The 56,872-nt window shown below is 33.2% G+C and overlaps 3 protein-coding genes across 3 annotated transcripts; all 3 read right to left on the bottom strand.

Moving 5' to 3' along the window:
- Positions 1 to 3,146: 3,146 nt before the first annotated feature.
- LOC148615712 (uncharacterized) lies at positions 3,147 to 14,194 on the bottom strand. Its single transcript, XM_088582228.1, has 2 exons — positions 13,103 to 14,194; positions 3,147 to 4,042 (listed from the first exon to the last, which is right to left on the bottom strand). The coding sequence occupies exons 1-2, from the start codon at positions 13,720 to 13,722 to the stop codon at positions 3,595 to 3,597; spliced, it is 1,068 nt and encodes a 355-aa protein (XP_088438354.1). The 5' UTR covers positions 13,723 to 14,194; the 3' UTR covers positions 3,147 to 3,594.
- Positions 14,195 to 15,367: 1,173 nt separating this feature from the next.
- Positions 15,368 to 49,750, bottom strand: LOC148615711 (tyrosine aminotransferase-like). Its single transcript, XM_088582226.1, has 12 exons — positions 49,296 to 49,750; positions 44,875 to 44,941; positions 37,218 to 37,383; positions 30,972 to 31,076; positions 30,124 to 30,191; positions 29,061 to 29,219; positions 28,507 to 28,698; positions 24,608 to 24,690; positions 21,836 to 21,902; positions 20,685 to 20,897; positions 19,214 to 19,312; positions 15,368 to 18,500 (listed from the first exon to the last, which is right to left on the bottom strand). The coding sequence occupies exons 3-12, from the start codon at positions 37,363 to 37,365 to the stop codon at positions 18,366 to 18,368; spliced, it is 1,269 nt and encodes a 422-aa protein (XP_088438352.1). The 5' UTR covers positions 37,366 to 37,383; positions 44,875 to 44,941; positions 49,296 to 49,750; the 3' UTR covers positions 15,368 to 18,365.
- Positions 49,751 to 55,847: 6,097 nt separating this feature from the next.
- Positions 55,848 to 56,402, bottom strand: LOC148615710 (uncharacterized; the record flags this gene model as incomplete). The annotated part of the gene is made up of 1 exon (XM_088582227.1): positions 55,848 to 56,402. A coding segment is annotated over one exon (555 nt), but the record flags the coding sequence as incomplete, so codon positions are not given.
- Positions 56,403 to 56,872: the final 470 nt, after the last annotated feature.

Here is a 56,872-nt window from a genome sequence, read left to right as displayed (position 1 = left end):
AAGTGGTCTAATCCTAGGAAGTTGCCCTCCCGTACGTTACTGACAAAACTCCAGAGGTTTTTTTTTCCCTCTTTCTCAAATCCCAGTAGGGGAGGTTAACCCATTTTCTGTCAAAATGGAAAGATACTACCTCAGATTGTTGGGTATTGTCAGTAATTTGGGGGGAGGGGGGAGTTAACTCTAAAATTCAAGGAACTACCACTTTTACCAGTTCCTATTCCAATGTCCAACACGACTCGTCTGCTAAAAATATCTCTTCTGTCAGCAGAGATAAGATTGTCTTTTGACAAAGAAAGCAATAGAGGAAGTTCCTGTATGTTCAATGGACCCATGTTTCTATTCTCGGATTTTCCTTGTTCCAAAGAAAACAGGAGGAACGAGAGCAGTCATCGACCTGTCCATTCTCTACCTTTATCTGGTTGTTCCCCATTTGAAGATGGAGACCAATCGTTCTATCAGAGCTTCAGTACTTCCAGGTATGTGGACCACTTCCCTGGATTTGACAGACGCTTATTTCCATATTCCATTATGTCCTTACTGAAAATTTCTTCGTTTTGTCTGGAACAACAAGCTTTACCAATTCAGAGCATTACCGTTCGGCCTATCTACTGCACCTCTAGTTTTCACAAAAGTTATGCAGACTGCTATAGCACATCTTTACCCTCAGGCCATTCAGATTCATTCTTATCTAGATAATTCTCTGTTGAAAGACCTTTCTCAGGACAAGCTTCTCGTAAACACGGATCTTGCCACCAAACTGTTTCTTTCCCTGGGGTTCATAATTTCTTGGAAAAAGTCAGATCTAATTCCTTCTCAGGACTTTACTTTTCTGGGAGAACATTACCTGACTCATCTCGGACTAGTTCTACCTCCTAAGGAAAAATTTCAGGACCTCAGCTTGAAAATTCATAAGTTTCTTTCTCAGGAAACAGTTTCTGCTTGCCAATTTTCTCAGCTACTAGGTCTCTTGAACTCTTTAGCAGATACTATTCCTCTTGGTCAATTACACATTCGACCTCTCCAATTTTATCTACTTCCACATTGGCTCCCGTCTTCTCATAATTGGGATTATCAAATTCCAATTATTCCTCAGGAATTGTCTCCCCACGTTTTATGGTGGACTGTTCAGGAGAATGTTTTGAAAGGCCAGCTTTCGTCCTTTTCAGTTCATAATTAGACTATTCACAGATGCCTCCAACCTCGGTTGGGAGGCGTATCTGGAAGGTCGTTCAGTATCAGGGTCTGGAGCCCAGACTTACTGAAAGAAAACATCAAATTTTCTAGAGATGGAAGCAGTTCTTCTGGCAATCTCTCATTTCCAGCATATTCTGCAAAACAAGTCTCTTGTTCTTGCATTCGACAATACGACGGTTGTTGCTTACTTAAAAAACCGAGGGGGTACTCGTTGTTTCAAGCTATTTCTTCTTGCAAATGAAATTCTTCTTTTTCTGCAATCAACATCAGCTTCAGCTAGTAGTTCGTCATGTTCCAGGGAACTCAATGTCTTAGCGGACTCTCTATCGAGAACTCTAGCCCCAGTGAATACAGAATGGGAACTTCTCCAGTCAGTATTTCAAGCAATAACTCTTCATTGGGGGTCTCCTCATGTAGACCTTTTTGGAGTCTAAACTTCAAACTTCAGGTGTTCGTGCCTCCTGTCCCAGACCCAGAAGCTTATGCAGTAGACTCCATGAGTTTTCATTGGGAAGGAATGTTCGAATATGCATTCCCTCCGTTCAGATTTCTGTTAGCAGTTCTTCGGAAGATTGCTTCGGAGCAATGTCTGATCATTCTTATTGCTCCAGCTTGGCCCAAGCAAGCTTGGTATCCAGATTTTCTTCACATATCTTGTGCTCGTCCACTCTTACTACCGGTAAGACACAATCTTCTTTCCCAGTTCAAGTGCACGATTCTTCGTCCCAATCCAGAGAATCTACATCTTTTTGCGTGGCTTCTCTTATGGATAGTTTCAAGGAGAAAGGCTTTTCTGAACGAGCAGCCAGAGACTACCAACATCGTATACGATGCTAAGTGGACAATCTTCAGTAGTTGGTGTAGTGAGAAGGAAATTGATCCTCTCAAAATTAATGTTCAGCAGTTAGCGGAATTTCTTGTCTACCTTTTTGGAGATAAAACATTGTCTCCTTCCACAATTAAAGGTTATCGTTCTGCTATTTCCAGAACTACCCACTTGTCTAGTGGTCCTGATTTTGGTAGTAATGAGTACATTTCTCTTTTAATTAATTTTAGTTAAGAATTTTACTCTTGAACGTCCTAGACAGAAGGTTTTAATTCCTTCCTGGAATTTGTTTGGTTTTATCATCATTAAAAACATTTCCTTTTGAACCAGCTGAAGAAGTTGATATCAAATTTTTGTCATATAAATGTTGGTTTTTACTGGCATTAGCTTCAGGCAGGAGAAGAAGCGAAATACATGCTCTTTCTATTTCTGATTCATGTCTACGGTTCAATAGAGATAAATATTCAGTCACTCTTTTAACTGATCCAGCTTTTTATAGCCAAAAATTAGATTCTTAATAGAGTTTCAGAGCCAATAGTTATACCTTCATTGCCTATTGAATCTACTTGTAAACTACATTGTCCTATTAGAATTTTACACATTTATTTACAAAGAACCCGTAGTATTAGAGCTAAGACCAATACTAGGCTATTTATTCCTATTAAGAAAAATGTTAAAGATTTATTAGCAAAAACATTAGCTACCTGGATTTGTAAGACCATTCAGTTAGCTTACAATTCTTCGAGTGAAGAATCTGTCTAGTCTGAACATCAAAGCCCACGGTGTTAGAACTATTTCTATATCTTGGGCACTGTTTAATAATACTTCTTTACGGGAAGTTTTATCAGCAGGTTTCTGGAGAACTGAAAATTCCTTAATTTCTCATTACCTAAGATCATTATCTTCCCAAGCCGAGAGCTTTGATAACGACACAAAAAGATGTTTTACCTCCTGCATCTTCTGATTCAGGGGATTCCGCTTTACGTTAGATTCTGTGTTTTTTTTTTATTTATTTTAAAATTTACTCAGAATGTATGATGGTAACGTATTTATTGTAATAAAATTTAACATTTTTAAAGTAAAATTGGATTTTATAAAATAAATACTTCATAAATTCTAGGTCCCCCCAGCCTCCCCTTAATCCCTGTTATTTTTTGTATAGCTTCTTGCTTGCTTTTGGAAATTAAACGGATGAATAAAGGGTAGAGGGCTACTACAAGATCATCCCATTGGATGATATTTTTATATAGGGGATTCCGCCTGCTTGACTTGCGCATATAGACTTACTCAGAATTTTTGATGGTAAGTATTTATTTTATAAAATCCCATTTTACTTTAAAAATGTTAAAATTTGGTAACCATAAAAATTGGATCAGATTGAATTTCAGAGACACCTGGTAAGGGGCGCCACTTTTTAGGATGTAAAATATCATTATTTTCATAATAGTAATATTCCAACAACCTTTCACAAAACAGAAATGAAATACACATTAAACGTGTTTGAAGTAAAGAAGGTGCACGCGTCAAAAGGGCCACTAATTATTTGAGTCATTGTGTCGGAAACTGAAGGTAATTTATGCTATGGTTGTTATAGTTTGGGTATTAGCTTTGTCCTTAACCGACTTTTCGTACTGTCGAGATTTGCCATCGATACGTTTTCTTCTCATTATAATAATGAACACAATCCCATTAAGTATTCCGCCAATATTGGAAAATGTCGTTACAAAGTTAAACAGCAATTGAGGCACTTCAGCCACTAGCTGCCACATACCATAAAGACCTAAAGCCCACCATTGGATAAGATATGCCGTAACAAATAGTGACATGGTCCTGGCCGACCTATGGGCAACTGTCTTGGCATAAGCTGCTGGTCCTAACGATCTCCTCAACTGTCGTGTCTCTTGATAGATTCTGATCCAACTGAAGATGTAGAGTATAATGACTATCGTAAGGATAACGAACATCGGTATTGTGGTGAAGAATATACCTGCAGTCTGTCCCTTCACGCCGTCAAAGTAGCAACTGAAATAAGAACGATTACATAATTTCTTATTCTAAAGTCATATTAAATTTTAAATTCATCAAAGTAGTTATCTTTGATATTGCATTATTTTGTGCTGTAGTTCATGTGAAAGGGAAATCAATGGAAGCAACAATAGCTACAGATTTTTATGACTAAATATTTCTCATTTTCATGGATCTTTTTGTAAACTTTATTGATAACGCTCAGACACATTATATGTGTAACATGAGGTCAAACATATACAAATCATACATGGCAAGAAAGAACAGACAAGCAATGCTCGTACTAAAATAATTGACCGATTTTTTATAAAAGAGCTAGTTGTTTGTAAACCTCAATATAACAGTAGGTAAGTATTTTTGTAAATTTATCCATTCTTGGATACTACATAATAGTTGGGAATAAGTTTGCTCTTGAATTCTGTTACTACACTACTATTGCATATTAATAAAATATGATATTCATCCCCTATTCCATTCTTACACAAAGTACACAGTCTTTCTTGTCTTTGGCACATTAAACCAACCAGTATGCAAGATTAAAAAAAATAATACTCTTTACAGGGTTAAATGTTGGATTTGTTTGTTTGAGTGTTTCAATATTTCTTTATTTTGCCATCCTCTCAAGTCGGGGTTTTGATCCACCTTCGCTCCCTCAAACCCCTGACATCACTCATTCATATTTAGCGGGTATCGTTCAGCGCCATCTAGTGAGTTACTTAAATTTAACCCGGGTCCAAAATCCAGTCAAATCACTCGTACTAGAAACTCTTCGATATAACTTACAAAATGGCTACACAGAATGTCATTTTTTCAGTAAAGACCCCATACAGAATCTACAAATATCACATTTCTCATATTGCATCATTTGTGACATCAAACAACTTTCAGTTACTATATCGGATCGTCCATTACCTCGTATTATTGTTTACCTTTCCACAGACATTTTATGTTAAATCAATTTTCATTGGTGCTTCCCACCCGGACAAGCAACCAATCGGAATTGGCTGGACGATACCCGCTAAATATGAATGAGTGATGTCAGGGTTTGAGGAAGCGAGGGTGGACTCAAAACCCTGACTTGGGAGGATGTATTTGGCACAAATTTAATAAATTATCCACATAGCCTTTGGTTTAATATAGTTATTAATAATTATTTTTAAAAAAAACGCGAATTTTTTACATACCAATTTCTTCGATCGACAGTTACGGGGCGCCGAAAAGTAAATTTTGTTAAACAAAAATAAATTCAGACTGACAAAATTTACAACACACCACAAAGTTTCAATTTTGTGTCACAAAAGTCAATTCTGTGGCACAAAAATCAATTTTGTGAGAAAAAGTCTGTCTTGTGTCTCAAAAGTCATTTTGTGTCACAAAAGTCAATTTTGTGAGTCATAATTCAAGTTTGTCACAAAGTCAATTGTTTATGCAAATACAGAATCCTTTGAATATGCAAATGAATTTTCGCATCACGATTTTGTAAGGCTTCTCATTGGATATAGTAACCGCAGGTTTCCGATTACTTCAAGCAACGCAGGACAGTTCAGGCCGTTTTAAGTGAAATTAAAAAAAAAATAAGTTGCATTCTACAGTAAAACTGTTTTAAAATGACTTAAATTGCTATAATACGTTTTCTATGAGATTTCTTTGATAACATACGTTTTAAAATACGCGATTTTTCTACTTTCGATTTATTGGGATGTCTCCTGGCGAATCACGTGATCATTTCCTGACATCTTTCCACTCAACTATAAAATGCTTTGTCCGACCTGTTAATCGCAACCAAATTTGTTAAAATTCGGCAAGAAAATTTGCATTAATGTATTTGTCCCAAATATTGCTGGAAAAGGAAATGAAATGTCAGATTAGCAAAGATTTTTTGCCTGGTACAGATTCCGATTCTATTGATGTATGACACAAGAAATTCTATGGCAAGTCAAAGAGGACAAAAATGAGTGTTTTCTAATATCAAAAAATGAATTTTTAATATTACAAATTTGATTTCTAATATTACAAAACCCTTTTTTAATATTAAAAAAAATCGTTTTTTGATATTAAAATTCAATTGAATTTCTAATTGATATTAGAAATTGGTTTTGTTGTATTCAATAACGATTTTTTTTGTTTGTAAAAAGTATTTTATTAGGAAATATGAACATGACAGATACAAATGTAATACAATATAGGGATTGGAAAACAGGAGTTAAACACTTTTATAAATTCCTCTCCCATAAAAAGACATTATCAGAGATGTTAATTAGCATATACCAGTTAGATTCAGAAAATGGTGATGATGATAATAATGACCAATTTATACACAATACACAAGTTATTTGAAGCCAACTGTTATAAGCAATATGACAAAATCAAAGGATACCACACATTTTAATCAGTACATACATGAAACAAGAGATTATGGATAGTCTAGACCGTAGATCTAGCAAGAAAATCTTTTAGTAGATAAAATGAATTCTTGAATCACAATGAAATTATCGGAATTCTCACGATCAGAGAGGTTACTGTCACCTAAGATGATCTTACTGATCGTAATAGGGTCATATGATAATTTAGCACTCATGTTACGTCTGTGATCGTCGAATCTGCTACAGAATAGAAAAAAAAGTGTTCAGAATTTTCAACTTGGTTACAGTATGAACAAAAAGGATTCTCAACTAAGTTTTTCATGAACAAGTGTGCATTGAGTCCACTACTCAGGATCCTAATTCTGACATGAAAAATTTGCCCCATCCTCTTACCCGCACAATAAAAAAATGGTACAGGGTGAGTTTTTCTTTAATATTTTTTAAAACAAGATAACCATCAATTTCTTTTATCAGCCGGTTGTTGATTCCAGTCTAGTGGAGGAAGGAAGAAAACTGTTATGACAGTAGCTAGTTCTTGATGGAATATTTACAAGATTGCTGGCATTACGGGTTCCATATGTATGAGTATTGCCAAAGGACGCTGGGACTAAATTAGAAATATGCTGCGGCAGCACTGTTGACCCTCTGGTGAAATAATACAAGCTTGTGATTTGTCCGTCTTTCTCTTAACGTCTCCCACCCTGTCTCTCTCAGAAGAACATTTAGACTGGTCAATTTCGAAGCACCAGCTACAGTACGTGCTGCTTCATAATTAATCTGCTCCAATCTGTCCTTCATATATTTATGACCTTTATCCCAAATGACGTCGGCATATTCAAGAATGGGACCAATAAAAGAAAAAAATACATAGTCTCGAGCGACTTTCTGTCCACAAAACATTTTAATCGACGTAATAGATTCAGGCGTATAGATGCCTTTTTAATGACCTCATTGACGTGTTCGTTCCAAGAACCGTCACTAGAAAATATAAGACCTAGAAGCTTATGAGACTGAACTGTCTTAATGACATTGTCATCCATACGTAAGCGATGGTGATAGTCGGGGTCAACCTTTCTAGATATTATCATAGATTCAGTTTTCTTCGGATTAAATGTTACTAACCATCTTTCTTAGCATATCAGAATTTAAAGATATTGATGCCAAAAGAGGGCTATCAACAATAGCATAAATACTAGTATCATCAGCGAAAAGTTTTATGTTACAACTCACTTCATCAACGATGTCGTTAATAAAAAATAAAAATAACATAGGATCTAGAAAAGAACACTGAGGAACACCAGCGTTTATAGATAATCAAGAAGACTCTTGGCCATTTAAAACCACCCTTTGCTTTCGACCATTCAAATAGCTACAAAACCAAGTTAATAAACTACCCGTGATACCCATTTTTGTAACTTATATACCAAACCCTTATACCAAACACGATCGAAAGCTTTACTGATATCGAAAAATACAATGCGAATATCCTTCCCCAGATCTAAAGCTCTCGTAAAAACATATTTTAAGTATAATAGTTGATTGACAGTGGAACCTTTTTGGGTAAAACCAGACTGGTGTTCAAGAAACAGATTACAAATAAAATTCATTACGTATTTATACACACGTTTTTCAAAGATTTTGCTCAAAATACACAATAGAGATATAGGACAATAGAACTAGGAAAATACATATTAGATAAACTTAAATTAAAAATAACACAAAGAGGCTTATAAAGTATATCAAAAGCCATCTTCAACAACCTAGGACTTATGTCATCAGGACCAAGAGCCTTGTTAACATCAATGATTTGAAGAACATTCTTCACATCATCTTCTGTTATATGTATGTTGTTAAGTTGTCTGTCAGGGACAGATTCAATAGCGGGTACAGGTTCATTATCATCAACTATGTTAGATTGTAGATTGAAGGAAAAAAATTGACGAAAACTTCCGATTTTTCTTTGTCACTACTGACGATAGAATCGCCCAACTTCAATGGAGGAATATCAGAGTCTCGAGTTTTAAGACCGACTACTCGAGAGGCTGTAATCCACCATTTTTGACGTCAGAAGTATTAGTTCTCGGGATATTGATCAAACTATCCAGAAAATCCTGTTTCTGTTTTCGAATTAAATTCACCGTACGGTTCCTACAGTGGGTGAAATCGGCCCAATGTTGGGGTAGATTTGATTTTTTAGCCTTATTATGTAATTTACGGCGTTTGCATATAGCGCGACACACGGTATTATTCATCCAAGGCGGATCGGCGGAGCGGACAGTTATCTCCTTATTTGGGATAGTTTCCAAAGCGGTTTTTAATAAATATTTGTGAAAGACTCGACGAGAGTGTCAATGTTGTTATTTGCATCAGAAATGATAGCATCCCAATCAACAGAATGTAATTTGTCGCGAAACTCGTTTCATCGATCACATAACCAAATCCGACGCTTGAAACATATATGTTGCGCTTTTTCAATTTTAATAAGTCCATAAGTTGGACAGTGACATCTTGTCATAGAATCGAGAAAAGAATGACCGACATGAACAAGATCGACCAAATCTTCTCGATTCGAAATAACCAGATCTAAACAAGAACTGCTATTTTCTGTATAATGAGTCGGCTCGTTGACTAGTTGAATTATATTATAATTCGTAATGATATTTTTCCTCAACCCATAAACCTTCGACACCCCTGACAAACAAGTCCTGCCTTACAGTGGCGGCTAAGTTATTTTTAACATAAATAACTACGCCCGCCCCTACTATCATCACGGTCATTTCTAAAGGGAGTGTGAAAACTATTTAATAAAATATCATTGTTGTCTATATTTGGACTTAGCCAAGTTTCACTGAAACACAAAATATCAATGTTACTAAGTTCAACATTGATTAAATCTAATTTTGGAACAAGGCTCTGAATATTCAAGTGAACGAACGACGGAAAAGAATTTATACAATCACGAAACGCATTATGTAAGATGTCCTCGGTAGCCGTCGACGACGATTCCGAAATACTACAGGAGGTAGGGCCAGGATTTGACTCAATATCCCCGACTGCATCATAATCAAGAGTAACCAGATAAGACTAAAGCTAAAAAGTAAAATCTGACAGAGCAAGATATCGTAATTTAGAATGGATACCGTTGGTTAAATGCCAGCTAGTAGAATTAGATGTGTCTAATGTTGTAGGTAAAGATGACGCATGGTGCAACAGAAGCATGGGTAAAATAGCAGACGATCCCATAGAAAATATAAGATTTGCAAAAAGAAATTCCTCAAGTAATAATATTAGAAAATGAATTTTTAATATTACAAAAGGAATTTCTAATATTCAAAATCATTTGTAATATTAAAAATTCATTTTCTAATATTACAAAATATTGATTTTTGTCTACTTTGGCTTGCCATATAACAGCTTATAGTCGAAAAATTCATGTTATAATGAGCAACTAAATGGATATCAATATCCAGAAATTTTTGTCTTCTTTAGCTTGCCATAGATTTTGCAATATTGCAAAGCGATTTTTTTAATATTACAAACTCATTTTCTAATATTACAAATTCATTTTCTAATATTACAAATTTAATTTGTGATATTACTAAATGTGTGATATTTTGTAATATTACTAAATCAGGAATTTGTAATATTAGAAAATATAAGTGTTTTCTAATATTAAAAATGATTTTTTAATATTACAAATTCATTTCTAATATTACAAATTAGATTTGTAATATCACAAAACACTATTTTAATATTAAAAATTCAATTGAATTTCTAACATTAAAAACGATTTTTTTAATATAAGAAATTGATTTTCTAATATTAGAAAATGGATTTGTCGTATTCAGTTGCGATTTTTTTAATATTAGAAAATCATTTTGTAATATTAAAAAATGTGACTGATTTTGCAATATTGCAAATGGATCTTTTAATATTACAAATTCATTTTCTAATATTACAAAATGTGTGATATTTTATAATATTACTAAATCAGGAATTTTTAATATTAGAGAATGAATTTGTGATATTACAAAATGAATTTCTAATATTAAAAAATCTTTTCTAATACCAACGTAGTGAGGAAGAGGACAAAGAAGAGTTTTAAAACCAGCTCCAAGCAACCATAGATTTAATAACACTTGGGGCATCTTGATTGTAACGGGTGACATGAATGCCAAAGTTTGAAAAGATAACACAGGGAGAACTCATCACGGGGAAGGAATGAATGGGTTACATCAACGAAAGTGGAGAACTCGCATTCCGGCTACCTCACAATGATATATACAAAACAAAGGACTAGACAGGATAAAAGGACCTGCATCAACAAGCTGGCTTCAAAAGCAAAGAATGCAATGGGCAGAAATGATACAAAAACTGCGTACACCATCACACGCCAACTGGCGGATAGAAAGACCAACACATCAAAACCAGTGAACGACAAAAATGGCAATGTGATAACAAACCTAGATCGACCACTTTTAAATGAAGAAAATATATCAGATGCTCCTGATCTACCTCCTGGAGAAGACCTTAATGTTGATACTGGCCCAATCTCGAAGGATGAAATCATCAAAACCCTACGAATAAGGACGGGAAAATATCCCAGGACCGAACCAAATTCCCACCTTTGGTCTTGAAGATCAACCCGAAAAAAACCTACAACATCTCGAATGATTGATTGATTGTTGGGGTTAAACGCCCAAGCAGCAATATTTCACATATTCTTTTGACACTCGGACCTGCACGGGGCCCTACAGCACCTAGCATGATCTGTCTGAAAACATCTGGGAAACAGTGGAAATCCCTGAGGAGTGGAGTTTTACCTTCATCATTATGCTTCCATAGAAGGGCGACCAGAGCAACTGCCAAAAACTGGAGAGGAATTAAGCTACTCTCCAGATTCCGATGCAGTCGATCATGTATTGACCCAATTTCCACATTATGGGTTATCATCGAGGAGTAAATAGAATGGCAATCAGCCCTCCACATAAACTTTGTGGATTTCAAGAAGGCCTTAGCACAGAAATGTATTTTGGAAGGTACTAAGATACTGTGGAATCCCTGTCAAATTGTAAAGATTAACCAAGGACTCTACAAAAAAACCAAACAAACAAAAACAAAACAAAAACAAAAACAAACAAACAAACAAACAAACAAACAAACAAAAAAAAACAAAAAAACAAAACAAACAAACAAAAAAGAAAACAAAAAAACAAAAACAAAACAAATGCCAAGTCTTCCACAATTCAACACTCTCACCATCCTTCGATGAACATACAAGAAATACGCCAAGGTTGTCTCCTGTCACCCTTATTTTCTGTATAAGTGTGCAAGAATTTTAAATAATATACAATCATGAATTTACTCATAGATTGCTTCTTGCCTGAATGATATATTTTGGGTCGCTAAAGGGCTATAGACTAGATTGGCTGTGCATAATTGAATGTGACGTGGGCTGCCTCCCTGCACAGGTCCCAGACTCTCGTTCTGTATGGTTTAGAAAAAAGAAGCAACTTCGCATCAATTCCTGGCTACATACAAAGCCATGTCTTGTTTAGGCCAAGTTAATTTCACCCAACCGTCACCAAAACATGGGGTTGTTGGGAGGATGTTATTTTTTATTTTTTACACCTTACCAGATATTTTCTGGCCTAATTTTATCTTTTTGGCGTATAGACATGTTCTAAATTCAAGTCACGTCAGTTTCAGAGAAGAAACATTATTTTGGTCACAAAAAATTGAAAGATTTGTGTATTATAGTGCCTAAATACAAGAAACTGAAGTGAAAAAAAAATCCTGATTTTGAAATTCCCGACCCATCTAAAAAAATTTTAGGAGCGAGAGATGTAAACCTATTAATTAATTTTATTTAGTCTTAACAAGAATAAAATAACTGATTATCTAAGTCTTAACTTTCATATGTTCTCCCTTGATGTTTATATATTTTTCATTTATTGTTATCGTATATTTGACCAGCAAAAAAAAAAAAAAAAAAATAAATAAATAAATAAATAAAAAAATCATGCCATATTCCTGAAAAAAAATTATAATTCTATTGGTATTGGAAAAAAATAATTTTAAAAAGAGCAGAAAGAAATTATTGAGCAACATTGAAAATCCCACGCCCCCGTCAGTATAAAAATGGTCGGTGCCTAAATGATGATTATGTCTGTATGGACACTGTTAAGCTAAGATCGGTAATGGATCTGTTTTAAACGGTCACAAATAGAAAACTGTAACTAGATTTTTCGTTGAAAAAAATGTCAGTTTTAAGAACATTTACCAAATACTTTACGACATAGAAAAAAATTCTATTCATAACTTGACATAATGTTTCATTCTTTTTTATCTTTACAGAAAGATTCTTAGTTTAAAACTCACAATTCAACAATGTTTACCTTTTAATTTTATTGAAGTTTTTTGTTTTTTAAGGCATCTTCTGCTGAAAGTAAAAAGAAATCAACCGTCTACAGTAAAAATGAGATTTACGGTATAATACTTTGATTACAGTGCACTTCCATTATGAAGTTTGTTACATTTTATATAAATTCCACATACATAAATGTCTTTTCTCGTGCATGTGGCTCGATCGTGCGTATGTTCTTTACATTGGGGTCTTTTTCTTCAATTTCACAAAATCATAGATTTTAGGGATTTTCACATGAAAGTAAATAAGCTACAGAGGATAACTTACAAGGATCCGTTTGGTCCAAGAGTATCCAGGATAACCGCAACCAATGCACCAAGGGCAGGTAGTCCGAAAATATAAACATGTAAACGATGGTCCCATCGACCAAACTTTAGTTTCTTTCGGAAATACACGGTTACAAAGACATTAATGGCAATGACTTTCACCATCAAATTTTGTGCTGAAATAAACTCTGCCAACATAAATCCATAGAGAACACACAGTGTTGGTGCTGGATGTCGTTTTGTTAACACGATATGAAAATGATCACTAAAATGTGCCGTGTTAAATAAAGCGTCACATACAGCCATATAGACCACGAATCTCTCACTTGCAGTCCAACTGAAAAACGTTGTAACTTTCTGATGAGTGAAGGAATAGGCAAGAATAGCAACTGCTGATATAAAACTCACACTGATACAGGCAAGTGCTGGTACATGTAAAGTGTAAAAAGTTCCGTCTGCTAATCCATACAATGGCAAAGAATACCCATCCTCTGGTTCGATATTGGAGATTTGTTGTGAACTTAAAGAAAGAACGGAATGCGTTGATGAACCGACATTATCGTCTTTTTCTGAAGTAACGCTTGCAGAAACAAAACCATCCAAAGTCTGGTTTAATGCCATTTTCACTACTGTTGCGGACAATCTAATCGTTGTTGATGCTATGGGATTGTAGAAATCCACATACCACTCTAACCCGGCTCGCTCTTTACATATTTCCTTCTAGATCTTCCAGATATTTTATTGACATCGGATATATATTATGAAACTAAATCCTGGCGGAAAATTGTAATCGAATCAATTATTTAAAAGTCATACTTTGTTGCTTAGAATTAAAAACGGTAAATAGTATCACCTTCCTTATACTCCTGGTATTCCAATATGCACAGTAATTATATCTTCTAATTTGAGAAATAATTCAATATACTAGGAGAATTTTGCATGTCATTCAACCACTAATTCTAATCGGCCAGATTGCTTTCAAAACAGCAAAACTGAGAAAAAATCTGGATGATCATTATCAAATACGTGCACACATCCACAGGTTTAGATACATGATAGTGTCATGAATTCAGAAACTAAAAAAAACTCTCAAAGGACTATTGTTTTGTGCACACTAAGCTGTTGTTACTTGCATGTATATCGACAAATGAATCGATAACGTACATAACCACAAAAACGTTTAACAAACCGATCATCATCATTCGATTGATAAATTATCGATAATATGTAACGCACATTTCATCGATCACAAAAAATTCTATGGTGGATTGAAAAGATATCGTTAAGTTGAGCCTTCACCGAGGCCATTACGATATTTGTCGATTTTTCTATTTTATGTGGAAACTACCCCTTTACAACGTCATCGGGTTTAAATAATTCAGTGACTAGTTTAAAATACATGTATAAATACAACTGAATGCTAATATGAGTTAACGAATGTCACTATAGTAAGAATGTTCATTAAAATTCGTCTATCTAAATAAGATATATAAATAATGTCAGAGAAGAAGATTTTTGAAATAAACAACATCAAAAATAGCCAAAAAAATGTTGAAAAAGGGCAATAACTCCAACATGTATTAACGGATTAAAATGAAAATTTGACCACAGATAGATCTCATCATGCTGAAAAAGTTTAACCATGTCAGAATTCAGCTAAGCCTAACGGTTTAGAAGATATATGTGAAAAAGTACTGTCTGAGCCTTTGGCCAGGTGAGCTAAAATCTATCACTGTCTTTTGTTGGTAGTATGGCACCATGTGGTACAATTTCAAAGAGATCCATACTCTCACTTTTACTCGTTATTATGTGGACATTATGAAATGCTTGTTTCTGACCCCAAATTCTTAATTTAGGTAAAAAACCAAAGTTAATCTTAGCCATATTTCGCTGGCTGGGCACCTTAAGGTATTATTCAAAAGAGATTTACTTTCATGTTATTGTCTGGACATAAGAAAGTGCCGATTTCTAACCCCTAATTCCTGAAAAGTCATACCCCTCAAAATCAATCACAGCCTTCCGTAAGTGGTATGGCACCTCGCTGCATAATGCTAAGTAATTGTTTTCTGCATATTATCTGACCCCAAGCAATAAAATAATAGATTCCCACCCTATTGTGAGCCTCACTGATGTCAAAACATATATTGTTCTTCTGATTATCAGTCCTTGATTGATGTTGGCTATTGTAGTTAATATCCTGAGATGTCAGATTCTTCATTCAAATCTAACAAAACAGAACAATATAGAAAACAAACGCAAACCCAAATAACAAACACAACTTCATTTTGTCAAAACAAATATTTATCCAAAACAGCATCATACTTATTTGAACTCAAATTGAATAATAATAATAAAAGACATGATTGAATTGACAAATTAGCATACAATCATTAATAATTCAAAATATGATTAACAAATGAAAGTAACACATTGAGCTAGATTTCATTGGTAATTTTAAAAAAAAGTTTAACAATCAACACATTTACAGCTGCTTCATATATCATAAATGTGAGATTCAATCTCATACCTCAACTTTCAGGTAAATATCTCTTTAACATGTAAAATTGTTCATAATTTAGTAATTACTTACGGAATAACAGATATAATTACTAATTTAGGAACAATTTTAGTAATTACTTGCGGAATGACAAATTCCATTTATAGTAATGGAGGCCATGTTTTTCGACGGATCATAAACCCCACATCAGTTCTATGCAAAACACACTAAGGAACATTCATACCAAATTTGGTTCAGGTTGGTAAAGTAGTGTCAGAGGAGAAGAATTTTGAAAGACATAACATTAAAAAATGGATAACATAAAAAAGGGCAATAACTCTAATATGGCTTAACAGTTTAAAACAAAAATTGGACCAATGATAGATCTCATCACGCTGAACACTTCAACCCTGTCAGAATTTGGCCAAACCTAACGGTTATAAAGATATGTGAGAAGAACTTCTGTTTGACCCTAGGTTTTTTTTTTCAGTAAGGGCAGCCATGTTTTTCTACGGATCAAAATTCCCACATCAGTTCTATGCAAAACACCCTAAGAAAACCTCCATACCAATTTGGTTCTGATTAGTCCAGTAAAAACATTAACAAAGGGCAATGACTCCAACATGGCTTAACAGATTAAAAAGAAATTTTGACCACAGATAGACCTCATCATGCTGAAAACATTTGCTTGTGTCAGAATTTGGCTATACCTTATGGTTGTGGAGATATATGCAAAACAAATGCTGTTTGATCACTATGTTCTATTTTTAGTAACGGCACTCATGTTTTTCGACTGATCAAAAATTCCAACATCAGTTCAATGCAGGATACCCCAAGGAACCTTCATACCAAGTTGATACCCCAAGGAACATTCATACCAAGTTTGGTTCCATTTGGTCAAGTAGTGTCAGAGGAGAAGAGTTTTGAAAAATTGTTAATGACGACAATGGCAACGACAACAGACGCCAAGTGATGGCAATAGCTCACATGGTCTTCGGCCAGGTGAGCTAAGAAGTTGATGACTTTTGGTCTATCACACGGTAAACATTTTTTTTTATCCAATCATAATGCATGTTACTTCTGAAATTAGATTATATCAAGACATCCTCCCATCATTGCAACTAGGATTCATTGAATGACAAATGTCATTGGTTATCAGGAATGGGTCTATTGTCCTGTTTCCTTAGAACTGAAAGTGATTTTTATTTTGTTTGATGGTAATAAGAGTTTCACAACCAAAATAATTACTTATAGGATTTCATCAAATTTACATATAAAACAACCATCACACTGATTAAAAAGACATACAAGATAAATAGTTTTCTTAAATAATGAGATTCCTATTATAAAGTTAACACTGAAACATTCTATTATGAATAAATAACGGTATTATTATAAAATTACAAGCCATAAAATATGTATAAATCAACCTAATTCCATGAAAATTTAATAATGAAAAGTTTCATGACAAAACTCTCATAGGTGTAACCAGGACATGGGAGAAACCAACCCAGCTTTAGATGGAAAATCTTCACTTCTTCACTAACTTGCACCACTTGTTATCTTACACAAGTCTGCATTATTTTTCCAATGTCCATGAATCAGGACCTTTAACAATTATAATACTAGCATTATTTATCAAATGAGATTCATGAAAGGATTTAAGAAGCAGTCTTTATAAAATTCAGACAGGAGGTGATTCATGCATGTCAAAACTCACGGAACTCAGTTTTATTTCCTGTTCAGAAACCGTTATAGATCGCATAAACAGTCTTAGTTTTTCATTTGACAGTTGCGCTTTTGAGATAAAATTTATATAGATTGTACATGATATTAGCACTTTGCAAGAGTTAACGTTCTTGATTTGGTTTGATTTGGTTGATTTTAGTGGGAGTTGAAAGTGAAGTTTTCCAAAAGTACATATCTAAATACAGAAAGGACTATTGTCACATAAAAAATATAGCATATGTAGACCAAAAAAGCATTGTCTGATCCATGGGTTTTTCTATACCATGAATCACTTTACCATGGACCATTGTGTCTGAATTTCATATGAAATGGTTGTTAATAGCTGTATCTTGAGTGAATAACACACAGTATAATGCATGTATACACCCACCCAGTTTTCTTTTTCAATTTTTTTTCCAAAGAAATCAGAAAAAAGAACACACAAAATGTAATGACTGATTGTTGGGTTCATATTAAAGAAGGCGGGGAGGATCCCTTTCTATAAAAAAAAACAAAACACAATTCCTTTTTAATCTAAATAGATTGTCTATAGCACTTTTCCTAACCTTACCAATTTAACATTTAAACACAGAAAGGGCGAGAGAGGCTAAAATAAAATCTGAACGACCCTCATTGGTCAATTCATATTTGAATGAAGTTCAAATGTGTACTTAATAAAACAAAAACAAAAACAAAAACAAAAAACAAAACAAAACAAAAAAAACAAAAACAAAAACAAACAAACTACAAAATAAAATTAACACTGATTGTAAGTAAATAAATGCAGTTTTAACAACGAAATGTATGGTCATTCAATATGACTATTAGTCTGTAAGATAACGTAAGAATATACCATGCAAATAACATTTCTGGTTTTAGCTAAAAAGAAAAGTGTAACACAGACATTCAAAATACTGATAAAACAAAGCTGCACCAGAATATAAAAGCGTTTTATGGTCATTTATATAACACATAGCTGCTTAAAAGATGAGAAATGTTATTGGTCGATCACTTTTAACATCACCATCAAAGAGTTTGTTCAACGAGATATATCTGAAAGGCTATCATCGTGATAATGCTGACCACACAAATCTTTGATTCTTTTACATGCCGTTTCAATCTTTTCTTTGGGTATTGTCAACACAGTACGGAAACAGTTTGGATATTGAAAGCACTGAAAATATTTTAAAAAAATGAATACATATCATTGCAGCTATATAATATATCATTTGATTTATAAATATATATACACTCCTTGAAACGTTGAGGTTTCCCGCACGCACGATACCTAAACGCAGGCTAAACGCTCACCGAACGCACGATAAACGAACACTTCTATTATGCGTTTAAACAAATGCTACTATCATGCGTTTCAACAAACGCTTCTATTGTGCGTTTAAACGAACGCAAATGATGTGTAAAGCACGATAAACGATGCACGAACGCTAAAATGGAAATCGTGAACGTTTCAAGGAGTGTACCAGTAACAGAGGTTTATTGAAAATTTGTACTGCCTGATACCTTGAAATATATATCTTTTTTAAATTGTTCCACTATTTCTTAATACAGTGCTTTTGCAAATCACAATTATTTTTTTCAGCATGCAAAGTTTTAATTGACTACTTCATAATTATTCTAATATTCAATTAAATCGCAGTTTTTAGTGGAGTCCGAGTTGCTCATTTATTTTTGTTACTTTGTATGTATGATTTTAGTTACTTTATGTTCTTTGTTGTGTATATCTGTTTTCCATGTCTGGTCTTTGTCCCTGGATTACATTCTTTTGATTACCGCTATAACCTTGGTTCCCTTGATTACTCTTTCATGTGTTTTCTACCAGTTTCAGAATATATCTATTTTAAACTGTCTAACTTTAAGTCCACTTACCTTTGCAGGTAAACAAAATACACTTTGTTCAGAGACCATCTTCTCTGTAAATTCAACATCATCCTTTATACCAGGAAACTTCTCAATATCAATGCCAACCTGTTTTGAAAAAAACTTAAACTATTCAAAATCCATTTTCATCAGAAGTGGGAAAATATGTTTAAAAGGTGTTACAGCCAATAATTAGTTTTTTACTTCCAATGAGTGCTAAGCTTACCTCATTACTGAAATTAATCAAGAAATGAACAACAACAATCTCTTTTTGTATCTATGAATCTAATTAACTAAATTAAGTACACACCAAACTCTTCACTTCTCTGCAAGTGAATGAAGTTATTAACGACAAGAACATAATCAGAAACAAATTCATGTTACCTACGACCAGAAAAAAAGTTCGCAAAAATCCTATAATTCCTGTTAAATTTGTAGAATCAAAATGGCAGCAGCACAATATGATCAACTACATATGATGACTAACAATCCTACAAAATTTGAACAAAATCAGTTAAGCAGTTCTCAAGGTCTTGTGTCCACAATGTCAAGTGTGAAGGACGCACATACAGATGAACAACAGTATTTCTTTGTTCCTTTCAACATTGTGGTGGGGGACAAAAATGATAAGCTGAGCACAGCTTCATAAAACTCAAGAGACCAAAACCCTGAAATGTTGGATAAATATGGACACAACATTCGAACTTAATTTAGCTCTTATTTCATTTGTGATACTCAATACAAATATGAGCACGATTAAAGTAGTCATAGCTAATTTGGCCATAGAGTTGAAGAAACTGCTAATATCAGAGCCCTTTTGGCCCTTCATTTCTATACCCTTTAAATCTACCAAATAAATTCTTCCTGTAGAATTGAACCTATTAGTACTTCATACAGTTCCAAGAACTTTAAATAAAATCATTGCCAGAAAACCAGAATGTGTTGGCTTTTGGTACATGGCAAAAACCTCCAAAATTTTGATTGCTCCTTGTGACACAACTGCATTTAAGCCCATATACATAAGTTATACAGTTTTGGTACCTTGTAACAACGAACAAGTAAGGATATGATAGTAAACAGAAAAAATATAAAAAGCCTTTCTTTTGGTACCTTGTAATCCTATTCCTAACAAGTAAGGATATAATGATAAACCGAAAAAAGATATCAAAAGCCTTCCTTTCGGTACATTGTAACCCTATTCCTAACAAGTAAGGATATAATAATAAACCAAAAAAAAAGCCTTCCTTTTGTGGTAGAAAAACTTGTAGTTCATTACATCAAACAGACCCATGCATTTTAATTTATACTATTGTTTTTGGCCCTTTTCATTTCCTAATACCAATCTTCCCTTGTTCTAAAATTTTATCTCGTATTCTAGTCATCACACAAATACCGTGTGATTATGGATGACAATAACAGTGCTATCTCATTATAAGATCACAATTTTTTTGTTGTTGGATAAAAACTGCAAAATACATACCATCATATACATAGCTCCCTGCGGTTTGATAGGTTTAAGTCCAGGGATATCCACCAACAGTTTATAGAATAGTTTGGCATTGTCCTCTATATACTCTAGAGTCTCTGTAAAGAAGCTCTGAGGTGTGTTTGTCAGTATGTCCTTTAGGGCTGATTGGACCAGGGAGTTTGGACCCAATATTCTCTGGGACAGAGACACTAAGCCTTTCTTGACCTGTAAATTAAGTAAGACATCCTAGAGCTGAATTTTCAGAATGTGAGTACAGTGGACCACTTTCACTTATATTTTAAATGTCCTGTTTAATGACCTTGTTATTCCAATGTTATTAAAGTAACAAAAAATAATCACATAAACATTACAGTAATGGTTTAATATGTTGGTTATTTCTAATATGAGTTTTCATTTTCATAAAAATCATTATTGTATGAAAAATTGAAAAAGAAAGGAATGTTTTCTTTTCTCAAAAAGTATATTCTTAACAAGAAAATATAAGGACATTATAAAAATAAATTGTACATTATATATTTTGTGCAAGCATGTAATGCGTCTGCACAGGTATGTATTATAATGACGTTCCTCAAAGATTGTACAGGTATGTATTGTGTTGCAATTAGGTACCTAACAAACATCTCTACAGGTAAGTATTGCAATGATGAATCTAAGAGACTTTACAGCTAAATATTGCAATGACGTACCTCAGAGATTGTACAGGTGTGTAATGTGACGGTGTACCTCAGAGACTGTACAGGCGTGTATTGTAATGCAATAAGGTACTTCAGAATCATCTGTACAGATATGTATTGCAATGACATACCTCAGAGACTGTACATGTATGTACATTTGTAATACAATGACGTACCTCAGAAGTTGTACAGTAAGGTACTGATATCCTATGCGATACTACAGAAGCATCTGTACAAGTATGTATTGCAATGATGTACCTCAGAGACTGTACAGGTATGTATTGCAATGATGTACCTCAGAGACTGTACAGGTATGTATTGTAATAACATATCTCAGAGACTGTACAGGTATGTATTGCAATGATGTACTTCATAGAAAGCATTTAAATATCTATGTTCAAAAGTAAGTACTTCAGAGGCATTATCTACATAAAAATAGGATATTGTGGAGAAATCAGCTGAACTTACCTCAGAGAAAGCTTCAGAACGGTTATGGACAACAATCCACCCCAACCTCCATCCTGGGACCAAAAATCTGATGAAAAAAGATTAATTTAGTAATTATAACATTTATCTTATGAGTTCAAAATAAAGAAAAATGAAAAAAATGAATGAATGTTCAAAGTGCATCCCCAAATGTCTTCTCATGTTAGTGCTTATTTGTTCTCCAAGATTTACTTGTGGAAACAGCTGACAGTGTATTTCTCACTAGAAGCTAAATGTAAATTATACTGTTTTATATCAAGAGTAATGCCCACATGTCTAAATATCTTCCTGTTTTGACAAACGCCAGAATGGTCACAATGACAGGGGTTATTAAAAACAGGACCATTCACTCGCAAACCTGATGTAGAAGTCCTTTTAACTTTTGTTTTTTAGTGAAATTCTGATTTAACACATTGATTAATTCTGGAAAAAAAAACTGTGTTCAAGCCTTTTAATTCCAATCTGAAACCATCTGATCTGTTTTTATCTTTTTTCTTTGAGACTTTTATTCAATGAAACTGATAAAACATATTCTTATTTGACCTTTGGACCTTCTCACCTTGAAACAAACTTAATTACCAGCTTCACAAATAAACAATCACTCTTCTAAAGAAACACAGACATAATACATTCTGCCAACCAGTTATTATAGCAATAATAGAATTATCATCAATGTAACTGAATACTTAGATTAATATATGGCCTTTTTAATATTGCCCTTGTTTTCAGCTGAAGATCTTGATTTTGGCCCCGAGGTTTGTAGCACAAAGGACAATATCAATTGAGGGATGATAACAAAGAAAATATTAAAAAGGCCCTGTATCAATCAGTTTATCATATATTTTAATACTAGTAATAAATTGTTGATAAAAAAGAAAGAAAAAAAAAATCATAAAGGAATAGTGGATAAAATGTGTGGTCTATTCTGTTGATTTTTTATGTTATTGTTGCATTCAAGTTTTCTCCATGCTAATAGCAGCACCCTTCGCCATTAAATCCGCAGATGATTGCTTATCAGCAATTGATTTTCCAATGTTCTTACTGCCTGGTATTTTTAATCCTGTGCTACTGCAGGAACACAAAAATAAAATCCCTAATTTCAACTGACAAACTTTCATCATAATGACTGTGACATTGCCATTTGACATGATGACATTTCGAACAGTTGTGCAGATGTGACATCAGTAAAGCTCACGAGAGGTCTGATAATATGATATTACCTTAGGGGCAGATAACATACAGAAAACAACGTTTTTATTACATATGCAAATTCAATTTTATTTCAATAAAATATGTGATAATATCTATTATCAACTCAAGCTTTATAATATTTGGACTCTTTAAATAAAATGCCTTGCAAAGAGAAGCTTGATACATCAGCAGAGATTAATATAACCTTAAACTCTTTGGACAATTTGAAAGCTTGATACAGCTTTGAATTTGGCTGGTGATCAAATTTCAACACAGCACTTCAGTTTCTGAAAAAATTAAAATTTGGAAAGAACTTTAAAAAATACAATTAGACATATGAATAACGATTAATACAAAGTTCATGAATTTTTTGGCTCTAAATCCTAAACAGCTAGGAACCCCCTAAAATCACTTAAAATTGTTCTTTTGTCACATGGAAGATTGTAAAACGTTTTCATAAAGTTCCATAAACTGAAAGTCAAGCTATTTTCCAGAACGCAGAAAATGCTTCTTAGCCCTTTTCAGCACCTACTGACCATTGTGTTAAGGAACTTTGTGGTACATTTGATAAAGATCTATACTTATAGTTAAGTTATTTTATTTTGAACAAGCATTTTTTTAACCCCAATTCCTAGATCTATTACCCCCAAATCCAATACCAATCTTCCTTTTGAAGTATGGAACTTGGTTGTATTTTTATTCAAGGTCCACTAACTAAATAAAGTTAATGCATGAAAACCAAATTTCTAAGGACAGTAACAACAACACTATACAATTGCAAAAAAAATACTGTAATCATTGATAACAAGGTATTATTTGAATTTGCAATTACATCTTGAATTTAGAAAAAAACATTAATAAGATAGTTGGTAAAACTTACCCACACTAAGGGTGTTCGTCACTGTATACCAGAAGGAAAGAAAAACTAACTTCTTTAGTCATGATGACATGATTAACTCCATTTGTGGGTGTGATTTATATGAAATAATTCTTAATTGTTTTCTTTAATCAAAATATTTTCTAATTCAGATTATACCTTGTTTTCATTAAAAAGAATGAATATGAAGAGACATTTATGATTCCAAGTAAAATTTCTTCACAATATTAGTTTTGCTGTTTGTATGACATAGATTATGCTTAGAATCACACAAACTTTCTTACAGGAGTATGATATGGTCAATGCATAGGACTGGTTACCTTAAACATAGGTCAATACTACCCATATTAACATCTTTGATCTGGTTCGTTAAAGGATTGGTCACATGACCTTTTCCCATTTTTGTGTCAACTATTGATAATTAAGTCACATGGTGTGGTCTATCTTTGGCAAGAAACTCCCACGGAAATTAGCTAGAGGGAATTACATGTTTCTAATCATATATAATATAGCCATACAATGTGTGACACTATATTTGAAAAGTTAAATAATCCTTTGGCAAGCACTCTGGTTATCCTTTATCTTTTCTTGTAGACTAACTACAAACACCAAAAAGGGCAGTATAAAATAGTATATTATCTTCCAAGTTTTTAAATTTATCAGACAAAGAATAGATTAAATCTTACCTTTTAGTAAGACCACTGCAGGATAGAACTGGTACTGTTTTAGAAACAGATGCTATGGAATGGTACTTGAAGTCAGAGAAGACCTGTAAATTTTAAATATAAATTAAAGATAGCAGACAGAGCCTAAACATTAGGCCAGTATAGAAATGATTATAAGTATTGTTTAAATTGGTACATGTACTGGCTATCATTACGCACAAAAATAACAACAAAAAATATGTCACCACTGTTCTAAAGTATAAAATATGTCACCACTGTTCTAAATTATAAAACTGTTAATTCAAGAATAATCATTTATCCAGAAAATGTTGCATTATAACAAACAGTCATTTTTTCTTGTTGACATTTCAAGAAGTAGATTAAAATCAACAGAAAAAATGAAATTATAAATGAATTCCTATATTTATAAAATGAAAGAAAACAATAGCTGAATCATGTTACTTTCTCCCACAGCACTTGCAGCAAACTTAGTTGAGTCTACTTCAACTTGTAAAGAACCAGCCACCTATTGGCATCATAATATTGTTAGGTTTTTGAAGCATATAATTATTCCACGTTTTTATCACAAATTCATTAATTTAATCTTTCTGTATAGACAGGGTTTGCTTCAAGAACTTCACTCCCAGTTATTAGTACTTTTCATCAGGTCAAGCCCATACCCTTAAAGTTTACAGACCATCTGTAAGCTTTATGTTTCTTGTAAAGATTCAGATTAAAGTTTCGCTAACATTATTCTAACATTTTGCATTTATCATTTAAAGTAATAAATCATGTGATTTGTTATAAAAAAGAGAAATGCACTAAAATTTTGTATTTGTGATTATATGCATGCACTTTTAATCAAATAAATCACTGTAACATTCCAAGATTAACTTTCATTGCAATTGCAATTCATTATTGAATTATCTCATTATTCCTAGGGAAGGAAAAAATACAGGCTTTCAAATTTGTATCATACTACAAGAATTAAGGAGGTAGACCTGTGGTCAGGGACATAACTCTTACCTCCTTGATTAATTCGACACCAATTGTTATTCGATTTAAAATATTTTGATTTCTTATCAGAATAGATCCATAGAATTACAAAAGAATTTCCTACTTTAGATAGGTTGGACATGTAGTGTATCATTAAAAAAAACCAAACAGTTTTGCTCACTAAAATAATTAATTTAAAACTACCTAATATTTCATCCTTAGTTTTCATTCAAGAACATTCTATATATAAAATTATATAAATCATCCAGTCACTTCTAATGGTTTTAATGTCTCTTTTATATGTTAAAATTCTGCAAAAATACGTGATTAACTTACATAATAGAATTATTTCAATGCCAAATTGCACCCTTTGGACATTTTCAGAAAATGAGAACGTTTTATAACCCCCACAACCCAGGTGAGAACATGTATTAAAATGTGAATCTTGACATGTTTATAAGATGTATACCTGTAGAAAGGAAAATGTTACAATTAATTAAACACAAAACATTTTTTATGAGAACAGTGCTTCCTTAAGTAAAATAATGATACATGACCAAAACAAAAAACAAAAAAAACAATAAAAAACAAAACAAAACAAAAAAAAAAACAAAAAAAAACAAAAAAAAACCAAAAAACAAAAAACAAAAAAAAAAAAAAAAAAAAAAAAAAAAAAAAAAAACAACAACAAAACAAAAAAATATTCCTCTGTACTTTTAATGTTAGATATTACTTCCAGAGGCTCTCAAAAACCTGCATCGCTGAACTGGTTCATGTTTTGCTTTTCAAGGGCAACAACTCTAACAAGGAGTTGTCCTACAGATCTTTTCATCAACTAATTTTTTTTCTTTCTTTTATTTGTTTTCAAGATGTATGCTTAAAACTCCTAAAAGCATTTTTTTAACTTTCAAGGGCAATAACTCTTAAAAGGAAACATCCTACAACTTTCATTTGTAGGCTTTTATTAGTCTTATTGTAAAGATCATTTCATCAATTGGAAGTTATTTTTTTATCTACCATAAATTTCAAGATAATGGCTTAAAAACTGCAAAAACATCATTTTTTGCCTTTCAAGGGCAATAACTCTAACAAGAAGTACATCTTTAACCCAATGGAGACCTTTGTAGAGCTCTTCAAGCTGAGGAAGAAAGTCATTTGCTTGTTTAAGAAATGTTAAGATTAATATGTGTGGGTATATCTCACCCTTTGTTTTAACGGTACTATTCTACAAAAGCATGGAAAGCTTGATACTCACTCAATAAGTTAACTAAACCATTGAATAGGCTCATTTGTAAGGGATATTGTTATAAAATCATTAAGGATAGCATTTCTTTGGTATCAACATTGATTTGCTCAAAGGATCTTTACATAGAAATTAAAACACCATATTTAAAAGCTGTTTTTAGCATGACGTTGGTTGAGTCCTTACTGTATGACTTGAGATGTACCACGATTCTCAACCCCCAATGTGAAGAACTGGGACTGATTTAATATAGAATGGGAATATCACTTTTTGTAGATTTAAACTGGTCTGGACCTGGCATGTCAGTTAACTGCTAATGTGCCAGGGTGCATTTCTTGCATTTTATAACTTTATATTTCACTTTGCTATGTGAACAGTACATTTGTATTTATAAAAATATCATATAGACAATAAAATAAATTTAAGAATTATATTTCATTATCGTTAGAGCAGGTGAATACCTTTTACTGTGTATTGATATTTGACTTTGATCCTCAGGTAATGATCTGCTGATCAATTATATTGCTGTAGTCGACAGGTAATTTTGGAAGCTTTCAGGTGTGGCAGTTTAATTGTAGATGAGTTATTGGAGGTGTGTTTGGTTTTGGAGTTCTGATTGGTTTAGAGGTCTGAGCATTTTTCCATTGTTACTGTCCCAGAGTTTTCCCCCTTTATTTTCTTTTTCTGGTTAGAGTTGAGTTTTTGTCTTTGGAGTAGTGAGACATATTGGTATATTGTACAAGTGTATGAATATTTGATTTGGGATTTCTGAGATTGATTTTGAGGCAGCTATTAATTACTTTTATCTTTTCTTTACTTTCATTTCTTTATTATCGAGTGTTTGTATGTGAGATTAGTATTTTCGAGTATTTTGAAGAAATAGTAGATCAGTAATTATTTTGATAGCAATCATATTTTCAATTTAATCTTATATTTTGAGCTAGTACGTTTTGATATTTAGTTTGTTTATTTAGCATATTGAGTCTACTCTGCATTTCAGTGTTGTCAAAATGATTCGCCATTTTGAATAAGATCATTATTTTTTCATAATGCAAAATATTTTTGACAAACAAAGTTTAGTGGTTATTTTGTAGCATAATTGTTAACCAGATGTACCAATTCAATTAACCAGATATACCAATTCAATTAACCAGATGTATCAATTCAATTAACCAGATGTACCAAGATACATTAACCAGATGTATCAATTCAAAAAGACCAATGTAAAATTCATTTTAACTGCCTTTGCAAATGATTTCTACTATTGCTGGACTTTCTACTCAGGTCAGGTATACATTTTTCATTAATTTGATAACCTTCTCACATGTGATGGAAAGAAACGGTGTAATAAGCTTTGAAAGGGATTTTTTAAAAATAATTCTGCCAATGTCGAAGTATGCTGAAAATTGCGGTTTGCAATACAGCACTCAGAAGTAAGAGGTGTGAGTATTGAGGAATGGAATGTTGAAAGAGTAGGATTCCGGATGTTTTGTTTTTGTTAGTGCAGAAAAACAAATGAAGTCGTTCTGTGAAATTCTTTTGTTGTAAGATACCTACATTTCACTTGTATTTTCAATGTGGAGCCTAAGCACTCATTTCAGTGTATGTTTTTCTCAATATAATTGAATAAAGGATATAGTTTGTTGTCAAGAGGTCATTCTTTCCTAATTTGTACACTTACAAAATGTTCGTATATTTCATCAGCAATAACTGGTAGTCTGTTTCTCTCTAAGACCTCCAGTATATCTTCTATATGTTGCCTGCTATAGACAGAACCACAGGGATTGGAAGGACTATTTACAATCACAGCAGCTGTTTTATCATCAATCTGAGATTCTAAATGCTTCAAATCTATCTCCCAAGATAAGTTAGGCTAAAAAAAATACTGGCATATGCACAATATTTAAATTCTCTTGTAAAGTTTAAAAACAACTAAGTTTAGTCGCTTGCTTTTCTAATTGAAGTGGATGAACTTAAAGAAAAGTGTCAGGTTATATGGCAAAAAAAATTCTGGATGGATTCATTTGTGAACAACTTTAATTACGTACATGAGTTTGTGTCTCTATATTTCTGTGTACATTGACTAGTGTATGTTATAGAAATTACTGATTTGTCAAGTCAAGCTTTATAAGGTGTCTGTACAACTCCCAAATAGATTCAACAGCTCTTTTAAAATTGTAATTTCAGAGTAATGGTATGAGAAGTACAAAAATATGCATAAAACACCTTACATACCAAGAGTTCATAGTGTTTGACTTTGATACCAAGAGATTCTGCCAGAGTCTTATAAATAGAAAATCCAGGTTTTGGGATAAGTATATTCTGTCCTCGACTGGCTAATACTGAAATGCACATGTCTAAGGCACTGCAACATCCATTTGTCAGTATTACATCCTAAAGTATATGTGGTAATCAGAAAATGAAAATAGAAATGGTTGTACACATGTTTTGGATAAACCAAAATTATTGGTTCTTCTCTACTATGTTACTCTGTGAAAGTTTCAACTAGGTAAGGAAATAATACTAAAATACTTGTTACAATTATACATAAATTCACCTATATATAATGAGATTGTCAACATGTTTACTCCTATACATGATTATGTAGAGTGGACCATCAACAAAAAACTCATTCATCAATCTTGATACTTGCCTTTTGAAAAAACATCAAAAACAAAACAAACCAAATATTAGTACAAACTGTACATTCTGTAAAAATACAAACGTGAGATGATAAGAATGTAATGTCTATACATTCATTTAAGTCTCTACACAGGGTCTTATGATCAAGATTCAGTCCAACAAAATCACCTACAGGAGACTGATTAGTTGAGTATCATATTGGTATTTGATACTCAGATAAAATGATTTGTAGGGTACAGCCTGATGCCACAACAGAGTGGGTGCAAGTATAGACACACCAATTAAGCCTGATACAGCTGTATGTTTGGAGTTAACAAAATGTTTAATACAGGATATGAATTAGACCAGAAATTTGTAAAAATTGATGGAGTAGTTTCTAGGTAGTTCTAGGTTATTCAGCCCTCAAAATGAATTTGAACCAACACAATGACACTGCTTCCCCTGAATGAATAAATTTACAACAATGAAAGTTCAATGAAGAAAAGAAAGTTACTTAGTTCAGATGTGGTTTTATGGAGCAAACCAAAAATGTTGAAATTGCTAAAATAGGAAGTAAACGTACGGTAAAAAAAAGAACTGTATGCCGGATTTGAAAATGTGGATTTCCTCTTTAAATTAGATCAAGTCTGTAAGTTACAGTGGATACTGTACTTACATTAGCAGTAACTGGTGCACTGGGTACAGATGTATAGTCAGCTACAGCCTTTCTGGATTCTTCATACCCTGAAATAATTACTTGACATGTCAGAAAAAGGTTGGAGTAAGGCCCCTAGATATACAGAAAGAAAGAAAGGTTCAGCCAACCAAATGCTATTAAAACTATGATGCATGTAGATAAACAGTAGTGATAAATTGATGTCACGACCCTTGTCAACTTTTTATGTGCAAGCAATTACTTAGATGTACTTTGTTAATTTTACATGTAAATAATGGCATATACATTTCTAGATAACATTTTATAAGTATATTTACTTTGATGAACAACAAAAGGAATGTTAACCTTTGAACTTATTCACAAAATTTCAGCCATATTTAATTTGTTTGTTCATATCTAACCAATGTTGATTCGGTCAACAAAGGAAGTTAATAAAACCAAGGATGTTCTAGATTTATTTCTTAAATGATTGAAACATTTCAATATAAATGTGTTGCTTCAAAGCACTGAGACCATAACTGAGCACTTTTTGATTAGTGGTAGATATATTTGAGTTCCCAGGAAAAAAAATACACATATATAAAAAAACAAGAGATATAGGGTGAAATGATTTGATATTTTGACTGACAATTAAGCTACGACAAATCAAAAGTAGAAACAGATTTCCTAGAAAGCTTGAATCAACAAGACTAAAGGTACTGTTTGAAAGCAGACTTTTATGAAGGGGCACAACCTTACCTATAAAGCGGCACAACCTTACCTATAGAGGGACACAACCTTACCTATAGAGGGACACAATCTTACCTATAAAGAGGCACAACCTTCCCTATAAAGGGGCACAACCTTACCAATAGAGGGACTGTATCCGTTATATTTGTGAGATTTAATTTTATCAATAATTGCATCATCCATTTCTTCTGGACATAGGAGGTTACCAAATACTGTTGGATCACCTGTATTACAAAAATCAAAGACAGAAAGATTTAAAAAAAAAATATGGCCGCAAGTGATAAATAGTTTACCAATGCTTTTTTTGTATGGTTAAGAAATGCAATACTAAAATGTAAACAATCCAGTTTTTACATGTATGTTGAATATTTCACAAAATAACTTTGTAAACGATACCCAGCATTCAACCTTAATTTCATATTCCTATCCATTCCATGTTTTGAGCAACCGTACATAGAAAGAGTAATCATGCGAACCAAGGTTATAGCAGTAATCAAAAGAATGTAATCCAGGGACAAAGACCAGACATGGAAAACAGACATACGCAACAAAGAACATAAAGTAACTAAAATCATACATACAAAGTAACAAAAGCAAATGAGCTCGGACTACACTAAAAACTGGGAGCATGGTCCAGGTGCACCGGTAGGGTAAGCTTCCTCTCCTTTTCTAGAAACACCCGCCGAGTTGCTCATAAAAAGTCAAGTCCGGGGAAGACAAACAAGGAAAGGATAACTATGACCCGTTGAATAAATCAGTTTTCATGGTACAGATGGATACACCATAACGATCCACTAGTTCATGGTGACGACCATAAAACTTCTGTAGTGATGACTTCAATCTTGTAGCAACATAACCCTGTTCCAGAAGCCTATTTGTTGGAGTTCTAGCGCGATACAAAAAGTCTGCGTAGTTTCGGCAAGCTCTGGCATAACGTATGAGTTGTGATATGAACACTCCATACGCAGGTGCTGAAGGGATGTTGCCACAGATGAATGGAAAGTGGACAATTCTGAATGAAAAGTCATCAAGTTTGTCGTAAAGTTTGATCAATAGTTTTCCTTTACCATCGATTTCTAAGTGTAGGACAAGATATGAGGCTGACTTCACAGTGTCTGTAGTATCCTTTATCTCAAGTTCTTTTGGGTAGATGCGATGTATCAAATCCCCGAAATTAGGATTGTTTAAAGATAATACGTCATCTATATAGCGGAAACTGAGATTGAATGATCTAGCCAAACGATATTCTTTCTTTCTGATCAGATCAGCTATAAAGTCAGCTTCATAAGAGTGAAGGAATAGGTTAGCAAGTAAAGGAGCACAATTTGTTCCCATTGGAATGCCGACCGTTTGTTGAAAAAAACGTCCACCACACTGGACAAATATGTTGTAGATTAAAAATTCCAGCATTTTGTAAACATCTTCCTCTGTATATTTGAAAGGTGATTTGGAATTATTTCTTACAAAGTATGAGGAATCTCTTCCAAGAACTATATATTTGTATCTAGGTGTACCATCTTTTTTGGAAAAAACAACGATGTATAATGTTTTTAAGTCGGGATTTTAACTGAGTATGGGGAATAGAAGTATACAGTGTTGAAAAGTCATAGGTTTTAATGCTATGATATTCTGATAATAGTCTTGAACTGATTGTCCCCAAAAGATCTTTCGAATTTTTCAGGATCCAGATTGAATTAATGCCACTACGGGAGTAACAAGTGTTGTGGTAGGACTGCAGACCCTCTTTGACAGTTGTGAGTATAGAAGTTAAAAGTTTTGAAAGAGGTTTGGTGGTACATTTTGCAGATCCAGCTATGAAACGTTGTTTGTATGGATTCTTGTGGAGTTTAGGAATCCAGTACATATACAGTAAATCACAATCATCGTCCTTGGTAGAGAGACCAAAAGCCGATAGCACAGATTTATGGTTTTCGTCAATCTCTTCTTTGGAGAGTGTGGTAGCAGTATAGGTCTTAACACTGCTATTATTTTCTACATCCACCTCTGATAATAAACATTGGATGTAAAACGTTTTGCAGACAAAAACAATGTTGTTTTGGGCTTTATCTGCTGGTACGACAACATATTTGTCATGTATAGTAGACAATGTTTTTGCTACATCGGGGTCTTTGAAAACTGATGTAGCCTTGGCACTCATTGACCTACTTAAAACTTTCATTCGTTTCAAAATTAAAAACTTCACGGCCTTTAACCACTCTGACATAGAATCAATTCCATAGTCCTCGACGGCATCCATAAGAACTTTAGAGTTATAATTCCAATTTATGGAGCGTGGTTCACGGTAATTGGGACCTTTAGAAAGGATATTACGCAGAGATTCGTTTCCGATGATGGTTAAATCTCCCGTAACGACGTGACCAGAAGGACCATATTTGAATGGAGAGGTTTTGCAAGAATAGTCAGGTGGTTTAGCCTTGAAGTCCTCAATCTCGAGGTTCTGCAATAGCCTTTTATAATTGAAAAGTTTTTATGCAATGGGTGAAGTAAAGGAATATGAAATAATTGGTATGGATTTATCTTTGAAATATGGGGGAATGTTGTTGGTAACGTTTTTGTGATGGATGATGCTAGCCAAATTAATTGCATCTATACCTTTGTTGACAAACGGTAGTGGAAGAAATGATCGTTTTTCTTCATCTTGACTTTTCACACAAATGGTTTAAAGAGTCTGTGGAAACCAATATCCAAAATGATGGCATGTATAATGATGAAGTAGGGTCAGAAACAGGAGTGTCAAGACTTGCTTTGTAAAGGTAGTGTAGTAGAGTGAGAGGTATACAAAAAAGTTTGGTTCTAATGTGATGAAGTCAAAGAGGTTTTTGTATGAAAGAAAGGAGACCATCTATGGAGACGTCATGTAACTTAGGTGACGTATAGTGGCGATGGCCATGACTCCTTTCCCGTCTTGGATTTTTGTCAAATAAATTCATCACATTTATGCTATTGTTATATCGGCTTGAAAGGTTTCCTACACCTTTGATGTTGTCATTGCAACCATAAGATATTGCAGTACCTAGTCTGCGTATCCAGTACTCCTCTCTTTCCCTACATTAGTTTTTACTTAGAACGAGACTGTTCGTAGGATGGTATTTTTTTTTCTAAAATACGAACTTTCATGGAGAGGATTGAATGATCATGTTGATTAAAGTGTTGATAAACTGTCGGAAATTTGGTGGTGTTAATTCCCGAACGATGACCGCACACTCTTTTGTTTAATCGTTCTTGCGTTTCTCCGACATATACTAAACCACATAAGTTGCATTCTAATCCATATATTAAGTTTGCTGATTTGCAACTTAAGTCATCGTGACTTCTTGTATGGAAGGTTTTGTTTGTAAGGGAACTGGCGAAGTAAGGGTCGGTTATAAGGATATTGCATGTTTTGCAATTTTTAATACCACATTTTGATATGGTACAATGTGGTTCGTCATCGTTGTAGTCAAATATATCATTTAAAGTGATGGAAGATGGTTTGATAATTTTGAAATAGTCAGAATTGTTGTACTGGAATAGATGAAGTAAGGTTCTCTAAACTAACTTGTGTTGAAGTGATTAAAACTTGACTATCTTCAATAAACATTGAGAAACTTAGTCTGCTTAAAGGTAAATGTCACAAATTGATCTGACAAAGGAGTTAACTACAGAAGGATTCGCATCTCGTAATTTATTGCAATATCTCACGTGGCAAGATTTCGGTATACTTGCCACAGCTACTTGCTGCCTATACTGCTATTGAAGTCAAAATTAGGTCATATAAAACATTGATATCACAAAAGCAGGGAAAGCTACAGCTATAAACATCCTTATATAAACACTCAGACCATTTTTTGTCTATCAAAAACAAATTTTAAGATGATCGTTCCGGTTTTGAAGAAGGAGTTTGAATTTCAATTTTGGAGGGAATACCTTTCTCGGGGACGTGACTCCAGCCGCCATTTTTAATATCAACAGTTGGTCAAATAAAAACGTTGATATCACGAAAGAATAGGCGGCAACAGCTATAAAATTTGTTATATACAGCCTCAGACTATTTTTTTCAACCATATGGGTCAGAACACCTACATTTATCAATAAAAAAGTCTTTGTCATTAGACAACTTCTGTAATTTAATGGAGAAATTATTTGATACTTTAATAGTTCTTGTTATTTTATATGGAAGTGAGGTATGGGGAGCGGCTACAAATTACAAAGACTCAGACTCATATAACCATTTACACCTAAAATTTGTAAAAGAAATTCTCGGAGTTCACAGCAAGGCAACACATATCGCCTGTTTATCTTAACTAAATAGGATACCTTTACACCTCCGAGTTAAATTAAATATTCTGAAGTTTTTAGTTACATACTTAACTCTCCCAATTCCCTGGTTCATAATATTTTTAACAAAGTTAACGAAAGTAGTTTATGGATGTCTCACATCAAAAATATGTTGAATGATTTAGGATCACTGTTGCATCTTGATCAAATTATTGTTCATATTAATATATCATATTACTTTTATTTGCCCTTTATTTTGTATTGCATAATGCCATAACCATTTAATGTAAATGTGTTTGTGCTAATTATCGTAATGAAATGTTGAAGTGATGGAAATCGTCCGCCATTAACAGGGCAAACTCAGCATCAATGAAATGCATCATGGGTAATCTTGCTGTATATCGCCCCACACAACATTTTTATTATCAGACTACGTAAACTTGCGCGAGATTCCAATCCTTGATATATAAAAGCTGGAACTGTCCATCAAAATAGATTTTTATTGACGTTAAATGTAGAAAGCAATGCCATAACATTATACAACCGTAATTTTTATTTGGTTGTATAAAAAAAAAAACACAATATGAAACTTATAAATTTACTTTCTTTGATACACGAAACAGATATTAGGATTTTACATGTATATATATATATATATAAATAGCCATTGAACATGTAAATACTTCATAGACATAATTGTTACATGTAACTGGTTGTCAAACATTTATCTAATGTTTACCTAAGATCGTGATGCAATATATATATATATATATATATATATATATATATATACAAACGTCTCAGAATGTGACGACTCTATTCACTACACTGCTCCATCGGATCAAATTGATCCAGGGAAGATATGTAAACGTATAGAAAGGTCTGAAACATTCCCAACGATGTTAGAACTGTCAAATTTGCGATGCAAATTTTTGGTCGTTCCCTCCGCGGGACTCGAACTCGTACCGCTATGACATCTATGGCAACACAGCGCCCTAGACCACTCAGCCAGCTAGGCTGTACAAAAATATAGCTTTTGCTGGCCTGATCATTCCTCCTCGTAGGATTTATCAAGGGCTGTAACTTAGTACACGATGTATGGGGACAGTTCATTTAGATGTTATTGTGTAGGATAGAGGATCAAATTAATGATGCATGTCACAACAAATCAATATCATACGACGTCTCGGATTGTGACGACTCTACTCACTACACTGCTCCATCGGATCAAATTGATACAGGAAAGATATGTAAACGTATATCTATATATATATATATATATATATATAACGTCTCAGAATGTGACGACTCTATTCGCAACACTGCTCCATCGGATCAACTTGATACAGGGAAGATAACGTAAACTTATATCTGAAAAATTCCCAACGATGTTAGAACTGTCAAATTTGCGAAACAAATTTTTGGTCGTTCCCTCCGCGGGACTCGAACTCGTACTGCTGTGACATCTATGGCAACACCGCCTGCACTAAGTCCAGCGCCCTAGACTACTCGGCCAGCTAGGCTATATAAAAATATAGCTTTCGCTAGCCGGGTCATTCCTCCTCGTAGGATTAATCTAGGGCTGTAACTTAGTACACGATGTATGGTAGTACGGGACAGTTCATCTAGGTGTTATTATGTAGGATAGAGGATCAAATTAATGATGCATGTCACAACAAACCAATATTATACAACGCTTAATAAAGCTATATTTTTATATAGCCTAGCTGGCCGAGTGGTCTAGGCCGCTGGACTTAGTGCAGGCGGTGTTGCCATAGATGTCACAGCGGTACGAGTTCGAGTCCCGCGGAGGGAACGACCAAAAATTTGCTTCGCAAATTTGACAGTTCTAACATCGTTGGGAATTTTTCAGACCCTTCTATATATATATCTATATACATATTGGAATTTTGTTTGTGTTTATAAAAAATTGAGTAAAATTGAAATGTATTGCATTCTTTAAAGTATTTTATTATTTCATGGTGTACAAGCTGTAACTTTGTTCAGCTTAAACCAATAAATTGAAGCCAGTGTACATTTCTATCAGGGATTTTGTCATTTGATTTGTGCCATTAAATTAAGCTTACCTATAGATAAAGCAATCATCTGTTTCTTTGGATGTGGTGTAATCTTCATTCCATCAACTATATTCCTGATAGGATCGAATGCATTTTGTGCCATCTCAGATATTGGTACTGGATTCCAGTTCTTTAGACTTTTTACTGAAGATTTCATTTCTGTCTGTATAGTATTCTAAAGTAAAGAATAACAAAATCGTGAGTCTTCATGAACCATACACCTGAGGACTATGTCTACAATTTACCTGAACTTATATATATGTAACGCCTAAAAATGTCAGCTGACTAGCTGCCAAATATAGACCATTCAGTAACAAATGCATATATTCTAGTTGAACTTTTTTTCATATTCTGTTAGGTGAATGTCAAAGTATCAAATTATGCTATATGGTAAATTTGCCAGATTTGTTTCCAATGGTACTTTTTGAAAATAAATAAAATATGAAATTTGCGAAAAAGCACTTTTAAAACAGTATCCTACTTGCCAGATATAAAGTGGTGTTGAATGTTGATCCACCACTATGGCCAAATACAAAACTATAATACGTAAATACACATGATTTGCCTTTCAGGATAGTGTCCATTCCTCCTATGTAAATATTATGCAATAAACTACAAACACAACATTAGAATATCTACAGAGGAGGAAATAAGAAAAGACAAATTGTGTGCTAAGTCTGTGGTAATCCATCAAATTGTGTGCTAAGTCTGTGGTAATTCATTGTAATTGTGTGCTAAGCCTATGGCAATTCATCAAATTGTGTTCTAAGCCTGAAATAATCATCAAATTGTGTGCTAAGCCTGTGGTAATTCATCAAATTTTGAGCTAAGCCTGTGGTAATTTATTCTAATTGTGTGCTAAGCCTGTGGTAATTCATTCTAATTGTGTGCTAAGCCTGTGGTAATTCATTTTAATTTCAAATATCACAATATAAAGCATGAATTTATCGGTATAGAAAGCTAGAAAAAGAACTGTACGAACATGTACGAAAGAACTCAAGAATCATTATGTTTTGCAATACCCAACGAGAAAGGTTCAAAGGTAGAATTGAAAAAAAAAAAACAAAGATCAAGATAATATATTTTTTAATGATTTCTGTATTTTATTTGTGACATCTAAAACCACAGATACACAGATATGAGGACTTTCTATCATCATTTTTTCTTCATTAATTAATAGATAAGAAATAGAAGAGTCTTATACTCCTCTACCTCAAACCCATTTACATTAAACAACCACTCCCTTAAAGTGATACCACATAAAAGGGTTTCTTTTGTAAAGGTTACAGACCACCAATTCAACCAATGAGCATTTGGAACGTACGCAAAAATAGTCCTACGCAGAAATTACCCCTGTTCCTCATAGTGCTGTGAAAAAAGTTCTCATCTTATTTAAAAAATTTAGACAGTTTCTGAAAGGAAAAACATTTCTGTACATTTTATAGGTGCATTTTGCTTCTTGTGATGTGAAGCCTAATCTCCATAATGATTTTTAAATATACCCCTATCTTGTGAAAACACTGGGATTTCCCATGCTATTTATAGACCCTTCACTTCCGGTGACCAGTACTGCACTGCAAGTCTGCTAACCCCACATGCCATTCTGAGGATTGTGAGCTGCCACATGTAGAATCATGCTGATATATAGTCATCTGCAGGTTAAAGTTAAGGTAAAGTCCAGAGAAGCCATTGAATATTGTGAAATTAGCATAGAAGCCTATGGGAAGTTGTAAAGAAGTAAGTTCTTTGGATTGTCAAGTGGCCAATGTCATATAAAACAAAAAAATGTAAAACATAAATTTAATAAACAAAACAAACTAAAGTAAATTCAAGATAAATGACATCATGAAATGAATAAACATAAATGTAACTAAATATACACGCACAAGACAGAACTAAATATAATGGAATGAAATAAACACATAAACTAAATGATTCACAGTCTCAACACACCACCATTTTTTCTGCACACCTCCCGGTAAGGTCGAACGTTGCATGTACTGTAAAATTAACGAATGAAATGGGTTGTTTCCCTTGGACTTTTGTTAAAATTATAACTGGACGAAATATAGACTAATTTCACACACTTTTTGTAGATTTCTATATTGACGAAGAGAACACCAGATGATATATATTTCACTATAATGCTGTATTCAGTAAGCCATGACTGGTTAAACGAACATATCTAGCACGGACTTCTCGGTTACTTTACAAATTAATATAACGGACTTTGTGCTCCAAAAATAATAAATTCCTAGCTTTCCAACGGTTTTTTTTTAATCACCGACATTACTTCACCGACTCTAGGCGTTATTACACCATCTCGTTAACATCAGGTTGATAACCATTTTATCACCGACAGGTCGACGCTTCTAGCTATGTGCAAGACGCACACCAAAACCGGGTCTAAAAACCCCTGTAAATAGACATTGAACCCAAAAATTACTTACAACATCTATACCTTTGCATAATATGGCAATTTCTCGTACATTCTGGACCGCGAGCAAGAAATATCATCTCGACAGCAAAATAGACTATAATTTACCATATAAAATTAATTATTAACTTACCTGAGTATTGTAAACATTAGCCTAGGGATATCCATGTCCTGAATTGACAATTATAATTCCCCACTGCTACTTTACCAAACTCAATGCTTCACTCAATGACCATGTGCCGACTGATATAAAACTCACCTGTTAAATTTCTATACGTGTATAATCTCGTGATTTCACAAAAGGTCTACTTGATTCGATTTACCGGTGTTAGTGGTATTTAAAGCTAGGATAGTTTAAATAGTCCTGTATGGAAAAAATGTAAACGACAATTAACTGAAGTTTGTTACAGAAGTGGAATTAGTGGTTTTTAGCCTTAAGCTGAAGCCATGGCAAAATGAAAAGTTTCTTGAAATAGCTTTAAACTACTTGAAGATCTTGTTAACTTTGCCATGACAGGAATACACTACAAAAATCCTTCAAAATATGCATTTTTTTAAGTTATAGGTCCAAATTATGGAAAATTGGTCTTTTTGGCTGATTTTTATGTCCTATCTTGTAAAAAGTGTAGAAAATTTAGTAAAAATATCAAATATTAAACTTTGAGGGCTATATTTACCTAAATATGGTAGTAATAAGCACTTGAAATCAAGTTTTGTGTAGATTTGAGCAAAAATTAGGTTAGAAATGAGGAAAAACTCACTTTCATTACTGCGGTTAAGGCCATATAAGCATTCCCCTATGGCAACATGGAAAATCCATTATTGAGGACTTTTTTTGCTTTAGGTGCCCTTTACTGGTCATGTTTTAATGTGAAAACACTGTATTTACAAATTTAAAGCCAAATATATCACCTTTTGTGAAAATTTAAAGATTTAGGATTTTTGACATGTGATCAAGAAAAAGGGGGAGGCATGTCAGAAATAAATTTTAAAAAATAGACCAATTTCTCAGAAAATGATTACTTTTAGAACTATCTCTTCATTAATATTGTTAAAAAAACAAGTTGTGATTAATATTTTTTATTTGAAAAGTCAGAAAAAGTTCTTTGCAAATATTTAATGCATTTAAGTATGGTAGAATATTGTCACTTTTTTGCTGGCACAACTTGGTTACCCTATATTTAAAAATCAAATATTTAAAAAAGTGCTTGTCACATTTCACTGAAACTTTGCAAATGCATTCAGTATGTGTGTAGGAAGATACCTGTATAGTTATTTATTTTTTCTAAGACAAAAAGTGACCCTTTAGGTTACAGACAACCAATTCAACCAATGAGCATTTGGAACGTACGCAAAAATAGTCCTACGCAGAAATTACCCCTGTTCCTCATAGTGCTGTGAAAAAAGTTCTCATCTTATTTAAAAAATTTAGACAGTTTCTGAAAGGAAAAACATTTCTGTACATTTTATAGGTGCATTTTGCTTCTTGTGATGTGAAGCCTAATCTCCATAATGATTTTTAAATATACCCCTATCTTGTGAAAACACTGGGATTTCCCATGCTATTTATAGACCCTTCACTTCCGGTGACCAGTACTTCACTGCAAGTCTGCTAACCCCACATGCCATTCTGAGGATTGTGAGCTGCCATATGTAGAATCATGCTGATATATAGTCATCTGCAGGTTAAAGTTAAGGTAAAGTCCAGAGAAGCCATTGAATATTGTGAAATCAGCATAGAAGCCTATGGGAAGTGGAATTAGTGGTTTTTAGCCTAAATGATAGGTTTACAATATGATGCATTGTCCATAACAATAAGACTTTTATGGAGATAATTTTGAATCAATTTTTCATTAATCCATTTTTCAAATATTATTGAGTTCATCTCAGTGTGATAATCATGTCTGTTAGCCCTAATTTCCTTAAACACTGGTTCAAGAACACTTATTTACATCCTGCATGTGAGACAACAAAACCTTGCCCTTTGCCCATAGGCAATTTTCTATTTTTGTCAAATTCAATGTTTGGCCATTTGTAGGTTGCAGTGGGATTCATCTTAAACCAGGAGCAATTATGTGTTCTTTTGACGTAATTATGAAAAAATTAAAAGCTGCGCCTCTGTGAGATTCAGCTTTGAAATAGTTCAAAATGTGTAGAATAATTTCCCTATTTTCTTTTAATATACTATAGGGCTTTTTTCTATCCTTTCAAAAACATTTTTAAGTGAATCAAAAATGAAAAAAATGGCCACTAGGAACAATATCTTGAATTTTCACTAATTTTTTCTTCAAATTTGAATACAAAATAACAAAAAATGATAGAGTGACTACAAAACAAACATAACATAGTTTACTGGATTTCTTTTTTTGTTTGAATTCTTGATCTATGCGCACCGTGCTTAACAGAAAAGCGTTTCATCTCCCCGGAATTCTCTTATAGAAAGCATGGAAAGCAAGTGATGTCTTTAAGTGATCAGAGGTCATTGTTTCCTTATTATTGAAATCTTAACATATTTTATTTTATAATAATAAATTCTGGACAATGCAATATTTTTAAATACATGTTGTCATGATCTTAATTTTTCATATTTTCTTTTGCATAAATTTTTTTAAAGGAAATTAGAAGAAAAGATGGGCTCATATAAAGAAAACAAGTTTTGAGTCTGTAATTATCGATATTTAAAAAGTTATAAAGCTTTGTTGTGGTTTATTTTTATTTGCATCAGCTGAGGGTCACATTATCCAGTAATTTTTTTTTAACAATATTAACAATAAGCCTTATGGCAAACTCATTTAATAATTGAGATAAAATTTTGAAAATAAATCTCTGAGTGTCTGAATTTAGAATTCAAACAGACTTTAACAGAATTTAAAATTTCATTTAACATTAAAAGGTGGCAATGATATGTCCTTCTGAGAAGTCAGTTGGTCATAGAATGCACGCCTAACAGGTTGTAAACATTATATTACTGTCTCATGTGGGTATATCATGTGTAGTACAAATGTTTTTGTCAGTTATGTAAAATGTAATTACATAAGCCATATTGTACTATTGAAAGCATGTTAAATTAAGATCTTTAGTTTTTCATTGAAAAGAGTCACTGCCATCCATCTTATTTGTAATTCAGAAATTTAGAGGCAGTTGCTTTAAAGGTCATTTGCAGATTTGAGAAAGGGAGGTGGTCACGATCTTCTGTAGCTAGCGGACAATATTTACATAACCCTAAAGTCAAATTTCGTACCTTTGTATTGTGTTGTAATGATTTATAACAGTTTGTTCTTACAATACTGTGATAGTACTATTGTTCGTGGGGAACCAATTTTCGTGGTTTTCCTGGGTATGCCCCGTGCAGGTCCGGGTGTCAAAAGAATAGGCCTGCAGCAGCGCTAAGCTTGTCGTAAAAGGCGACTAAATAGTGCCCAGAAACCTAGCCGGCGGCTAGGCGCTCTGTCTACAGAGCAACTGGGATGTGTGCCCCAGGAGGTGGAATGGGGTACCCCTGGCGTGTTACATGCTGGGATTGTCAGGCTATAATATAGAAAACCTGATCGCAAACCATAGTGAGGTACCGTGTTGGGAAAGATGCTACGTTCCCCGCACGTTAAAGAACCGTGTTGTGGTATTCGATAGAAGTAGGGACCTCTGCGCTCCGCCACAGGAGGCTAAATTGCCCGACCCTACCCAACCCCCCTTTTTCTAGTGCCCTTGTGTCCCATCCCTTGTTTCATTTCATCATCATTCATGTTCATTTTATCCTGAATATAGCTGAAATATAGCTGCTCGGGCGTTAAACCCCAACAATCAATCAATCAATCAATCTGGGTATGCCAAACCACAAAATTTGGTTCCCAATGAGGAGGGAATTTCCACTGATGTGTATATCTACATGTAAAACCTTAAAACCATGAATTCATGAATCCACGAACTTGTGTTTTTTCCCTAATCCATGAAAATTGGTTCAAGTTCAAAGTTCAAGTTTCAATACAATCTTGCAAGTCGTTAACGAGGAGTTGTAGACAACACATTAGACCAGGTTTTGCTGAAAAATGCCAGCGCTCACTGTCCAAACATAAATTCCTGACAACATGCATATCCCAATATAATAATATAACACAAAATTAATTTTTATAACAATCCTGAAAGTTGTCAGGAGAAATTGCAGTCAACACATGAGACCAAGATTTGCTGAATAAGTGTTTAAGTTCAACAGCCATCATTTATACATCTTTTGTTCAACATAAATTCCCAACAGTATGTACATCTCCATGTGATTACATTACATTCCACAAAGTTTCATAGTAATGCTGCAAACTGTTTAGAGAATATTTCCAACAGAGTGAGGGACAAACATACAGATTGAAACCTATAACTCCCAAAACTTTGTTTACAGAGGTATAATTACTTTGCTAGCTAGTCAGCTAACTACATGTAGGTATTTTACTTGTAAAATACATGGTCTTATAACTATAACATTCATGTGTGTACCAAGTAAAACAAAACTTACAACACACATGAATGTGCAAAACATTCTTCTTTTGAATAGAATTTGATCCATTAAAATTTCTATGAATACTGGACCAAATAAGGTTTAACTGTACAATAATCTACAAAAACCATTCCGCACATCTGGTTCTGATTTTTAGAAAAGCCATTTTCAACTTGTATTGGCCAACAGTAAAAAAAGTTCAGCATAGCCAGTCAATATGCAAAAGAAAGCAGACATGTTCTTGAAACCTCCACTACGTTATGTACATTTTGTTCCCTAAGTAATAAACAATTGAATAAAATTTCAAATAAAGAATTGATACAAAGTTTGTTTAAAGCAGAGAGAATCTGGCTTTGTTCTGACATTCAAATATGTACATTAATATTTGGATAGCCATTTCCTTAATGTACATGTATACTACCATCAACCTAAAAAAATAATTTCTCCAATTTTCACAGTGGAGTCACCATTTTCCTCCACTGTGTACCCACTAAGATAACTGAGATAAAATTGCTTCATTCCAACACTTTTTTTTTGTATACACCTCAAATGCTTTTAAACTTTAAAAATCATTAAATATATGTTATCATGTAAAAAGATAAAACTACAATCATGTTATAAAATGATGACACCATGGTTGTTAGGACATTGTGACCACTCACAAAGTATCCACTGTGAAGAGTGGAGGAATTAAAATTAGTCTTGAAAGAAGTGTAGTAAAAAGTTAATTTAAGATAACTTACAAAGGCTAAGTAGGAATATCTGTAATGAGGTCAACAAGATTTCTTCTTCCAAGAATAACCAGAGATTCTTAAAAAAAAATTAACGTTATATTAATAGTAACTAAAGTAATTAACAAAAAAATTAACAAGATCTTTTATGTAACAAACAGGATGACAGTTAATTTCTTGTCGCCTTTAACTTCCTACAAATATTTAATATATAATTTTAAACAATACTCGTTGTTAATGAAAGTTTCTACTGTTGTTCCTTGGAAGAGTAATGAAGGGAACCAAGGTTATAGCGGTAATCAAAAGAATGCAATCCAGGGACAAAGACCAGACATGGAAAACAGACACACACAACAAAGAACATAAAGTAACTAAAATCATACATACAAAGTAACAAAAGCAAATGAGCTCGGCCTATTCTAAAAACTGGGAGCATGGACCAGGTGCACCGGTAGGGTAAGCGTCCTCTGCTTTTCTAGAAACACCTGCCGAGTTGCTCATAAAAAGTCAAGTCCGGGGTAGACAAACAAGGAAAGGATAACTATGACCCGTTGAATAAATCAGTTTTCATGGTACAGATGGATACGTCATAACGATCCACGAGTTCATGATGACGACCGTTAATCTCAATCTTGTAGCAACATAACCCTGTTCCAGAAGCCTATTTGTTAGACTTCTAGAGCGATACAAAAAGTCTACGTAGTTTTGGCAAGCTCTGGCATAACGTATGAGTTGTGATATGAACACTCCATACGCAGGAGCCGAAGGGATGATGCCACAGGTAAAAGGAAAGTTGACAATTCTGAATGAAAAGTCATCACGTTTGTCGTAAAGTTTGGTCAATAGTTTTCCTTTACCATCGATTTCTAAGTGTAGGTCAAGATATGAGGCTGACTTCACAGTGTCTGTAGTATCCTTTATCTCAAGTACTTTTGTATCAAATCCCCGAAATTAGGATTGTTTAAAGATAATACGTCATCTATATAGCGGAAACTGAGATTGAAGGATCTAGCCAAACGATATTCTTTCTATTTGATCAAATCAGCTATAAAGTCAGCCTCATAGGAGTAAAGAAATAGGTCACCAAGTAAAGGAGCACAATTTGTTCCCATTGGAATGCCGACCGTTTGTTGAAAAACACGTCCACAACACTAGACAAATATGTTTTCGATAAAAATTCCAGCATTTTGTAAACATCTTCCTCTGTATATTTGGAAGATGATTTGGAATTATTTCTTACAAAGTATGAGGAATCTCTACCAAGAACTATATATTTGTATCTAGATGTACCATCTTTTTGGAAAAAGAACGGTGTATGTTTTTAAGTCGGGATTTTAACTGAGTATGGAAAATAGAAGTATACAATGTTGAAAAATCATAGGTTTTAATGCTATTATATTCAGATAATAGTCTTGAACTGATTGTCTCCAAAAGATCTTTCGGATTTTTCAGGATCCACATTGAATTAATACCACTACGGGAGTAACAAGTGTTGTGGTAAGACTGCAGACCCTCTTTGACAGTTGTGAGTATAGAAGTTAAACGTTTTGAAAGAAGTTTGGTGGTACATTTTGCAGATCCAGCTATGAAACGTTGTTTGTATGGATTCTTGTGAAGTTTAGGAATCCAGTACATAGACGGTAAATCACAATCATCGTCCTTGGTAGAGAGACCAAAAGTGGATAGCACAGATTTATGGTTTTCTACAATCTCTTCTTTGGAGAGAGTGGTAGCAATATAGGTCTTATCACTGCTATTATTTTCTACGTCTACCTCTGATAATAAACATTGGATATAAAATGTTTTGCAGACAAAAACAATGTTGTTTTGGGCTTTGTCTGCTGGTACGACAACATATTTGTCATGTATAGTAGACAATGTTTTTGCTACATCGGGGTCTTTGAAAACTGATGTAGCCTTGGCACTCATTAACCTACTTAAATTGGCACTCATTGACCCATTTTCTTGCATAGTCCTCGACGGCATCCATAAGAACTTTAAAGTTATAATTCCAATTTATGGAGCGTGGTTCACGGTACTTGGGACCTTTAGAAAGGATATTACGTAGAGATTCGTTTTCGATAATGGTTAAATCTCCCGTAACGACGTGACCAGAAGGACCATATTTGAATGGAGAGCTTTGGAAAAGACAGATTAGTTATCATAATAGGATATGACAAATCAACCAAATAATGGAAACTAAACATATAATTATTACATTGTAAAAGTTCATCAATTTACAATAAAACACGACATGATTATGTATTAGCACCAAAGAAGTTCTTAAGTTTTAAAGGATTAAATGGTGTACAAACAAAATCTAAATGTAGTACATGTAGGATTAAGATGTACAAGTAGCAATCATTTAATTTGATGTAACAGCACATAATGTATGTCAGCATGAAGCATACAGAAAAAATAATTTGATCTCAGAACAAATACACAACCAAGACCAACACTTTAAATGGATGCGTCTAAATGTACTATAACAAGATGCTCTATCCATGAAAAGCACACCAACATTTTTGTTTTAAAATATCAAAAATGTAACCCCTTTCTCTCTTAAATCTTTTTTTAATAATAGGCCAAAAGCTGAAAGAACCGTCAATCTTAATGGAACCAAGCCGCAAAAAAGGGTGACATTTAAAAGCCCCTACCTCCTGTAAAATTCAAAAGTAACTAAATGGATAATAACAATCCTACAAACTTTGAGCAAAACTTTAAGGGGAAATACTTGATTAATGTAAATTGAAATTTAATTTTGCTAGTAGAAATTATTTCCACTTGCTAAAATTTGCTAGTAGAATTCTATATGTCATGTATGAAAAGTCCAGAAATAACCAAAAAAACTTCAAATTTAGTGAGTGTAAACTTTCAGTATTTACTAAATTTAGCTAGTCAAAAAAAATATGAAATTCAATCCGTGGATAATTTATTCAGTGGTTTCTGAGCAGTTGCGTCCACAAAGTGTTCTTATACTTAACCAAGTAGAAAATCAACCAAGTCCCATAACTCCTGTAAAATTTGTTGAATCAAAATAGTGGTTATATACGATCAACTAGACATGGTGACTAACAACCCTACACAGTGTGAACAAAATCTGTTCAGCAGTTTCCGAGGAGTTGCGTCCACAACATGTTTCTAGAGTAAACCAAGTAAAAAATCAACGAAGTTCTATAACTCCTGTAAAATTTCCTGAATCAAAATGACGGTTATATATGATTAACTACATATGGGGATTACACATCCTACAAAGTTTGAACAAAATCCATACAGCGATCTCTGAGGTATTGTATCTACAAGGTTCTGATTGACACAAGCACAGACACCAGTATTCAAGTCCCCTTTCCCATTGCGGCGGGGAACAAAAAGCAATATTCATAACTCTTGCTGGTGTATTTATACCCCTAAATAAACAAAATATTCATTTCTTTGCAATTCCATTTTTTTTTCATATTTCCAACATAGAACTTTGACCAATAGTCATGGTGAGCTAACCAAAGCCATAAAAGGACTTTGTTAACCCTTTTGCCAATAAAGAATAAGTTACATGAAAGTAATAAAGCTAATTCATTACCCATCCCATGAGCAAATGAGGTCACTAGTTCAATAATCACAATTGATGTTCTTGAAAACATTTACATGGATGTGTAATTTCACAGAACATTATTTATAGAAGTTCTATTGAACTTGGTACATTGATGAGGCAACCAATTTCCTAAATGTTGCTACATGTACCTTTGTACATATTGCTGTTCTAAAATGCCTTGTGCTGTTATAGTGCTGTTGTATTAATGAATATGCTTATAAATACTATGACAACTAGGCAAGAATCAATGTTTTTTAACATGTTTTCCAAAATTTGAATTTATTTGGTATTCTGTTTTCAAAAGGTCCACAAAGTGTAAACTGGATTTCTCATACCCAAAATCTAAGTCGTATTTTTGTTATCTGAACGATTTCAATACTCAGTTGTAACATACTTTTGCATATCTGAACATAGGTGAAATTTGGTAACCATAAAAATTTTGATGAGATTGAATTTCAGAGACACCTGGTAAAGGGCGCCACTTTTTAAGATGTAAAATCATATCATTATTTTCATAATAGTAATATTCAAACAACCTTTCATAAAACAAAAATGAAATACACATCAAACATGTTTGAAGTAAAGAAGGTGCACGCGTCAAAAGGGCCACTAATTGTTTGAGTCATTGTGTCAGAAACTGAAGGTCATTTATGCTATGGTTGTTATAGTTGGGTATTAGCTTTGTCCTTAACCGACTTTTCGTACTGTCGAGATTTGCCATCGATACGTTTTCTTCTCATTGTAATAATGAACACAATCCCATTAAGTATTCCGCCAATATTAGAAAATGTCGTTACAAAGTTAAACAGCAATTGAGACACTTCAGCCACTAGCTGCCACATACCATAAAGACCTAAAGCCCACCATTGGATAAGATATGCCGTAACAAATAGTGACATGGTCCTGGCCGACCTATGGGCAACTGTCTTGGCATTAGCTGCTGGCCCTAACGATCTCCTTAACTGTCGTGTCTCTTGATAGATTCTGATCCAACTGAAGATGTAGAGTATAATGACTATCGTAAGGATAACGAACATCGGTATTGTAGTGAATAATATACTTGCAGTCTGTCCATTCACGCCGTTAAAGTAGCAACTAAAATAGTAACGATTACATAATTTCTTATTCTAAAGTTATATTAAATTTGAAATTCGTCAAAGTAGTTATAAAAATGTTTGAGATTGAAAAATTCAAACTTTAATATTGCATTATTTTGTGCTGTTGTTCATGTGAAAGGGAAATCAATGGAAGCAACAATTATAGAAGCCAAAGTGGACAAAAATAAGTATTTTCTAATATTAAAAATGATTTTTTAATATTACAAATTCATTTTCTAATATTACAAATTAGATTTCTAATATCACATAACTCTTTTTTAATATTAAAAAGTCGAATGAATTTTTAATACTAAAAGGCGACGTTTTAATATTAGAAATTGATTTTCTAATATTAGAAAATGAATTTGTCGTATTCAATTACGATTTTTCAATATTAAAAAATCATTTTGTAACATTAAAAATGTGACTGATTTTACAATATTGCAAAGTCATTTTTTAATATTACAAATTCATTTTCTAATATTACATATTCAATTCGTAATACTACAAAATGTCTGATGTTTTATAATATTCCTAAATCAGGAATTTGTAATATTAGAAAATGAATTTATAATATTAAACAATCTTTTCTAATATTAAACAAATGATTTCGTAATATTAGAAATTCATTTTCTAATATTACAAAATATTGATTTGTGTCCACTTTGGCTTGCCATAAACAATGGCTACAGATTTTAATAACGAACTTTAAAAAAAACATATTTCTCATTTTTAATGGATCTTTTTGTAAACCTTTTAAAGATAACACTCAGACACATAATATGTGTAACATGAGGTCAAACATATATACAAATCATACATGGCAAGAAAGAACAGACAAAGAATGCTCATGCCAAAATAATTGACTGATTTTTTTTTTTTTTATATATAAAAGAGCTAGTTGTTTGTAAACCTCAATATGACAATAGGTAAGCATTTATGTAAATGTATCCATTCTTGGGAATAAGTTTGCTCTTGAATTCTGTCACTACACTATTATTGCACATAAATAAAATATAATATACATCCCCTATTCCATTCTTACACAAAGTACACAATCTTTCTTGGCTTTGGCGCATTAAACCAACCATTATGTAATGTTAAAAAAATAATACTTTTTACAGTGGAAAATGTTGGATTTGCTTGTTTGAGTGTTACAATATTTCTTTATTTTGCCATCCTCCCAAGTCAGGGTTTTGGGTCCACCCTCGCTCCCTCAAACCCCTGACATCAGCATTTCATATTTAGCGGGTATCGTTCAGCGCCATCTAGTGAGTTACTTAAATTTAACTCGGATCCAAAATCTAATCAAATCACTCGTAATAGAAACTCTTCGATATAACTTACAAAATGGCTACACATAAAGTCATTTATTTCAGTAAAGACTCTAAACAGAATCTACAGTTATCATTTTTGCTCATATTGCAACATTTGTGACATCATACAACTTTCAGTTACTATATCGGATCGTCCATTACCTCGTATTATTGTTTACCTTTCCACAGACATTTTATGTTAAATCGATTTTCATTGGTGCTTCGCACCCGGAGATGCAACCAATCGAATTGGCTGGACGATACCCGCTAAATATAAATGAGTGATATCAGGGTTTAGGGGAGCGAGGGTGGACTCAAAACCCTGACGGGAGGATGTATTTGGCACAAATTTAATAAATTATCCACATAGCCTTTGGTTTAATATAGTTATTAATAATTATCAAAAAACGGGAATTTTTTACATACCATTTGATTCGACGGTTACTTTGGTTGTTAAGATATGTGCGATAAAATTCATTTCTTCTATCGACAGGTACTGGGCGTCGAAAAGTGAATTTTGTTAAACAAAAATGAATTCAGACTGACAAAATTTATAGCACTACAAAATTTCAATTTTGTGTCACAAAATTCAATTTATTGTCACAAAAATCAATATTGTGAGACAAAAGTCATTTTTGTGTCACAAAAGTCAATTTTGTGAAACAAATTTCAATTTTGTCACAAAAGTCAATTGTTTGCGCAAATAAGTTTGCAGAATCCTTTGAATATGCAAAATGAATTCTCTCATCACGATTTTGTAAGGCTTCTTATTGGATATATTAACCGCGGGTTTCCGATTACTATAAGCAACGCAGGACGGTTCAGGCCGTTTTAAGTGAAATTTAAAAAATCTTTTTAAGTTGCATTCTACAGTAAAACTGTTTTAAAATGACTTAAATTGATGTAGTGGTCCGGGGTTTAGGTCGGCCCAATAGGATGCAGCTTTGGGGAATTCCCGACACTGTTCCTGCCAAAAACCAGCCTGCCGGTATTGTCACAATTTTGCTGAAAAAGGAAATGAAATGTCAGATTAGCAAAGATTTTTTGCCAGGTACATATAAATTCCTTATTTCATTCCGATTCTATTGATGTATGACACGAAACATTCTATGGCAAGCCAAAGTGGACAAAAATGAGTGTTTTCTAATATTAAAAAATGAATTTTTTAATATTACAAATTTGATTTCTAATATTACAAAAATATTTAAAATCGTGTTTTTGATATTAAAATTAAATTGAATTTCTAATATTAGAAAATAGATTTGTTGTATTCAATAACGATTTTTTTATATTAGAATATCATTTTGTAATATTAAAAAATGTGACTGATTTTGCAATATTGCAAAGTGATTTTCTAATATTACAAATTCATTTTCTAATATTACATATTCATTTTCTAATATTACATATTCAATTTGTAATATTACTAAATCAGAAATTTGTAATATTACTAAATCAGAAATTTGTAATATTACTAAATCAGAAATTTGTAATATTAGAAAATGAATTTTCAATATTACTAAATGAATTTCTAATATTAAAAAATGATTTTTTTTAATAATATTAAAAACTGATTTTCGTGTATCAAAAACATATTTTTTGTTATAGTACAAAATAAGTGTTTTCTCATATTAAAAAAATGATTTTCTAATATTACAAATTTATTTTTTAATATCACAAAACTCTTTTTTTATTTTAAAAAATCAATTGAATTTCTAATATAAGAAAATAGATTTGTTGTATTCAATTTCGATTTTATATTACAAGAAAATCATTTTGTTATATCAAATAATGTGACTGATTTTTATGGCAGCCAAAGTGGACAAAAATGAGCATTTTCTAATATTAGAAAATGAATTTATAATATTACAAATTAGATTTCTTATATCACAAAACACTTTTTTAATATTAAGAAATCATTTTTTAATATTATAAATTCAAATGAACTTCGAATATTGAAAAAAATATGTTTGAATATTAGAAAATTATTTTCTAATATTAGAAAATGGATTTGTCGTATTCAATGAGGATTTTTTAATATTAGAAAATCATTTTGTAATATTAAAAAAAGTGACTGATTTTCTAATATTTAAAAATTCAATTTGTAATATTACAAAATGTGTGATATTTTATGATATACCTAAATCGGGAATTTGTAATGATTTAATACTACAAATTCATTTTTCGAATATTACAAATTAGATTTCTAATATCACAAAACACTATTTTAATATTAAAAATTCAATTGAATTTCTAACATTAAAAACATTATTTATTATAGGAAATTGATTGTCTAATATTAGAAAATGGATTTGTCGTATCCAGTTATGATTTTTGTAATATTAAAAATTGACTGATTTTGCCATATTGCAAAGGATTTTTTTTTTAATATTACAAAGTCATTTTCTAATATTACAAAATATTGATTTTTGTCCACTTTGGCTTGCCATATAACAGTTTATAGCCGAAAAATTCATAATGTTATAATGAGCAACTAAATGGATATCAATATCCAGAGAATATTTTGTGTTATATTGATCCAGTTTGTTAAACAAACTATTAGAAAGATGCAAAAAATACACGAACTACCACTAAACCAATTTGTATTGTATCTCCACAATAGAGAAAAGATAAGAATACCATCATTTTTCCCATTGTGGTAATTGCGTAGACTTTTTGACTATTTTTTGCTACCTATAGTTAAAGACCAAGGAACTTATGTACGAGACAGCTGGTAGAAATCTCACTCAACATCATTCATCGAAAGGAATCCTGTGAGTGAAAGATTTATCGTGGCAAGATTTATGTCGAATATAAAAAAAGTAACACTCATTCAATGCTACGCTCCTACCAACGTAGCAGAGAAAGAAGACAAAGAAGAGTTTTAAAACCAGCTCCAAGCAACCCTAGGATTAACAACACTTAGAGCATCTTGATTGTAACGGGTGACATGAATGCCAAAGTTTGAAAAGATAACACAGGGAGAACTCATGGGTAACATCAACGAAAATGGAGAACTTCGAATGCAGATTTTTTGTCCCCAGAACAATCTGGTCATAGGAGGTACGACATTCCGACTACCTCACAAGGATATATACAAAACAACCCGGGTATCTCCAGAGATGAAAACTTGAAACCAGATAGACCACATCACAGTCGCCAGGAGATGGAGGAAGAGCATGGCAGATGTTAGAGCTTCTCGGGGTGCTGATATATTATTCGATCATCATCTTGTGGTGGCTGAATTTAAGATCAACAAAGCCAGGGCAACTAGACAAGATCAGATTAGAAGGCGAAAGTATAACAAAAGGAAGAGGCGCAGTAGACAAACAATGGGAAAGAGTAAAAGCCACATATAACACCACATGCCAAGAAGAACTTCGACTCTCAAAGAAGGAATATAAGCCATGGTTATCTAACGATACAATCGAGACAACTGAGAAACGTAGGTCTGTCAAGATATAACTTGGCCAGGTCAAGACAAGATTGCAGAAAGAATGGTTAACATATAAGCATTAGGAAAGAAGTAAAGAGAAAGGACTAGACAGGATAAAAGAACCTATATCAACAAGCTTGCTTCAAAAGTTAAGAATGCAATGGGCAGAAAGGACACAAAAACTGCGTACACCATCACACGACAACTGGCAGATAGAAAGACCAAGACATCAAAATCAGTGAAAGACATAGATGGCAATGTGATAACAAACCTAGATCTACCACTTTTAAATGGAGAAGATATATCAGATGCTCCTGATCTACCTCCTGAAGAAGACCTTAATGTTGATACTGGCCCAATCTCGAAGGATGAAATAATAAAAGCCTTACAAATAAGGACTGGAAAAACACCAGGACCGAACCAAATTTCCACCTGAGGTCTTGAAGATCAACCCGGAAAAAACCTACAACATCTCGAATGATTGATTGATTGTTGGAGTTAAACGCCCAAGCAGCAATATTTCACATATTCTTTTGACACTCGGACCTGCACGGGGCCCTACAGCACCTTGCATGAGCTATCTGGGAAACAGTGGAAATCCATGAGGAGTGGAGTTTAAGCTTCATCATTATGCTTCCAAAGAAGGGCGACCAGAGCAACTGCCAAAAACTGGAGAGGAATTCAGCTACTCTTCAGATTCCGATGCGGTCGATGATGTATTGAGCAAACTGCCACATTACGGGTCATCATCGAGGAGTAAATGAAATGGCAATCAGTCCTCCACATAAACTTCGTGGACTTCAAGAAGGCATTAGCGCTAAAAAAAGACACTGTGGAATTCCTGTCAAATTGTAAAGATTATCTAAGGACCCTACAAAAAAAAACAAATGCCAAGTCTTCCAAAATTCAAAACTCTCACCATCCTTCGATGAACATGCAAGAAATACGCCAAGGTTGTCTCCTGTCACCCATATTTTCTATATAAGTGTGCTAGAATTTTAATTAGATATAATATACAATCATGTATTTACTCATAGATTGCTTCTTGCCTAATTGATATATTTTGGGATGCTAAAGGGCTATAGCTGTAACTTATTTTTTCGTTAAAAAATTGTCATTTTTAAGAGCATTTACCAAATACTGTTGATACTTTACGACATATGAAAAAATTCCATTCATGACTTGACATGTTTCTTTTTTATCTTTACAGAAAGACTCTTAGTTTATAACTCACAATTCAACAATGGTTAGCTTTTAATTTTATAATTTTTTAAAGTTTTTGTTTTTTAAGGCATCTTCTGCTGAAAGTAAAAAGAAATCAACCGTCTACAGTAAAAATGGGATTTACGGTATAATATTTTTGATTACAGTGCACTTCCATTATGAAGTTTGTTACATTTTAAATAAATTTCACATACATAAGCGTCTTTTCTCGTGCATATGGCTCGATCGTGCGTGTGTTCTTTACATCGGGGTCTTCTTCAATTTCACAAAATCATAGATTTTAGGGATTTTTACATCAAAGTAAATAAGCTACAGAGGATAACTTACAAGGATCCGTTTGGTCCAAGAGTATCCAGGATAACCGCAACCAATGCACCAATGGCAGGTTGTCCGAAACTATAAACACGTAAACGATGGTCCCACCGACCAAACTTCAGTTTCTTTCGGAACACGGTTACAAAGACATTAATGGCAATGACTTTCACCATCAAATTTTGTGCTGAAATTAACTCTGCCAACATAAATCCATAGAGAACACACAGTGTTGGTGCTGGATGTTGCTTTGTTAACACGATATGAAAATGATCACTAAAATGTACCGTGTTAAATAAAGCGTCACATACAGCCATATAGACCACGAATCTCTCACTTGCAGTCCAACTGAAAAACGTTGTAACTTTCTGATGAGTGAAGGAATAGGCAAGAATAGCAACTGCTGATATAAAACCCACACTGATACAGGCAAGTGCTGGTACGTGTATAGTGTAAAAATTTCCGTCTGCTAATCCATACAATGGCAAGAATACCCATTCTCTGGTTCGATATTGGAAATTTGTTGTGAACTTAAAGAAAGAACGGAATGCATTGATAAACCGACATTATCGTCCTTTTCTGAAGTAACACTTGCAGAAACAAAATCATCCAAAGTCTGGTTTAATGCTATTTTCACTACTGTTGCGGACAATCTAATCGTTGTTGATGCTATGGGATAGTAGAAATCCACATACCACTCTAACCCGGCTCGTTCTTTACATATTTCCTTCTAGATCCTCCAGATATTTTATTGACATCGGATATATATTATGAAACTAAATCCTGGCGGAAAATTGTAATCGAATCAATTATTTAAAAGTCATACTTTGTTGCTTAGAATTAAAAACGGTAAATAGTATCAACTTCCTTATACTCCTGGTATATCACCTTCCTTTTACTCCTGGTATTCAAATATGCACAGTAATTATATCTTCTAATTTGAGAAATAATTCAATATACTAAGAGAATTTTGCATGTCATTCAACCACTAATTCTAATCGGCCAGATTGCTTTCAAAACAGCAAAACTGAGAAAA

Source organism: Perna viridis, chromosome 5 (genome assembly GCF_037379345.1).
Source record: "Perna viridis isolate PV_CMFRI_1.1 ecotype Kerala chromosome 5, ASM3737934v1, whole genome shotgun sequence".
Taxonomy (NCBI): domain Eukaryota; kingdom Metazoa; phylum Mollusca; class Bivalvia; order Mytilida; family Mytilidae; genus Perna; species Perna viridis.
This window is presented reverse-complemented; position numbering and strand designations above follow the sequence as displayed.

Excerpts from the sequence above, each read along its gene's own strand:
- LOC148615712 (XM_088582228.1), bottom strand. The coding sequence starts at position 13,722 with ATGGCATTAAACCAGACTTTGGATGGTTTTGTTTCTGCAAGCGTTACT. Across the intron at positions 4,043-13,102 it reads CTTGGACCAAACGGATCCTT|TTGCTACTTTGACGGCGTGA; the intron begins GTAAGTTATCCT and ends TTCTTATTTCAG.
- LOC148615711 (XM_088582226.1), bottom strand. The coding sequence starts at position 37,365 with ATGAAATCTTCAGTAAAAAGTCTAAAGAACTGGAATCCAGTACCAATA. Across the intron at positions 30,192-30,971 it reads CGGATACAGTCCCTCTATTG|GGTATGAAGAATCCAGAAAG; the intron begins GTAAGGTTGTGC and ends TAATTATTTCAG. Across the intron at positions 24,691-28,506 it reads ATGAAATATACGAACATTTT|GTCTTCTCTGACTTCAAGTA; the intron begins GTAAGTGTACAA and ends TAAAATTTACAG.